Source organism: Osmerus eperlanus, chromosome 6 (genome assembly GCF_963692335.1).
Source record: "Osmerus eperlanus chromosome 6, fOsmEpe2.1, whole genome shotgun sequence".
Classification (NCBI taxonomy): Eukaryota; Metazoa; Chordata; class Actinopteri; order Osmeriformes; family Osmeridae; genus Osmerus; species Osmerus eperlanus.
Window position 1 is genome coordinate 16,558,480 of NC_085023.1, and position 53,348 is coordinate 16,611,827.

General features: G+C 41.8%; 6 protein-coding genes across 14 annotated transcripts; 2 read left to right on the forward strand and 4 right to left on the reverse strand.

The window, feature by feature from the left end:
- The first annotated feature begins 3,318 nt into the window (after positions 1–3,318).
- On the forward strand, positions 3,319–4,506 carry nanp (N-acetylneuraminic acid phosphatase). The gene is made up of 2 exons (XM_062463922.1): positions 3,319–3,506; positions 3,630–4,506. Exons 1-2 carry the CDS (start codon positions 3,417–3,419, stop codon positions 4,275–4,277), a joined length of 738 nt encoding a protein of 245 aa, XP_062319906.1. The 5' UTR covers positions 3,319–3,416; the 3' UTR covers positions 4,278–4,506.
- On the reverse strand, positions 4,452–9,928 carry polr1b (RNA polymerase I subunit B). The gene is made up of 15 exons (XM_062463920.1): positions 9,705–9,928; positions 9,401–9,568; positions 9,115–9,261; positions 8,877–9,009; positions 8,620–8,756; positions 8,293–8,516; positions 8,030–8,201; positions 7,758–7,929; positions 7,356–7,637; positions 7,008–7,141; positions 6,708–6,878; positions 6,425–6,581; positions 6,134–6,330; positions 5,795–6,045; positions 4,452–5,683 (listed from the first exon to the last, which is right to left on the reverse strand). Exons 1-15 carry the CDS (start codon positions 9,879–9,881, stop codon positions 4,801–4,803), a joined length of 3,405 nt encoding a protein of 1,134 aa, XP_062319904.1. The 5' UTR covers positions 9,882–9,928; the 3' UTR covers positions 4,452–4,800.
- Positions 9,929–10,188: 260 nt separating this feature from the next.
- On the reverse strand, positions 10,189–15,608 carry ttl (tubulin tyrosine ligase). Of its 5 annotated transcripts, none has more exons than XM_062463927.1 (8): positions 15,555–15,608; positions 14,849–14,959; positions 14,399–14,477; positions 14,022–14,254; positions 13,738–13,873; positions 13,387–13,656; positions 13,062–13,205; positions 10,189–12,609 (listed from the first exon to the last, which is right to left on the reverse strand). In XM_062463927.1, the coding sequence occupies exons 1-8, from the start codon at positions 15,586–15,588 to the stop codon at positions 12,405–12,407; spliced, it is 1,212 nt and encodes a 403-aa protein (XP_062319911.1). In that variant the 5' UTR covers positions 15,589–15,608; the 3' UTR covers positions 10,189–12,404. The 5 variants fall into 5 exon arrangements, with proteins under 5 accessions (XP_062319911.1, XP_062319913.1, XP_062319912.1 ...); XM_062463929.1 differs by having other exon boundaries at positions 15,075–15,600; XM_062463928.1 differs by having other exon boundaries at positions 14,849–14,973; positions 15,075–15,600.
- fignl1 (fidgetin-like 1) lies at positions 14,662–18,851 on the forward strand. Of its 3 annotated transcripts, XM_062463924.1 has the most exons (3): positions 14,662–14,752; positions 15,582–15,628; positions 16,581–18,851. In XM_062463924.1, exon 3 carries the CDS (start codon positions 16,598–16,600, stop codon positions 18,542–18,544), a length of 1,947 nt encoding a protein of 648 aa, XP_062319908.1. In that variant the 5' UTR covers positions 14,662–14,752; positions 15,582–15,628; positions 16,581–16,597; the 3' UTR covers positions 18,545–18,851. The 3 variants fall into 3 exon arrangements, with proteins under 3 accessions (XP_062319908.1, XP_062319907.1, XP_062319909.1); XM_062463923.1 differs by lacking the exons at positions 14,662–14,752; positions 15,582–15,628 and adding an exon at positions 15,879–16,168; XM_062463925.1 differs by lacking the exons at positions 14,662–14,752; positions 15,582–15,628 and adding an exon at positions 16,207–16,272.
- A 2,973-nt stretch (positions 18,852–21,824) lies between these two features.
- On the reverse strand, positions 21,825–37,054 carry ikzf1 (IKAROS family zinc finger 1 (Ikaros)). 3 transcript variants are annotated; one of them, XM_062463932.1, is made up of 8 exons: positions 36,777–37,054; positions 32,192–32,245; positions 31,927–32,046; positions 27,176–27,442; positions 25,004–25,171; positions 24,751–24,876; positions 23,981–24,115; positions 21,829–23,486 (listed from the first exon to the last, which is right to left on the reverse strand). In XM_062463932.1, the coding sequence occupies exons 1-8, from the start codon at positions 36,919–36,921 to the stop codon at positions 22,777–22,779; spliced, it is 1,725 nt and encodes a 574-aa protein (XP_062319916.1). In that variant the 5' UTR covers positions 36,922–37,054; the 3' UTR covers positions 21,829–22,776. The 3 variants fall into 3 exon arrangements, with proteins under 3 accessions (XP_062319917.1, XP_062319916.1, XP_062319918.1); XM_062463933.1 differs by lacking the exon at positions 23,981–24,115 and having other exon boundaries at positions 21,825–23,486; positions 36,777–36,927; XM_062463934.1 differs by lacking the exon at positions 27,176–27,442 and having other exon boundaries at positions 21,832–23,486; positions 36,777–36,926.
- A 3,753-nt stretch (positions 37,055–40,807) lies between these two features.
- Positions 40,808–45,517, reverse strand: LOC134022782 (protein SPMIP7). Its single transcript, XM_062464532.1, has 9 exons — positions 45,437–45,517; positions 45,104–45,214; positions 44,893–44,969; positions 44,539–44,677; positions 44,286–44,353; positions 44,096–44,137; positions 43,896–44,003; positions 43,098–43,199; positions 40,808–41,439 (listed from the first exon to the last, which is right to left on the reverse strand). The coding sequence occupies exons 1-9, from the start codon at positions 45,515–45,517 to the stop codon at positions 41,319–41,321; spliced, it is 849 nt and encodes a 282-aa protein (XP_062320516.1). The 3' UTR covers positions 40,808–41,318.
- Positions 45,518–53,348: the final 7,831 nt, after the last annotated feature.

Sequence of the window (53,348 nt, forward strand, 5' to 3'; positions counted from 1 at the left end):
TCTAGGAACCCACCTTCTCTCTAATGACAGAAAAGGATTCAGACGGAAAACATTTGCACAACTGAAACGTAAAACTGACACACCATCTCCTTGCCCATCCAGCCCCCATTCACCCTCCTCCCTGTCTCCCCTCCCATATCTCAATGATTTTATGAATTGAATCAATTTACACATCTTGATCCAATTACAGTGTGTAAAAGCAACTTTACTTGGAACTGTGTGTTTTCGGATCTGGAGTCCTATAGGGATAATGGGTGTAATTCGCAGCTACTCATACATAGGTGGGTGGAAAATAAAATGGGAGGCCTTATCAACTGGTAAACCAACAGCGAAGAAGACCCTTGATATGCAAATAAACCCCATTAACTACCTGCACAACAACATGTCAAGTATATTTCCATAGCAAGTGACTGTGGTCTGTTGTGCGTGCCTGGTGGGTTACATGTGTAGGTGGGGAGTGTGGAAGCCTCTGAGACATGCTGTACACCTCATCTCTGTCTGAACCTGTCCCAGTCTTGGCCAGTCAGGCCGAAAATTGTGCCCTTGGGATGCAGTGACGTGATCCTGTACCTCTGGTGTTACTCTTTCCTAAAAAATGAAACATCTCCTTCTCCAGTTCTTACACACCCTTGACCATGTATACGACACTCTTGATATCCTGCTTAATATTTTGTGATTTATTGATGAGCTTGCTTAACTGAAATGTGCTAAGGGAAGCAGAATGTGTTAGTATGCTACAGTTTTCCAGAGAATAGTTCAATAAAATGCAAACTGACTGTTTCTATTTACTATCCTCGAACACCTCTTATGTTAACTTAATTGTCCCCTAAAATCTAACCATCACCAATTCCATCCTCCCAATGTCCTCTCCTTGCTTGGAGTCCAGATCCGACTACACTGAGGGATTACATGCTGGCTGTGTGCAGTAGACCAGGGTCCCTGGGCTGTGCTCCATGTGACCACACACATTTGTACAGTAGGAGAGAGGGGTTCTCTCTGTTGCTGTCTCTATGGTTCAGTGGTTGGTCAAGAGAACTTGACTGTGGAGAACAGAGAGAAAGAGAGAGAGAGATTAAAGTAGAGGGAGAGAAATGGAAAGAAAGAAGGAAGGATCTAGATAAGCACTTGCAGTCCGGGAGGTCTATCTTGTGACGAGTAGCCTCAGTTTACAGATATATCTCCTATTTACATTACATGTTATAAAGAGGGGATATCACTGCATCAGTATACAGTAGCTCTGTTACATAACCACCTGGAGAGACTGACCTGCCCCGGATGATCTGTTTGTGTGTACGTGCATGTTGTCAGACTCCCCCAGTTACCATGACAAACAGAATTAGCACTCTTCTATTTAGACTGTGGTTCATACATTCCCCTGCACTTGATAAAATCTCACATGTATGTGTGCGTGTGTGTGTGCGCGGCCAGTGTTTGTATGTTTGAGTGTATATATCAGAGGCAAGCTGGTTTGATCAGGACCCTGACAACAGGAGGTCAACAGAGTACATGGATACGGTCCAAACAGCTGCTTCGCCATAGCTCCACTTTCTATCAGAAAACTAAGTAAGATATCATGGTGATCTAAAGCATATACAATTTGCAATACACAACATTTTTAGAACTGTACTTAGTTAGTTTTTTTGATGGTCTGGTTGACTGGTGCATGATGAAAGACATTCTGATGATTACATTCAGAAACTTGCATAAACCCCCTTAATGCTCGCTGCACAAGCCTGCATAACTGATAGGGTTTGGGCAGGACTGGCGCGCAGATAGGGAGGGATGAATGGACGGGTAGAGGGCTGAAGGGCACTCAGAATTGACAACTGCCTTCCCTCTACAAGATCTATCATCTAAAGCCTTGGAATGGCAGCTACACAATCCACTGAATCCAACGCACGAAGCTTACCGCTTTGTTGGGCTCCAGCCCCTCAGGATCACCTGTACCTGAGAAGGGCCTTCAGACCCTCACCTTGACATGGTGTCACCACCAATGACAAATATACATGGTCATTTACCCCATCTCTGTTTATTTTTATCTCCAGAAACAAACAGCTCCTGTTCTTATCACCACAGCCCTCTGTGACATGCTTGCGTGTAAAAAGGGCTATACAAATACATTTTATTTTATTTGATGACCATTACCTTTTTTGCCCAAAACCATGCCATCTCAGTGGCATCCAATAGAGGGAGATGCATAGGCGTAGCCAGAATGTTCTAAAGGGGACATTGTCTGAGGTGATCTAGCAGTATTATCAGTTGGGGATGGGGGGAGTGCCCGTGTAGTTTAGAGATAGTGTGTGACTATGCAGCCATGGCCACCCACAGAGATAAAAGAGATTACGGTAGTGTCTGCAAACAGAGGACCAAAACACTCAAATTCCTAGTGGCTCAAATATGACTTATCATACTATTTTTACAGGAACTTCGATTTCGGGTTAATATTTGTATCTCAAAACCACTGTTTATATTGCTGTCAACTTGGGTCAACTTGTTAGAATTGTTGGTTTATGTAGTCATACATTTCCTTCACATGCAAACTGCAGGTGTGGTTCTTTCTAGTACTGCCAATCTCTTTGCCTTTCAGCACAAGACACTTGACTTGTGGTATTGTTTGTGTGGCTTTTCAGGGATTGTTATACAGCCAATCATCTTAGCTATGAGAACGATCCACGTATGAGAGAGATGTGTTCTCTGATTGAGTTTAGGTATGGCAAAACCAAACAAAAGGTTTGCATGCGAACTTTTGGCATCTGGCCAAAAATCTGGTGTGAGAGCACGCAAAGCACGGAAGAAAATAGCCTACTGACGGTTACATAATGTACATGGATTGGTGGGGGTGTGTCTGTGTGGTTGGGTGGTTGGAGGATTGAAGTTTAGCAGTGAGCCAACACACAGTACATTCATGTTTAATTGAGGTTATTGAATTTATTTTAGATGGAGCATTGTTGAATGGGCACCCATAGGGGGAAGCCACCTGCTTCTCTATTTTTGTTAATGGGGTTTCACAACAGAGGGTTCAATGCGTGTTTGTTCTAGCTATGTTAGTTCAAGATTTACAGCTTCTGGTCTCGTTTCAAGCCTATGTTTTCAAATGACACCGGTTCCGTTTCGTTCAGAACTGCTTGGTCTCTCATACTTTTTTGTGTGCGTATTTCACACAAAAAATAGAACAGACACGGTTAGTACCAATGTTGGTATAATCGCAGTAGATAAAGACAGTTTCCATATTTGATACATTAACGCCCTCTAGGGGAGGTGATTATTGTTGCTTTCTTCTAAAACCATAACACCCATAATGCAATATTCAACGTATGCCCTTCCGCATTGTGTATTGAGTATTCCGATTTTGTTACACGTGTTAATTACGATTCATTCTTATGAACCTTTGCCAATAATATATGTAGTCTGCAAGAATGGACCGTAACAGTTTAAAGGCAATATTGTTTGATCTGGACAATACGCTTATTGACACAGCGGGAGCAGGAGTGGTGGCCATACAAAAAGTGAGGAGAAATAAATTAACCTAAGTGCAACTCAGAACAGAGCCTGCACACTTAACTACATACAACACCATTCACCATCAACCTGTAATGGAAATGCTAACAATGTACCATGTCCTTCCACAGACAAGTGAGCTCCTGAAAACCGCTTTGGGCCAAAATGACCATTGCACTGATGACATCTGTGACAGGTTCAAAAGGAAGCTTCTACACGAGACTTTCGACTCTGCAGAGGGTAGATCCATTGATGAGGTGCGTGTCAAGCATTGGGAGGAGAGCATCTTGGAAGTAGTGAGTAGCTCCTACCCTAGCCTGGGACACAAATGCTATTACCTCTGGAAGAACACTCGCCTGGAGCTTCTAACCTTATCACCTCCAGTGTGTAATCTACTGAAGGAGCTGAGGACTAGCTATAAACTACTATTGCTTACGAATGGGGAGACCCAAACCCAGAGAGAGAAGGTGGAGGCAGTGGGGTGTCAGGGATATTTCGATGCCATAGTGGTGGGGGGAGAGCATGCAGAGGAGAAGCCTTCGCCATCCATATTTACCCACTGCTTCACCCTGCTGGGGGTGCAGGCTCTTCACTGTGTGATGGTGGGTGACTCTCTGTACACAGACATCCTGGGGGGCTTCAAGGCAGGGGTCCGTGCCACCGTGTGGATTAACAACAGGGGTGGCTCGCCACCAGAGGGTTCAGTCAAACCGGACTATACCATTTCCAGTGTGTTAGAACTACCAGACATTCTGGCTCATTTCAAACAAGGCTCTTGAAAAGTACTTGATATGGAGTGCCAAGATTAATATAGTCCTAAAATAATTTCCCCCATTAATCTGTGTGGTGGGTGCACTCAGACAAAAATTAACACTAACATTCCAATTCTGTGGATGAATAATTAAATAAAAATAAACACAATTTTATTGTTAAAAAGTACTATCAAACTTTGAATTCTTTATTACTGTACGTTATTGTTTAACCCCCCCCCCCATGTTCCATTCAAGATGCATCATCCGATCATAACTTAGTCTGTCGTCATAATACAGTGTGTCTCTCCACTCTGTCAAACAATCTGAAAGCATCTTGTCAACATAAAACACTGACATTAATAACACAAACCTTTTTTGACTTAGTTAGTTTTTTTTTTTTATTCTGAGAAAATACCATAAGAGGATGCAACATTATCTCAGAATCTTATAAATACTAACCAACCAGTCCTACTCACAATGTAAAATAAGCTAAGCATTCTGTGAAAGGCACAGTAATGGGTATGCATAGATGTGTGTGTACCGGTGAAAATCACTTTACTTCCAATTTGACTTTGATGTTCATGGCGGCCAACTCTGCTACAAAGTACCGGAAGACGTAAGGCACAGACACAGTGTCGATGGAGTCGCTCTTGCCACACAGGGTGCAGACAGTCTTACGGTGGCGTGTCGCCGACCAGGATGGCGGGGGCTTCTCCAGCAGGGGCGACAGCAGGCTGCCGCAGTCCACACACACTTGGGCCACCGAGCGGTCCGAGCAGTTGAAGAGGCGGTCGTGGAGCAGGAAGGAAGTCCCGTGGGCCAGCAGAGCGTCGCGCTCCATCTCCCCGAAGCGAATGCCCCCCTGGATGTTTCTCCCTCCCACCGGCTGGTTGGTCACCTTGTCTCTTGCCCCCGTGGTCCGCACCTGGAACTTGTCGGACACCATGTGGCGTAGTCTCTGGTAGTAGACCACGCCAATGAAGATGTCCGCCTCCAGCTCCAGGCCGCTCAGGCCACTGTAAAGGCGCTCTGTGCCGTAGTGGTTGTAGCCGGCTGCTCGCAGCATGTCCCCGAAGTGCTCCAGTGCTGAGTGCTCCTCAGAAAAGGTGAAGGGGGTGGCGTCGTGAGCCAGGCCGTGGAGGGCGCCGGACTTGCCGGCCATGCTCTCAATGAGCATGCCGATGGTCATACGGGAGGGGAAGCCGTGGGGGTTGAACAGGATGTCAGGGGTCATGCCGCTCTCTGTGAAGGGCATGTCCTCGGCGGGCCACAGGCGGCTCAGGATGCCCTTCTGACCGTGGCGGCTGGCGAACTTGTCGCCGATGGTGGGGTTACGTTGCACCCGCACAGTTATGCAGACACGCTTGAAGCGCCCTGAGCCAGAGTCGTTGCTGCAGACCTTGATGTTGTCTACAATACAGCTCTCTTGACTCCTGGCAGACAGATGGTAAACAGCGGATTAAAGAGCACATCACAACAAGCATAAAGAAATACAAAGGATGAAGCATTTAAATGCAAAAAAAAAAAAAAAAAAGGAGCCTCACTTGTAGAAGTGGACAAAGCCCTGGCCGGTGTTTAGGTTGACATAGCTGTAGAAGGGGTCTCCATAATGTAGTAATGCCCCAATGGGAGGGAGGCCATCATCGTCCAGTTTATCCATCACCTTTAGGTCTCCAGGTTTGACACCAAAGACCAGGTTGTTATCCCCCTTCATCTTCTCAGTCAGGTCCACAAGCTCAGTCTTGTACACACTGCCATATGCAAAACCTCTTTCCCACGAAGACTTGTTCAGGATCTGCAATGAAAACAGGTTAGTAGCATTTTTGTTTATAAAAACACATGCACAGCCAGGAAATGGAACACGAGTTTCACAAGCGTCTCACCATAGCATCCTCCATGTCATAGCCAGTGTAGGAGATGACAGCCACAATGGCGTTTGTGCCAATGGGGTAGTTGTCCATGTTGTAGTGATCATACATTAAGGGCCTGACCAGAGGGCTCTGGGGGGTCTGCAGGCGATACAGCTTGTTGTCAGAACGATCCTGGAATGAATGGAGGGGGAAGCCCATGGTCTGCTTACCTGGGGAGGAGACACACAATTGTATAGCCTTCAGATGACTTTTTTTGACTTACTGGTTAACAATACTACTCCATGGGGAGTGGGAAAGCCTTACCCATTTGACACTGGTACATGTTCCTGGGACTCTGGTTGTGGTCTGAGTAAGGGATGAAGTTGGCGACCACACTCAGCATGCTGTGGGGGAAGAGCTCCTGGTGGGTTGTCACACCTGGCTCTATCTCATCCTCGCTGACGCCCACGTTGATGTACAGCTGCAGGAAAGGGGAGAGGACCACCCTTTTAGTGATGTTTTACAGTTGTGAGCCCCAGTCTAGGGATGCTTTTCCATCAATTACTTTTGCAACCACACAGCCATAGAGGGGCTACTCGTGCTGCACCTGTTCAAAGGTGCCAATCAGCTCCTGCTTGCCCAATGCCAGGTTTCTGACTGGGCGCACCATGCGGCAGGGTGTGGTGAAGAGGAAGAGGCCAGGGTACATGCTGGCCTTGCCCGTCTTAGGAATCAACACAATCTCCGTCCAGGGTGGGATCTTCTTCTCTTTCAAGACCTGCAAGAAGTTTGACACTATCGAGTCACATCCCACATAAGTCACTGATGGGTGCTCAGTACATCAAACCTATATCCAAATTTTAAACATGTACTGTAAGCAATGGGCTTGTGATGCTCGAGGTCTTACCTTGAATCCACGGAGAGTGTCTGCTAATATGGGCGCAAGCTCGCTTTCGACCCAGCCCACCATGGTTCCATCCAGGACCACAGGGTAGCAGTCAGAGAAGGCCTGGCCCGGGGACCCATCCACAGGCGTCACACCTGGGTTACAGAGGTGCAAGTTGTGGGATTCTGAGCATTTCTTCAAACATTAGACCTCCCACCATAAAAATCTCAGAGTAAAACACTAGGGGAAAAGGTATTCCTGTGGGATTTTTACAAGACAACTACAACTGTGGCACATCCTCTCATAACCTGTGTACAAAAAGTGGTTATGAAAAACAATGTTTTGATGCTCGGTTGTTCTGTCACTCACCCAGGGAGCAGAGCAGGGCTGGCAGGGTGGTGGTAAGGTAGGATTGGGCCACAATCTCACAGTGTGCCGTCATGTGGTTCATGAGGCCGCAGGGCTCCCCGTCAGGGGTGTGGACGGGACACAAGAAGCCCCAGGACTCGGGCAGCAGCCGACGCACAGAAGTGGTCCTCATCCTGGCGAAGGCTGCACCTCTGTGCACGCAGCGGAAATGAGACAGGTAACGGATGAAGTTGAGCTTGTCGGCCACCACCGACAAGCCTGTGTCCTGGAGCATACCCAGACCTGAAGAGCCAAGACGTACACGCAGTCACAATGCAGTCTCACACATCCAAACAAAACCAACAAGCATCAACAAACATTGCACAGATAATCTAGTGCAGACACTGGCATGCAGACACGGACCTGTTTTTGACGTGAGATTCCCTGTGGCCAGAAGATACTCAAATGCCTTAGTGAGATCAGTGCCCTGGTTGAACATCTTGGCCAGGTGGTCAGAGCTCACCATTCCAGTCAGCCTGTGGGCTTTCTTTTCCATGGACAGCTTCACAGAAACCAGCCAGGAAGTCATCTTCTCCTGTAGCCATAAAAACAATGATGGGATTAATCACGTCTGTTGATGTACCATGGGCTGTATACAGTTTAACACCATTGTCACCAACCATCTCCATGCCCACCTTCATGAACATGAGGTAAAGCCGTCCAGGCGTGAGAACCTCATGACACATGAGGCTGTCAGGATTCTCCTCCATGCACTCTTGCTTGGCAAATGTGAACAGCTTCCTGGTCATCAGACACAGCATGTAGAACTTCTCCACATCGGACTTCAGGTGGATACAGATGCATTGACTGGAAGCAGGAACAACAACATCATCAGCGCGTTTGTCCTCTGAGAAAGAAAGAGGCTCATCACATTTGACACTTTTGTTCCAACGCTTACTCTAGCAGGAAGTTTGCACACTGCTCGTGGGTGTTCCACTCTGGAAGGTTCATCTTGACCCGGAATCTCTCGCCAAGATAGTTGAGGACCTTCGCCTGGGTGGTGCCACCCTCCTCCATGACCAGACGCAGCATCTCTGACACACAGCTCTTGTAGAAGGAGTTGTCCTCTCGACCCTTGATCAGCTCCTGGTAGATCTGGAAGTCTGTAAAATTCACGAGCGCCTGGGAAACATATACAATGGTCAAGTAGGTGATATCCAAAAGTAGGATCAGCAATATCGTCTACGTCATGTCACCACCATTCGTAAAAACAGGTGCAAGTCACCTTCAGTGCAAAGCCCAACGGCAGGAAGAAAAGCTCTTTCTGGTAGATGAAGTTCAACATTACAGTGCCGTTATCCAGATAATGCAGGTTCATGTTGATAGCAGTGTGCTCCTCCTTCACGCAATGCATTGAGATACCTAAACACAGATGTACACAGAGTTACCCTGGTGGCATCCTTGGTAATAAATCACAACATACACAGAGTAGCTCATCCATGTTGTTTTCTTTTAAGCATTAAATAACTGCCAGATACTTACCATACTGAGTGTATCCCTGGCCTCTGCTCTTCCACTTTGGTCTTGACATGGCTATGGGGTAGTTTCTCCTCGGCATAATGAGCATACGGATAACCTTCTCAATGCCATTCACTATGAAATAGCCCCCCATTTCCTGATAGTATAAAAGGTTACGAGTAACATCAATCATTTCCAACATTATTTGATCAGGGATTGATTAAATGTGATTAGTATGCACTGGTATAAGGTCCAGGCCTACCTCAGCCTCCTCATGGTGCTTGATGAGCTCTTTGGGGGACAGCCCATGTAGGTTACACAGCTTGGACTTCACCATTATGGGCACTTGGCCCAGAGACTGTTTTATAATACCTTTAGGAATCCCATTGACAGACCAGCTGACATCTGCCTGTAAACACAGCACAAACATATGTGTGTGGAGACAAAACCAACTGGCAGGTAGCTCTCCAGGAACAGAGTTGGAACCCCTGCCTTACATTGACAATTAGAGAACACTTCAAAAACATGGATGCACAGGTCACGCTTACCACCAGTTTCCCCCTGTAGGAACTCCGTCTCCCCCTGCATTCTGCTGGGAACACGTTCAGGTCTCTGCAGATGCTCCCTTTGGCAACCGCTGGCTTGTAGATAGTGGCCTCAATAAATGCAAGACTGATCCTGTCATTTTTATACGTAAACTCCAGTGGAGGAATAGCCTAAGAAAGAGACGTGTCATGTGTTTATGTCAGCTCATATATCTAGCAGAACTGCCAGTTTAATCAACTATTCATTGGCTGCTTTGACAGCACTGCACCCACGTGAGAGCTACAGTAGCTAGCTAGCACCACCAACCTGCACAGCGCGACACAATCCATCCGTGACTGCCTGGTCAAACGACTCGATGTGGGCTTTGGTTAGATCTTGAACGGCAGCATGTTGTTGCGTCTTTGGTTGACCAAAACCTGGCTCTGTCAAATTCTTGAGACTTGGCGCGGTCGGTAAACTACTCCACTTCGTTGTGTAGTCCATGCTCACTCTTGTTTATCACATGGGAGTAGTGACTTAGGAAGTGAACTGACAGGAAGTTAAAAAAGAACACTACTAGGCATTTAAAGGGGCCGCACCTCGTACAAGAGCAGAGGGGATATATAAATTGCCGTCCATGTCAGAACATCTATCAGTAGGATTTCATTTAAATTCATAGATTGTTAGAAGTCTGTTTTCGAATTATGCGTCTATTTCGTAACTTTTGCGTCTATTTTATTACTTTGCTAAAATTATTATGGAAATAAGTCACCTTCTCTGTCTTTAATATGAAAAGAAACATCAGATCAACCACATTAGATATTTTTTATTCTACATGAATAAACAGACAATCAGGTTTTCGTGCAAGAGTTTGATAAAACATTAGGAAAACACAACATAGCATTCCTCTGCCTTTCGGTAGATTCACTAGAGGTTTTTGACCTTTAATGTTTTTAATACTGAAAAGAACACAAATGGGACAAGAAAACAGTGTCTTATTCACAATCAGTTGTTTTCTTTGGTAAATAATTGGATTACAGAATATACCAAGTCACCACTGTCCAGTCAAGCAGTAAATAAACATTGTATGAAGATAAAAGGTACATCATGAAAGACTTGAAAAACAATTAACAGCCACATAGGTTTAACAACAGTCAAATTCACTTCTTTCCAAACAATCAAACAAATAGAAGGTGCATCTTTATGCAAGAGGTCAAATTCTTCTTTAAAACATATTAAAGACTCAAGTCCTGCTAAGGCACCTCTTCCCTTTGATGGCAAGAATTGTAAATTTGATAATAATGCTGAGAATTTCTTTTGGACATACATTCCCAATAATGTGCTGAGTAGAACCATGTTCTTTTTATTGTTTAGCAAAATATCTAGAGACATGTATGTTCCGTACATAATCTACCCAAACATTCAATCACAATTATGCATTTCAAGCAATTGTGTCCCCTGATCATGCATATTAAATAAATGCCGTCAGTCACACTTGCTTGTCCTTCATTCTCAAAGTGTAAAAAAAAAGAAAAGACAATTGGATATGTGCCAACAGTGTCCCTAAAAACATAATGAAGCACAGACTCAAATTGCATTATACTGGGACAGACGAAAAGTTGGTGGAAAAGGGATAAACCTAAATGAAAACAAACTGACAATAAACTGAAAACAAACTCATGGGATTTAAAACTGTTACAATGCCATTAAGGCCACGTACAGACTATGTGGTCAGATGGTACAGTGTTCCACAGTGCAACTTAAACATACAGGACTAACAAGCAAAATTATACACTGTATATAACCAAGCATGCAGGTGAGTAACTGAACAGGCTTTCAATAAATTAACACAAAAAAACATAATTGCTTTGACATACAGGTTTTGGGGTTAGATTTGCAGTATTCTCCATTTATGGTCTCTACCCCAAAAATACAAACTTTTTACAGGCCACTATCATTATTAAAAGCACTTGAACAGTACTGCAAAGCTAATCCATACACGAGAAGTCTGCAGAATTACACCAATCTAAGTTAAAACAAACACATATGCAGTTATTAAATAAGCGTTAAATGGATCTCTTAGAAAGATTCACAAGAAAACAACAAGCTGCCTCTAGGCAGCTCTTTATTAGCAAAGAGCTTTCAGTACACGAGGCCAAAGGGGTAAGCAGTCCTAATTGAAATAGATCAGCACAGTCTACTACTTCATGCTTTCACAACATGCCGTCTCTTCTAATTGGAAAGAAACCTGAGGACTTAACTGGGAACTTCATACGAAAAAGAACAAACACCGACATAAATGAAATGTATATAATTTTATGTAAGATCTAAGTTACATGCCCACTTCGTAAAGAACAAGCAGTAAAACTAAAATCCAATAAACGTACTGCTTAGAAACAATACCTATAGTAGAATACCTACACCTCTCTCTGACACTTCACCCTATGATATAAGGTTTGCCATTTTATAATGTCTGGTATGGTATCATCATCATACAGGGGGAGCGGAATGTTTATTGCAGTGCTAACATTTGTGGGTAAAACCAATAGATTTACATACCATACATACTCCGGACCAGACCACACATTGATATGCACTTGGCTTCCCGACAGCACACATAACACACACAATAGCAGAGGCAAGCGATCAACATTTTGCATCTTTTAAGGAGATAGAGATGTAAGGCACTACAGTCTCAGAATTGGATACAACTCTGAGCCTCTCTCTCCATCAGACCCAGGGAGACCCAGTGGCAGCATTACGGGATGGAAAGACTCCTCGTCTCACTCTGGAATCTTCTAACTTATCACTCATCAATCGCCTCAAAATCAGCAAATCTCCATGAACGTGTATTCTGCGTGGCCAAGGGGTTAGGGAGAAGAGAATACGGAAGAACAAATCAAGATGTACCAAAAGCTGTCCAGATTCCCAAGCCCATGGGACCTTTCAAGGAGAGCATGGGAGTTTGCATGGGATAGAGGGTAGAGAATGAGGCTATTTGTAGAAGAGAACGAGGATTTTGTGTGCTTACAGTCGAGTGAAAGGGCCCACATGGAGGGGCCCTCTCAATTTCGGTGAAGAACAAGAGGATGTTGTGATTGTTGAGAAGGAAGGGGAGGACGAGTAGGGGGAAGAAGAGGCTGAGGAGGAGGAGGAGGAGTCACTGTTCAGGGTGAAGACACTGGATATTGCTACATCCACAATACCCTGGCAAAGCTCTGGATAGAGTTTCCTAAAGGAAGAAGCAATAACAGTGTTGTCATGGCTGTTAAGAAGAGCAGCTATATCAAACAAGGTCAAAAGACAGCAATAGAAATCCAAATGATATATTATCCAGCATGCAAAATCGCTTCAAAAGGAAACTTTACACTTCTATTATAATTTAGATTCCCCAGACAGTCAGAGCTAAAAAACATTTTTATATAAAATAGAAGAGCCATAGAGAACACTGGCAATATTTTCACAATAAATCTAAGGGGTGAACTCTCAGTGGGAAACAAACAAGCATGAACAAACAATGAAGGTCTGAGTAGAGTATGATCCAGGACTCGGGGTTCATTTGAGATCACTGGTGGATTGTTAACATCAAAGCTAGCTTTTCTAACGCTGTGATGAAATTGAAATAATTGTGCCTGCAGGATAGGATAAAGGAAAGAAAGGAGGCCAGAAAGGAGTGGTACTGACTGTGCGCAGGCCGGAGCCCCGTTGATCTCGATCAGCCACACCTTGAAGCTCTCGTCCACCATGAAGTCGAAGCCAAAGAGCTGGAAGCTCTGATAGGACAGGTGCTTGGTGCTGATTGCTGGTTCAATACATGACAGACAGCTCCTGATGTTGGAGACAGGATCGGAGGTACAATACAAGTAAATCACAATCAAGCAGAAGTACAGTTCAAGAATAAAAAAAGGACATGCAAAGGACACAGGACTGAACATTTGATAAGCCCCTCGTAGCCTTGTTCCAGCTGTGGTGTAGATGAAAATGGAAGTAGGCTAGGAGAAAAACATACTTTATGATTTGCTTGATCTGAGGTAAGATGGAAGTCTCCAGGGCAACACTGTGAGTGGAGAGCAGGTACTGCCTGAACTCGTCGAAGAACATTTCGTTTCCTTCCTCGTAGCGGCCGTAGTTATGCGAGTGCTCCTTCTGTATGCAGTGATTGGTCAGGTGGCTGGTCATGTCCTGGAGGTTGGAGCTATTGTAGGGCTCAGAGGAAGTCCGCAGCACACCCTCTCGGTAAAGGTAGATGTTGTACTGATGGTCTACGAGCACCCAGCTCCTAACAACATCAAATGTAATGTATCAGAAACTTTACTATCCTGCAGTATTAGCTTCATAAAAAATAACAAGAATACCTTACCTGATGTCAAACTTGCGATGGCCGGGCTCAAGAAGTAGTGGCCTCTCTAGATATTTCTGAATGACGTGAACCTGACCCTGATTATCAATGTATTCCAGCAGCTGATTTGCATCATGTGATATCAAAATTCCAGCACCTGCAATAACACAAGCAATACAACCATTAACCGTTTTTCATTTAGTCTCAGACACAATATCTCCCTCTCTTATGCTTCCCTCAATTGCATTAAAAATGAATCAGACACTTAAACATGAAAGATGTATTAAAGTAGCATTGTAGCTTACCTTTTGCACCAGCAGATGACTTGGCAATCCACACTGTTCCGTCTCCGCTTTCTTTTTTTGAGTGATAGGAGGCCAAGAAGACCTCGCGTTCATCCGTCTTTGGGTTGCTTTTCATGTGGCTAATCCCATTAGTAGCAGGAGCAACAGGAGTGTTGAGGTTGGTTGGATAGATGATGTAGGACTCAGGGAACCAGTTGCATGAGTCTCTCAATTCTGGACTGGTCTTAATTAATCTGTGATGTCGAGAACAAGCACCAATCATCTAACACCAAACTATTGACTATTTTACAGTGACAGCGTGATACTTTTCACAAAAAAACAATCCTTTCACAAAAAAACAAGCCAATTTGATTCTATGAAAATACAGAAAAGCCTACTTGACTAATGATGCCTTGCGGCACAGCTTGTCAGCTCCCCTGTAATAATTCACCAGTTGCATCAGCCCGGGTTCATGGCCTGGGGAGAAGAACAATTAAATTAAGATAAAAGAAGAAAAGCAAAAATATTAAAATGAACAGTTTACAGTGCACATGACTTGACAAATATGTAAATGCAATACTGTAGGCTTGACAGAGCAAGGTCTAGGGCTAGGCCTAGATCCAATAAAAGGTCAGTGATCAAGGATGCAGTACGTTTGCTTCCAGAATAGACAATGCGGATGAGTCTGGGATGGGAAGAATGCTTCGAAAATGGGCATGCCTATGCCTAGGAGAAAGTTCCAGCCACTGAAGGTAGTCTAACTTATTTAAAACGTGACATAAGACAAGGCACACTGAATTTTGTCTCTATATCATCATACTGACATAATTCAAAATGAATTATTTTACCAAGACGTCCAAACGGCAGTCTGTTCCTTTCGCCCAACATCAAGTTGAATCTGGGATTGTCCCTTTTCAGCCTCTTCCATTGTCCAGTTGAGACGAGAATCTTGGAAACTTCTGCGTAAACGCTACTGTTGTCATCACGAGCGACAAATGTATACATTGGAGAATTCATTATGAACTATAATGTTCTGTCAGATAAACGACGAAAATAATTTCGATAATCACCCACTTCTAAATAATTGGAAGCAAGCTACGTGGGTCGCTAGCCCTACTATCCAACACTACAGCCTGGCGAGGGTTATCTCCGCAGAAGTCTGTGTGGCATGATGATTCAGTCATATCCAGTTTAGCTGGAAAATACTGAAAACGTGTCGTATAACTGGAAGTCGTGGAACAGCCAAGTGAATGCCAGAAAGCCTAAAGAGTCATTGTAAATACTTAATATTACATGACAGACATTTTCACTCATGAGTCCCAAGATTAGGGTGTGCCTGGTCTTCTGGGTTGTCCCTCGATTTGAGAACCTCTGACTCCACACAGACACAGCTCAGACAGCGAAGACTGTGTGCCACAGTGTCGGGACGGTAACTGCCTACGCAAAACAAATCAACTGCTTTCTGATAATCTGCTTTCACAGATAGTCATTTGGTTTGGTAATTAGTACATAATAAATCTACTTAAATGTGACTGTCTTCCATCACAGGCTCACCCCCGTTCCTTTCTTTATTCTCCGCAGCTGTCATCCTCGATCGTCAGGATAAACAGGAACTTCACAGGATTATGGTAACTGTAGTTTTTATTGTCTACCATAGCTCCTCTGGATAACGCTTATAATAAGACTTTCTTTTGTAAAAGTTTCCCTTTGGTATTTTTCATACATTTTTATTCAATATCAAACGTTCATCACAATGGTCGTATCGTAAATATATATTTAATAAGATTAACACACATATTTGATACTGCATATCCCATAAAGCCTAGCGTCAGTTTTAGAGGACTGCTATTTTCCTCATTTCATTACTTCGACCGCTAGATGACGTAGTCAAGTCATTTTGGATTTAAAAACGTTTCTGTGCTGTGGTCGTTGCATTTGTATTGTTAAGTTATGTCTTATAGTATGAATAAATAAACAAATTGATGCATACGATAGTTGCAGTTAATCCAGTTATGCTTTGACATGAAAATTGAATTGGGTGTACAATAAGATCCCCAAATTGTTGAGTGCACCTTTAAGATTAAGCTGGCGGCAAATTTAGTAGGCTTAATGACAGCCTGGCTCTTCGTTAGAACGTTTTCCTTCTCCTAAAATATTTCATATATGTTGTAAGTACTTTACGTTGTACGTCATCTAGCTAGACTAACTGTCGAGGCAAAGGCATAACTACAGTACCAAATTGCAGGATCTTGTAGAAGTTGGCACACTGTTGGTATGCTAATCTAGCTAGCTAGGTTAGTTACTTCTGTATAGCCTACGGTGTGAAACCAGTTTGCCAGCTAGTTGCTTGTTCAGTTCATGATGAAAACAGCAGTGTCGCAGATTAGTAGCTAGCTGGCTATACTACAGTCTGTTACTGACAAATGTATTCAGAAAGACAGTGTGACTCTTGTTCAAGTTTTCATGGACTGATGAAATGTTGACCACACTTGCAACGTATTCTTACAGGAGTTTATTGTTTGCCTGGATGCTTCTTTGGTTATGCATTGTTAATGTCTCCTGTCCCCACTCCTTATGCAGGTTGGAGTACGCCAGGCATGAGTGGTCCACACCTGGGCGAGTGGCAGAGGAGGTCCTTTGACATTTCATCTGGCACCTGCACACCTGAACAGACGGCAGACTCCTATCGGGCACATATCCTCGCCATTCAATATGCATGGGCGAGTTCCCAGCTCTCTGAGGCAGGCGCGGACAGCCTGCTCAGGACCTACTCCGAGCGCTATGCCGCAGTGCTGGACTCTGACGACCCTCGCACAGGTCTCAACAACTATGCAGAGAGTGCTCTGCACCTGGCTCGCAGTCAGAGGAACCACAGCGACAAATGGGAATCATCCCTTACCAAGGCTAGTGTGCTGGAGCTGCCGTGCGTGCAGAAGATGATTCAATCTGGGACAGACGGTGGAAAGTCCCTTGTGGTGCCAGCAGATGTTAACATATCTGTAGGGCAAGACAGCGGATGCAGCTCCCAGTCTCTACCCTCTACTGAGACTTTGCCCCTATTATTCAAGTCCACAGGATCCCCATTGCCCATGGCTGAGGGCGGCAGCATTTTTAGCCATCCACTGGGTGGTGCTGCAGACAGACCAAGTGGCTTTGACAGAATCTTGAGTAATACCAATGCCTCTGCTTGTCCACCACCACAAGCTCAGTCTCTATTTGGCCAGAACACCCCAGTTTCCGTACAAGCAACCCCAGGCCCCACAGCAGGCTCGCACAGTCACCAGTCTGCCTTCTTCCCCACCTCTAACTCCTCTAAGAGGAAGAACTTCTACAGCTCAGGTGGGGATGGGGGCAGGGACTCTGGGAGGGGGGCATCTGGCGTCCATGCAGCCCCAGACTCACGGAGTGGTACTAACTTTAAAACGGCAAGGGAGAAGTTCATTGTTGACCAGCAGAAAAAACATTCTTTCCAGACCCAGAGAGCTCAGCCGCCAGGGATGGCAGCTGCCATGAAGAAATCCCTGGGAGCCAACAGGCCACGGGGGACCTTCTCCAAGTTTGTGTCCCCTATGCCAAAGCAGGACGAGGATGAGGGTGGACCCAGCAACAACACGGCTCAAGAGAGTCAGGTTACTGATGAGCGTCTTAAAAACTTTGAGCCCAAGATCATTGAGCTTATCATGAGTGAAATCATGGACCACGGACCGCCTGTGGCCTGGGATGACATAGCAGGCCTGGAGTTTGCGAAAGCCACCATTAAGGAGATAGTGGTGTGGCCTATGCTGCGACCTGACATCTTCACTGGGCTCCGTGGCCCCCCCAAAGGCATTCTCCTGTTTGGGCCACCAGGAACAGGTAAAACTCTCATTGGGAAATGTATTGCTTGCCAGTCGGGAGCCACCTTCTTTAGCATTAGTGCTTCATCGCTCACGTCAAAGTGGGTGGGCGAAGGTGAAAAAATGGTAAGAGCACTGTTTACCATTGCCCGCTGTCACCAGCCAGCAGTCATCTTCATCGATGAGATCGACTCCCTGCTGTCTCAGAGGACGGATGGGGAGCATGACTCATCCAGACGTATAAAAACAGAGTTTTTGGTTCAGCTGGATGGAGCAGCTACCTCTGCTGAAGACCGTATCCTGGTGGTGGGGGCCACCAACCGCCCTCAGGAGATTGACGAGGCTGCCCGTAGACGCCTTTCAAAACGCCTGTACATCCCCCTCCCAGAGGCTGCTGCACGACGACAGATAGTGACCAACCTCATGGCTCAAGAGAAGAGCCAGATAGGAGAGGAGGAGTTGGAGAGTGTTGTTACAGGAACAGAGGGCTTCTCTGGGGCAGATATGACCCAGCTGTGCCGAGAGGCAGCATTGGGGCCCATACGGAGCATCCAGTTATGTGACATGGCCACCATCACAGCTGACCAGGTGCGGCCCATCCTGCACAGTGACTTCCAAGAGGCTCTGAGGACGGTGAGGCCCAGTGTCTCACCCAAAGACCTGGAGCTGTACCAGGACTGGAACAAGACTTTTGGATGTGGACGTTAATCAGGGCTGCAACATGGACTGTTGTAAATATTTAGTGGTCCCTTCTACTCCTTACTTATATTTAATTGGACTTATGTCTTGAATATGTATTCCAGAATGTAAAATAATAATTTTCATCAATAAAATTTGTACACAAACCAAAAACTTTATATCGTACTTTTGGAATATCTTTAAATGTGTTAGCATCTACCTTTCTGTGTAGATTTTACATGTTACCAACAGTACATTATGACCAAGGGCATTGTCATGGGAATATTCTATCTGAAGATTTTGTAATATGTTCCTAATAAAGTTACTTAAGAATGCACAGTATGTGGTGTTTATGTGTTGTAAAGCTACGGAAATGTGGCAAAGTTTTAGTTAGGGATGGGTGGGCTATGGAGTAATACAACCTGTTCCCTTTTCACTCCAATCTATCCTCTGCAAAGACAGTAGTTGCAGTCAGTCGTATAGTGTATCAGCATGTTTGTCATGCTTATACAAGTATGTCAACGTCTTCTTGTCATTGGTATTCATGAAATGCTTACTGAAACAGACTCCAACTATTCCAGTTTTTTGCCAGGGTTCTGTTTTTCAGCATGGCAGGGGAAGTTGGGCAACATGGAGTATATCCTTGTTGCCCACAGATTTGCTCTTGCACAGTCTCTTTTCCTGTCACGCAACAACAGGAAAATGATGAAGAGTGCTTTTGAGTATACTCTTGTAGGTTTTTATTGATACAGTAGCTACAAATTTAAGCAGGTTTTGTGTATAACTGTACGGCAGAAACTTTGATCTCTGTCAGCCAAGTCTTGGTCCTTAGATGAATGAGGAGTTTTCAACAGGGAGTTATAATGTAGTTGATCTCCTTTTATGTTGAACGCCTCTGGTCATACACTGCTAGTGGGTTAGAGGCAGACGATTATAGATTGTGCACACATGAAATTAAATTGTCATGTAATTTTTATGAAACAATCTTTGAGAAACTGGAAGACCATGAAAAAAGGGTTTCATTTATTTTTCATCTTTTTGTCAAGATGCTAATTAATATTTCAGAGTTCTGTGGTTGGCCACAGTATTGAAACTTTGTTGAAGACGCCAGCAATGCAAGTAGTGCGCATATCCCCCATGGCTGGTGGAAGCTTCTCAGAACAGCAGGACTCCTCCCAGGTGGACCTGGACAGATGCATAGCATTCCTCTGGTACAGGGATTGGATGCAGGTCCAGATTCTTCCACAGTGGAGAATATGTCCACCTAACACATATTTAACACCTCTTCTTCCCAGACAAAGAGTGATAAATGTTAAAAGCCTGAGCTTTACATGAAGCTGTGGTATTACTAATGCACAGAGGCAATTATCCTTAGCCAAGACAATATAAGATGACCGTCAAGCACACAGTAAACAAGCTCTCTTTGCCATGTATGTGTGGGACAAATTATCTTATGTAACTATACGATTTAAGTTGTTGAAATTATTTATTGAGTTTGGTGAAAACTTGACCACCCTGCAAAGATCCCTGACCTAAACGCCAGCAGACACATTTGGGATCAAATCTAACGCCATCTGCAAGCCAAGTCCAATCACCCAACATCAGTGCCCAACCTCCCTAATGCTCTTGAGGTAGAATGGAAGCTAATCCTGCATCCATGTTCCAACGTCTATTGGAAAGCCTTCCCAGAAAAGTGGAAACCAACTCTATAGTAATGCTCATGATTTTGGAATGAGAGGTTCAACAAGCAGGTGTCTGTACACTTAGCTGTGTCCTCATGCCATTGACCATATAGTGAACATTGTAGATTTTTTACCCTCAGTTCAAAAGAGGTTCATAGTATATGTAGTCCAACCACATCAGACACTTCTTTCTTAAATTAAATCATAGTTACAAATGGGAAGACATTTTCCCTTGATCTGAGACCCTGGACATAACCTGGCATGGTCAAATAGGATCCTCCCTCTTGAATTGGTGAACTCTCTGATTCTTAAATGGTGGAGTATTTTAGTAACTGGCCGAAAGGGGAAGTGAGATTTGGGATTCTGGCGGGGTGTGAGTTTATTGGCCGGATTATCCCTCTCATGCAAATGTCCTCCCTCCCCTATTAGGTCCCAGTGAAGCGTGGGGGGGCTAGGCGCTGGCCACAGCTGCATCCCGTTTCTGCAGAACGCCACAGCCGCCATCTGGACGAGACCGTCGCTGCACAGCCCTGATGAGCTCCTCCGCCGGCCTCTGTCTCTCTCCAGGCAGGCCTGGTCCTTTGAGCCCTGGCCCCAGCCTCATGCTCCACTGCCTGATCCCTGCTGTCCCATCTCTGCCGCAGCTGCCTGTACTCCTCTGTGTACTAGCTGTCCACTCGCTTGCTCCGAGAGTCCTGGCACCTCTCACTCACGCTGGTCCTCTGGGTGATCGAACTCCACTAGGTCCCCTTCTCTGTGTACAAGCATTCAAGCCCTTGATCTGTATGCATTAACACTGTCTTTTTGTGTTTTGTGTGTGTGAGTGTGTGTATGCATATGTGCGCCAACACACTTATGCCTGTATAAGAAATGGAACTTTGGTTTATATTTGTTTCATGGGATATGTTTCTGTATCCAGACCTGTTTTTAATGAGTGCTATTTAAATAATAGTCCTAATAGTCTTATGTACTTATTATTAATAGCTAGACTGAAGTTTGGTTTTGAATAATTGTCCTTTATTATTGTGTCGACATGACATTGTATACATATTTACTCACTCATCAATCTTTTGACATTCAAACGTACAGTATATATAGAGCCACTGAGTATTTATATATTCATTATAATTCAAGGTAATCCAAACCACCTGTATGTTTTAGAAAGTGTTTATTTTTTCACGTGATTGTGAATGTCAATCACTCAGAATCTCATAGTTTTTCCTTGACAGGTAAAAACAACACCTTGAATAACATTTTAGCTTAATGATCTCTGAAAGTTTCAGAAAGTGAACTGAGGCTACAAACTACATACCTATATTAATAGCCTACTGCATCAGGTTGTGTGTAGTTTGAGGGATGCCCCACAGAATTCCAATCTGAATCAGTGTCCCAGGAATATCTATATTTTTATAAATTGCCCATCCATATACCTAGTAATATCCTAAATTAAATTATCTAAAATTGCTTTACAGTAGTTTCTAGAAATGTCCGCTAGCCATTGTTACCTTGTACCTTCTGAGGGTGCCACAGTAGAACACAGTACAACCTTGTCCAGGCAATGTCTAGCCACATGTACTGTAATTAATTTGTAATTGTACCATTGTTTGAGTAATCATAAATTAAGATGCCAGTACTCTGTAGGCTTTCCTGTATATATTTTAATATAGGTTAGGATGGAACTCCTCACATCTTCAAATGTACATGTGTGTAGATTTGTGCTGGCCAACCATTACACATTTTCAAGAACAAGCAATCAGTATACTTTATATATGTAAAATATCGTTTATTGATATTTTGCAAGCATAAATGAGTCAAACAAAAAAATTTAACACCTCAAAAAGACCTGTTGTAAAAGACTGCAGACAAAAATAAACATCTTTCAGTGAACAGTGGCCACGTAGGTATTTAAAACTCAAGTCCACTGAATACATTAACGAGCTGAAACATGATATATGTTTTACGATATAGGATACCCGGACCAACTGCAATAAATTACAAAAAGAGACATGCATTTACACAGCATAAATAATGTATAAAATGTAATACAAAAGAACAAGAGGTTATAAACAAACTAAAAGGGTACTATATAATCTCCAACAGTGATGTTTATTGTAAACCTACAAACATCTTGCATTTAAGGTTTAGAAATGATTATTTCATAACAATTTGCATTTCAAGCAGTTCCTTGAAAAATGAATTTAAGATGAGACAATGTTATTCTTTTATTCACAATTACACAACTCAGTTGCCTGGGTACACTGTGACATTTATACATTCTATACAGGTTTTCGAAAGGTAAATTAATGTATGAACAATACAGTATGTGACATGATACCTACTGCTGAGGCACACAGATTTTGTAGGTTCTCTTGAATTCACTGAAGAATAATCTTAATACCCTTTTACTCCACTAAAAAGTTGATTCTCAACTTAGTTTTCTCTGAAACATAGTTTTGTCTCAATCATGCAATTTGTTGTTGAAAAAACAAGTATCTGAGTGGTTTTAGTAGGGTTATCCATGATCTGTGTTTGTGTGTGTGTGCGCTTGTGTGTGTGTGCATGTGTGTGTGTGTGTCTATCTCAGTAGCGATGCTCCCCTCGCGTCATGTGCGAGGAGAACTCGTAACGGTCCTGACTGCGGTGGCCACAGAGGTTGCACTCAAAGGGATCTCGGAAGCCGTGGCAGCCCATGTGGATGGTGTACATGACGTGGTCCAGGAAGAGGACACGGCAGTGTTCACACCGGTACGCCCTTATCTGTTCCCCATCCCCACCCACCACCTTGAAACACTCAGAGACCATCTCCATGTTGGCCCGTATGGCCTCGTACTGCCGCTGCTGCTCTTCTTTCACCAGGGGCATGACGCCATTGCGGCCCCCGGAGGTGATGTGGTTGGTCAAGTAGATGAGCCCTGGGCCCCCCCCACCGGCTCTCTCTTCGTTGTTGCTCTCTGTGTCGGTGGAATCCTGGCCGCTGGGGCTGGGAGAGCCATCCTTCTCACTGGAGGCCGACTTGGACTTGGACAACAGCAGCAGGTTCTCTGCGGCGCTGTCTTTAGCTGACAGGCCATGGTTGGCTGTTGGGCCCTCAGAGGGGGGCTTGTGGAGGGGGAACATGGGGCCCGTGGCCACGTCAGAGGAGGAGGCCGGGGAAGTCTGCACCAGCGGCCGCAGTGACTCAGCTCCCAGATAGCTGATGGCGCTGTTGATAGCCTGGTCGATGACATGCGGCTGCATCAGCTCCCCCCCACCGCCCGCGTCAAAGGAGAGGTCCGACAGACGCTTCTCACCTGAGAGGAAGAGAGAGAGAGGATGACATGATGAAAATTACACCAAGACTGGCATGTGACACAACAGGCCCTGAAATCCACATCCACACAACATCTTATTTTGACTTATGAGAATCCTCACTTTATGTTTTTCCCCCAGTAATTCATGGTATTACTGTGATGTTTTGTTGTTTTTGATACACTTGAAAACATATTTTATTTTTTCCCTGTTTAGGGTAATATTGAAATTAGGGGCATGCTCTTCAGGAGCAAGCTAAAATAATTGTTTTCTTCATAAAATAACATGTTTAAGCAATTATTTTGACACATTAAAAGCATGAGCATGATCAGATGATGCCATTTTAATACACAGGATGTACTTCTGCAGAGCCAAGGTGGCAAAAAAGTAATGCTACTTATGTATACATACAACTTTTTTTTGTCCACAAAGATTGTTCACACTTTCAAATAAAGACTATTGATTGTACACAAAGAAAGCAAATTTTGGCCCTTACCCACAAACTTCTGTGGCATAGTGCTCTTACGTTTGGCTACATTATTAGCTAGTCTGTCTAGCACCAAGGCTCTGTCAGATCCCGTCTGGCTTAAGTCTTCCCTCTGCTCATTCTGGTTGCTTTCTTCCTTTACTACTGGAAAGCAAGACAGAGAGGTAGATTTCAGAGTCAAAAGATTAGAGAATCTGACCCACTAAAATGTTCAAATTATGTGTCATGTTCTTTCATTGAGCAGATACGGAATGACTGAATTTTTTTTATTGGATGTGCCAAGGTCATTTGGAAAAGTGCTTTTAAATGCCACCAGCACAACCCATTTGTACAGGTGGAAAAGAAAACCCATCCTTGCATTGCAACACTCATCAACAGTTTTGATGATTACAGTACAAGCAAAGCAGGAGGATCAAACTCTGTATTTACAAACATATCTAGACAAACGCTTAACTTTCTACTAAACTCTTTAAGATTCATTAACTTCCAGTGTATTTAGTGTTTTTTTTTGTTTAGTTTTTTTCATATTTTAGATATTTAGCTATAGTCTTATTTTAAGATAAATTTCCCAAAACTTAGTTCAAAAATAGTAAAATTCTTAATAAAATAGAAATTAGAACAACACAAATGAATACCATAAAATCTGACCTGTAGGTGGAATTAGCAATTGCAACATAGTTCATACATTAAAGTTGCTGTCATGGAGAGTGACTGTAGAGTAAAGTAGGTCATCAGTGGAGTGTGGGTGTATGTGTGGGTCCTGCGCGTCTCTGACTAACCTGTATAGATGCTGTTCTGCAGCCCCATGCACTGGAGGTAGTTGTGACAACGCTCCTTGTGCTCCTCTAGAGAGCTGCGCTGCTTGTAGCTCCGCCCACAGTATGCACACTTATGGGGTTTTCCAACTGCGACAAGATAGTCGTTCAATAAGTCAGGTGTAAATTATGAATTTTGATTATATCAAATCCAGCAATAAAGCTAAAGGATAAATCATACATGTCAAACATAACCTACCATGGTGCCAGTACTCACCAGAGTGTGTGCGAAGGTGGCCTGTTAGGGCATCCCTCCTGCGACAGGCGTAACTGCAGAGGTGACACTTGAAGGGCTTTTCCCCCGAGTGCAGCTTGATGTGGCGAAGCAGGTTGCCTTTCTGGGTGAAAGAAGCACCACACTGGTTGCACTGGAATGGTCGCTCGCCTAGAGACAAGGAAGAACACAGAATATGCTGTTAGTACCATCAAAGAGTGCTTACATCAAAATGTTGAACGTAAAGTCTATCTGGCCAATTTGAATTCAAATTTGGCAGGTATTAATAGAGTCTGAGGTGAGCAAATTGTATTAATGTTGACATAAACATCTCTTGAATGGGAATATTTGGTCACTACATTTGACAATCATTCTGTGGTAACGAATCCAATGTGAACACAAAAAATATATATTTTTGAAAGTATCACATTGTTTGTGAGTTTGTTTACCACTCAAGATTTTAGCTCAGCTCGACAGAGAAGCCCCTGACAATAATCAGCGAGTTTTAGGGCCATTGTCTGAATCCTACTGTGCAGAGGCACGATCTAAACAACCACCCGTCTCCCCTATTGTACCACTGCCGTGTGAGTGTGGGGTCACTGTACTACACGAATCCCAAGCACCAGGACATCCTCAATGATGGGGGGACTCGGGGCAGAGCCCAATCAAACAGTGTGAGAGGGTTGCTGAGCGGAGTGACACTCCATTTCCTCGTGCTCTCTCTGCCCCTGTGAGCCGCCTGGCGCTCTGATCGAACAAGAGCCTTTCAGACTCAGGCTGCCAGCTCCGTAATGCACCACTGCCTAGGTCAATTTGATCTGAAAATCTCATTTTTTCCTCTTCTTCGTCTCTAAAATAAGAGCCGCACATCACAATGCAAATTCAACCTCATTTGAATAAAGCGAAGGAAACACTTTGTGTTGAGAGCCAGTCTTCCTGATCAGCGCTTCTGGAATAAACCAATATCCAGCCTCTCCGAGTGTTGTGGCATTCTGTGAGAACGTTTTAATATGCCTTTTTTTTCAAAGGCACCCATAAAATAAGAGTCACCAGTGAAGCAGCAAAAATATATAAAAAAGAAAACTCATTAAAAATGCATTTCAGGAGCAAAGACTCACCACTGAATATTTTCTATTTAAATAGGAGGCACTTCATTATATCTTTTATTATATATTCTTTTGCATTTACATGAGTCTAGTGTTCCTTTCTTCCATTTTGGGTTTCATTAGTTTCTAAAGCTTGGCAGTTAAGTGCCTTTTTGAAAAGTGTTCCCCCCCACTGGTTTGGGTCCATTACAATAGAATATCAATTTTGAAATTTGAAAAAACTTTAAGTACTCTGATAATTGTAATTTTCTGAAGATTCCATTTAATTGGTGAATATGTTGTGTTTCAACTTTAAAATATGGAAATGTATAGAGACTTTTTAGTCTTAAAAATTGATCTGCCAAATGTATCAGAAGCTAACACTATACCTTCTGATAACCTGAAAAAAAAACAAAAAAGATAATTATTTAATCCTCAAAATATTTTTCACATTTGTTAAAGGTAAAAACAATTACTCATTGGGAATATATGTTATTTGTATATACAACTGTACTTCCAATCTACAACTTATTCAACAGGATTCCAAGCCCGAGGATACATTCCTCAACACAAATAGTCTCATCTATCACTTAAGTGAAACCTAACCAATAAATAATTTCAAGATACCTGCTAATACAACTGATCTTTCTAAGCCAAAAAAAAAACAAAAAAGGTAATGGTAAGTTACAGTGCTGCCTCCATCAACCACTTATTCCTACAAATTCAGTTCAACTTGACTGGAACGTTGCGACTGGAACGTTGCGAACCCCAAAACTGAGGGATTAGCGTCATCATTGACCATCACCAAATACACGTGTAATAAATAAATAAACAACTAAATAATCAGTAATGACAAATTTACACAGGACTTGAATCAGTAAGCTGTATTGTTGAAAGGAAAAAAAGGAAGAGAGCCAAACCAACTCTTAGAATGTTCTAGAAAACTTTGCTGTCACTTCCTACAGGACAGAAGCCCCAGTAAAACGCTTTCTGATACTACTCCTACTCCACCAACATACAGCAACTCCCTGTAAGGCTAGCAGTAAGCATGGGGGCAAAGGAAGGGGTATAAGTATCGCAGATGGCTTACCAGTGTGGCTTCGCTTGTGCACCATCAGCACATTGGGACCAATGCAAACTATCCCACAGATATCGCACTTGAGCTTCCCGTTGGGCAGGCGGATACCCCCGGCCGAGGAGTAGGCCTTGCTGTCATGGCCTGCGTGCGAGCCGTTCACTTTGGCCCCCGAAGCATCGAGTACGCGCAAGTCTTCCGCACACTCCTCCTCCTCGCCATTCATCTCACAGGCGAGCCCATTCTCCTCGTCACTGCGAGCCTCAACTTTAATATTATAGGCTGGAAAAGAGGGCAGTGGGCCTGTTTAGAATACGAGCATGCTTCTGGACAGCTGTACTTGACTATGATATATAAGTGCATGATTGTACAGTATGTCTTAATGTTATGAAACTTATGGACAATTGGAATTGGACAATGGTTATTTTATTTGGGGAATGTGTCGATTCCTCTTATATATGTATATTTTTTTGTCATCGAAGTCTACGCTATTGTTTAACGAACAAGGAAATCAGCTTTATTAGATATCCCTTTCCCCCAACTTGAACTGGTATATAGTATCAGTTCTTATCAAAAGATGCAATTGAATGTGTTCATACTAAAATGACGTATATAGTGACACTGTAATTGCATAGTGGTGTAAAGCACATCATCGTAGTGAAGTACTAGCAAATGCTTTAAGCAATGACAGCAATGCCATACAAGTGATCCTTCGTTATCTATAAGCAATGAGATCTCTCATCATCACACTTCTGTGAAACAAATGACAGCCAGATAAACAGGAAACAGAGACACAGGAAACAGTGTGAAACTAGGGACAGCAGCGGTGTAAACCAACAACAAAGTAAGGTAAATGCACACCCGAACACACACAGAGAAATACAAACAAGCTCACAGACACACATAAATAACCCCCAAACAACAATAAAACATTCTTCTGAAATGTAAGATCAAGGAAACTTTCGGATGCACATAATCATACCCTAAGATGTCTGTCAAGTGTTACATGAAGAAAGGATGACTGATTTGTAGTCAATTTGTTGTATGTAAAATGTTGTATCTGTGTCTACTTAAGTCAACTGAACTGTCCTAAGGGTCAATCAAATCATACTGGGGGCAGATTTAATTCTTATCACCATAATGAAAGGACAATCCATAAGCAAGAACTATGTGTTCCCTATCTTGCAAACCCAACTACTGGCCTGAGGTTTGCATGCCATGGCGGTAGCCTGATTTCCTCATGTCTCTAACTTTGTTTGTACAAGTTAAGAGGAAGAAGTTGAAATAATGAAATATAGGAATCTAAGGAAAAGGGGAAGCATTTGAAACAGAGCCTGTCTAACTGAAATACTAAGAATTATGGAGAAGTGACAGAAAGGGAAGCATATACAAGGATTTGTAAAACAGTGTAACTGAAACAGCCTCTTTGTGGGAAGCCTGTTTTCTCTGAAACAACAAGGGAACAATGTTCCCAAGTAAGAGTGCAATGGACATGTGCATGTATGTGGGAACTAATGTAAAGGGTCACGAGATACCGTGCGTAGTACTAACTTTGTCCTGCTGAAATCAATTTGGCAGTGTCTTATCGAATAAATGTCCCAATAATTGGATCTGCTTTATTGGCCTCAGTTGTGTCAGCATAAGGACACATACATTTTCTGCAAATGTGTGATGAAGAGAACCTAAACAACACAGTATTTTTATCAGCAGAAAATGTAACAACAGGCAGGAAACAAAAGCCAGGACTGGACCTCTTATTACATGGGATGAAGAGGTCACTGTGGACCACAGAAAGACTGCACACTAGTTAAATACGTCACATACAACTGACATTGTCTTACTAGATAAATATGGGATGCTGGACATGATTAAAATAATGTTTCTATTAAAACTGGATTATCATCCTGGATCTTTCGAAAAACATGACTTCTGTAGATGTTACCCGATTAAACAGTGCCTGAAGCTGAAGGATAACAGAAAAAAGGATACTACAGATACTATACATAACTTGGTTCTTGTTTCTCAGAGCAGTTATTTATTTGCATATAAGAGCGCATTGGCTCCAGGTATTTACAGCCGTGTGTCAGAGTGGTTCTCTGGGGAGAAACTGCAGCTTCAGTGGTCTATGCCGACCCTGGACTTGTCCCTCTCAGCCCCTCTCTGACCCACACGCTAATAGCTGCAGTAGACAGTGCTATTGACCCCTGCCAGCCATACAGAGGAACTACGAATACCAGGCGGCAGCTTCTCAGGGATATGGGGAAGTTGTGACTAAATTAGGGATGGGAAGAAGAGCTTTTACTTATCATGTTTGTCACACAGTCACACATCCTGATTTACTCGTTTTGGGAAGCGTGTCATATTGCAGAGGGAAGACAAACAATAAAAGAACAATAAAAATGCATTACAAGATGAACATGTATGAATGTCAGAAATTGACTTAATGAGACAATGAATGACCATAACTTAAAACCACCTGGAAATGTGAGCTTTGGAAATGCCATAATCAACTAAAGGATACAAACTAGCGAAATAACTTCACACAATGTATGTATTGTGGAAGTTAAAAGAGAAAGTTGGAGGTTCCTGTAAACTTGCTACTGTGAACACTGCCTTAAAAATACCTCAGTGTGCTAGCTAGGCTGGGGAACCACATATGTGTCAAACCACTCAACCCCAATGCTACAAATTGTCGATGACAAACATAAAAAAACTGAGTGCACTTTTCCTTACTCTTTTTAACTGTAGTTAGTTAGTCCATGCATTACTTACATACACACATAAATAGTATGTTTGTTATCACCAAAAATATACATTACTTGTCATGCCTATACATATGGAACGTGAATTTGATACATTGACTGGACTTTGATTGTTTAGAGATACAAATTTTCACCCACGAAAAAAGTGGCCTGGCTTTCGGGTGTTGAGCTTCCACATTATGGCTCCCTGGCCCACATTCAGCATCCTTAGCTCATCAAGGCCTACGTAGTTCAGGATCCTGAGAGATAATTATACCTCCCTGATGCATTCGGGGGTTTATAAAAGCCCCAGTGATGCAGTGCCGATATATAACAGTCACTTCCTCTCACACTGGTGATTAGATCTGCAGGGAGTCTAGAGCAGCACACATTCACACCCTAACACATGCACAAAACGATACCCTCCATCACCCTTCTCACACTTGCTTTCTCACATACAAAAAGAGCATTCCAGTAGTAATACAAAACATACATAGTCTATATCTTAAACTAATTATTGACATATATTCTTGCACAAGCTTCTGCACACACACACACACACACACACAGGGTTGCCTACTTAGCTGTCATGACCCCTCACTTGTTACTTCTCCCTCCATGCTCATAACCATCTGATAAATACAATTGTTAAATTAACTTGAAAGTTGTAAGGACAATCATATTTGGTTCACACAGATTACCAAGTTTTGGTCATTGTTCCCAGGAAATCTTGATAAATATTTGCGTCACTTGCATTTTAGTTTTTAGCTTTGATAATGTCACTGACTCATCACAGGTTTAAAGAAGAGTCATATGGAGAAAACAAGGACTGACTGGCTGAACCACAACTGCCTATATCTGCTTCCATGTCTGTTCTTTTCTTGCCCAGATGGACTGAATAAAGTCATATTGATCAGGATTTACATGTAAGTCTTTCGAAAGAAAACTTGCTTTCATGTCAAAACAATTCAGCAAATGTTATGGAGACTAAACAGCGGGGAGTCATTATGCCATAAAAAGGACTATACCAGGTCCTCTGGATTTCTAAAGTCAAAGTCTAGTCTCTAGAGTTTAGAATTATGTTTCACAGTGAGCTTGAAGGAACAGGTGAGAATGATGTTACAGAGACAGCTGAATAATACTTCATGTAAAGAGCATTGGTGAGAGGTGGAGATGACTGTGTGTGCTAAAAGTACAACAGTTGAAGAGTGAAAGCGGCAGTGAGGGAGTGTGTGCAGGTGCATCGCCTGTGCGGTGGTGTGTGAGTGTGTGTGTCTGTAATGATCTCCGAGTTTGGCTCCGCTCCTGAAGACTTTATCTCCAGGAGTGTTGAAACTGCCTGATGGCAAGTTGTTCTTAGGAAACTCTTGCACATCGTTTTTCTGTTTCCTGTTGCTTCTCACTAAGTGAAGCTTCTTCATGACAAGATTGCAGTGGCTGCCCACATGTGAACACTGGAAGAATATTCCAGCTTCATTTGTCAGATAAACAGATTTCCTTCATCATCATGTCAGGAGAGCTGTTATATTGATGTATTTACTTAATCCTCATAATATCAATGGTATTCCCTGGTTTAAGGTTTTACTACATCATCTTATCAAAGACTCATTAGTCATTCCTTAAGTTTAAGTATATAATTAACAGAACATGGATGAGAGGGACTTTCTATTTTAATGCCAATGACCTAAATTAATATTTTTCCATCAGTAACACCAAGGGATTTGTGCCACTGAATATCTCCTGTTTGATAGGAACATATACGTTATTCAGAAGGGGCAAATAAGTTAAAATAAAGGAAAGCAAACATTTGTATTTTTTTTATTATTGTTTTCGTTTTCGTTTTCATTCAATTTTTGTATTGCTGTTGTGCATATTATTACTGTTTGAGAACAACCTTTTATAAGGTTATGCTGATAAAAATACAGGTATTGACTTGAGGAAATAGAAGTGCACAGGGCAGTCTAGCTGTGGGAGTATGGTGTGACTGTGAGAGGCTCAAACCTACAGAGAGCAGCTGTCACTCACCTTGCAACCCCTTGTCCCTGTTGTTCTGTTGGTGGGCGGAGCTGGCAGACAGGTCCTCTGGAACAAGCATGGCCTCCTCCCCATCCTCAGATACCTCATTGGGAGGGGGGCTGTCCCTGCCTGGGAGGAGGCCCATCAAGTACAATTAATCACTCACCACAAAATGGAACAATTCCTCAACTTCAAAAACAAACTTGATCCACTTTGTGAGTCATCCGTTCCAATGTGCATTAGACTGTTGTCTCCGTGTTTCAGTGTGGCGTACCTGGCATTTGGGACATCTCGTGGGCCTCCTCTGTCTCCATTCGGTGCAGGTACTCTAATAGGAGAGAGAGGAACATGTAGGTGTGTTTCAGATTAAGCAACAAACAGACAGAAAATACTGTTTCTCAGAAAAAGCCAACTAAAGGGGTTCCCTTTTCTCTGAACAACTCTGTCACCCCAGTAAGATCACTCTTGTCTCATCTGCAGACACACCACTTTCTTCCACATTACATTACAAAGAATTACAGACATTTTCATTACGAGTCTTGACAGAGAGGCTTGGGTAGAAGAGTGGCTGGGCGTAAAGGTGTGGGGTGTGTGGGAAGGCGGGCTGTTTGGGGTTGCTGGGAATGAGCTTTCAGACCACATTTGTTATTTATTGTTAATTTCCTGCCACGTAATCATCAAAAAATGCAAACTGACTGCCGCAAAATTAAGCAGAAAATTAACTGGCCCCAGGTCACTGAGGATGCGGGTGTTTGCTGTGCCCAGCTGATCGGCGCCCGTGTTCACTCTAATTTACTGAGCATGCATCACTGAGCCCGCGGCCCGAACACAGGCGTGTGTGACTCCCAATCAGAAACAAAGAGAGAGAGGGAGGGAGAGAGAGAGAGAGAGATGGTGTGGCAGTGAGAGGAATATAGAGAGGGAAGGGAAGCAAGTCAATGAGTGTGCAAGAAGGGTGAGATGGGGGTGGGGGGGGGGGGGGGAAGAGAGAGATAGAAAAGGGAGGGGACCATGACAGGGAGTGTGTGAGAGGGGCAAGACAAAGAAACAGAGTGAGGTTGGACAGGAACAGAAAGAGAGAAAGAGCAGGCTGAAGGGCCGGCAAAGTTACTTATTTTTTTTCTGTACGAGGCAATTTAGTGAGGAGCACATCCTGGCCAGGCCTGCATATCTGAGGAGTCACCAGTGCGCGTGGCCCCATTAATAATGGATGGCCCTCAAGCCTGCAGCAGATGGGCCCAACAGCATCAGCCCCAGCTCCACCACTTCAAGAAGCCCTTGGTGGAGCCCCTGCCCAGCCCAGCCAGCCACACAGGGAGAAGTGAAGCTCCCTAAAATAGCGAAACGAGCCCGAGGGAGAAGGGGAACCTAGGCCTTCCTGTTTTACTGACAGATGGCTCCACACATTTGGAACAAATAGTGGGAAGCAACCAGACCCTTCTGTCGCAACGCACGATGTTGTACGGACCAGAGACTTAAGTCAGATGTTTGACAGCCACAGACACCCAGGGCCCAAGTGGTAGGGGAAGAAGGGGCAAAGGTCACTGGTGCAGATGATTTGTAAGGCACAGAGGGCGTTGCGTGCCACTGTGTTGAAGGAGGGGACTCTGTGCTGTACCACCATTCTTAAGCATCTGGAGTTGGGAGGTCAGGAGGGGGTGGTATTCTCATGTGCCCTTTTTTCTAGGCAGATGGCGTGAGGGGAAATAGCAACTGTCTTTGTAGGGGGCTGTGGCAGAAGCAAAATTAATTCCTATATTCAACCACAACCCAGTTGTGTAGGCATGTGGAGAGAAAGGTGCACAGCAACTTTCAGGAAGTAGATTATTTAAATCCAAATACAGCATTTTCAGTTTTTGTCATAGATGACTGGACTACAATTAAATGTTTAAGGCGTTACATAAAACATAAGATGTCTTTACTGTTTGGTAGCTTTTATTGTATTGTTTCAATATGTTGTTTAGCTTTTATTGTACATTAAAGCTTAACAAAATGTTGTTTAAAATGTCATCTTAACACAAGTAAAATTTTATTGGATGTAGATGCTTTTTAGAGACAAGGTTTTTGGTTATTGTGACATTGCTGATGTTAGCTTCTATAGTAAAGGGTCTGAGTACGCTTGTTTAGGGCAGGAAGAGTCTTGGCCGTGGGTCTGAGTTTGCTCTCTGTTCAAGAAGAGACAGGAAGAGGGTTGTGGTATAACACTCTTAGTCCCAACTCAAGGGTATAAGTGTGTGTGTGTGTGTGTGTGTGTGTGTGTGTGTGTGTGTGTGTGTGTGTGTGTGTGTGTGTGTGTGTGTGTGTGTGTGTGTGTGTGTGTGTGTATGAGGGGTGGATTGGGGTGGGGGTGAGGGGGCTGTTCAAGTCAGGTTACAAACCTACATGAAGGAGCAGGGTGGAGACCAGAAACAGAGCAAACCGTTAAACAGTCAGACGCAGAGGACTACAGAAGAAGACTTTGGATATATGAAGGAATTTGGCATATGTATTCATGACCAAATTAATATATAAAAAGGCTATCCCTAAATGTGGATCCCTTAAAAAAAGTTTGAGCTTGAAAAGAGGGTATCAACATAGAACATCCCACTTCTTCAAAGGGGCCCAGTCCAATGAAGCCTATACACATGACAAGTTACTAAAGCAGAGCATATTGGCTTTAGACAGCATGTTGATACTTTTAAATTGATATATTTTAAAGAATATATGTGTTTAAAATATGTTTTTGCTGTTACCTATTTTTGCTAGAAGTACAGATGGAGAGTTTTGAAAGCATGTTGGGAATGTGTTATTTAAAGGTTTAAGTTTGATCCATCTACATATGTTAAAAATACTTCCAAAATTCCCTTTTACCTAATATTTGTAGATTATTCATCTGAGTCATGGCTGTTCCTTCCTCCTAAAACCAATTATATATATATCTCTGTTGTAAGGCATATCCTAAGCCAACACCTTGTTTAATCCATCTAACAAAACCACAATATGAAACCCTGCTGTACTTGTGCTGTACGTGCTGTTGTCATAACTAAGATTAATTAAAATCACAAAAAACAATCAGTGACCCACTTGTAGGTTTTTAATTAATATGACTGAATGATTTCCATACTACCTCTATGCATTTAACGGATATTTTTTATGAAATGTAAATAGGAAGATATTTTAACAGAGGTGAAAGTACTGTGGGAATATCTGTAGAAATTATAGGGGCCTTAAGTTTCCTTAAGGGGCCTCATTTGCATTTGACACACTTCACCAGTCTGGTATTCACAATCATTTTAATAACTGCCTGTCTTCTTCTGCCCCCTCCTATTTCTGTTATCACTGACAAGGAAGCTGATGCCTCCATCTAGATGTATTTGCTGTACCTTTTTGCAATGGACAAAAAACACCAGTCCGTTATGTGATGTAGGTAATGTGATTAAATACAGATATTTGATAAGCTATTGTGCCGTACTATGTGCATTGATATTTTTCCCGAGAATAATTTGTTATTCAAGCGAAAACACTTTAGTACTTAGGTTATACTCTAAAATCGAACTTGTTGAGACAGTAAGCCAGGGCTGATCAAAATATTCTCATAATGTTCTAGGTAAAGGTTGAACTTCATATTCATTTTAATCTGTAATTCAAAGTGGTGTATTCATTATCCGGAGGTGCAACTGTAGTTGCATTTAAACAAAACTAAGTGATGTGACCCAAACTAAAAGTTATTCTGATGGGCAACACTTTAGAGAGACATGAAAACTATGAGACGCAGCCAAATGTTAAGTTGTAGCCTGTGTAGTTGTAATATTGTGCAACACATTGTTGTTTCAATGAATAACGCGAGCATTTCGTCTAAAGGTCTGCATAGGCCTATGTGTTAACCCAAAAAAGTGTAAACATGCACCAATAAAAAGGAAAATTACTTTAGACAAATCCGTTTCTCCTATTTTCTCTCAAATTGAGCTTTCATGGGTGCTGTTTCATGGAATATTGTTTGCTACTCATCTCAGTTTCACAACGGAGCAAAAGTATAGTGAGTCCTGCCCACCGAAAAGTTATTACAGTATCAACACACGGGTTCAGATCAAACCAATCAATGACTAGAACAGTGGATTGAAAGCATCAAAGAGTAGCTAGTGTATTTTATTTTCTACAAAGAAACTTTTGGTTACAATCACTCTGACTAATTGCAATCAACGATATAGGTCATTTCCTGTTTTTGTAAAAGATGTGCTGACGTATGTTTAATAATCGTAAATCTTTCTCAGTGAAAGTTTGAATTTAACGTAGGCTTAATGTTTAGTTAGCTTCAGAAGGCTAAAATCTATAACTTTGAATGGAAATATTCTGTATGCGAATAGTTGCAACAGGTGGCCTGGTAGACAAGAATTCCGAAACTGATAGTAGCTACCCTATCCAGCTATTCTGCACTAAAATAAATCAAAATAAGCATAGCTTTTTTTGACCAAAAGATTTTTTTAAGTCAAATATTAAGGAAAATATTTATTGATATTTTCAAGTGCTGTGCTGCGTATTCCCACATTTCCAAGGAGAAAAAGTAAGGAAAAATAGGAAAATATTCCATTATTTTGCTATAATTAATATGAATCTTTACATACTTTATTAAGTGATCACACTACGGATTAAAATGTACACGCAGAACACTTATCTTTTTCTTTTTTTTTTTTCAAAGTCCGTTACATCCGCCCTACTGGATATTAGAGACGCTCGCGCACCTGCTCCGATATTTGGATAATGTTTTCCATCAAGGTATACTTACTGTTTTTATCTCAAAAGTAAGGCCTTTTGTTGTACTATACAAATATAAACAATTTAAAATAAGTTTTGTTTCATTATCAGCGTGGAAATCACTCTACCTGCTATTCCTTGAGTTTGCAATATGAAGTTCTTCCAACTCTCCCCCGCTCCATGTGCAGAAGTTCGAAGCGCCGCGGCAGCACCATGGAACTCTGCCCTCGGTCCCTCCCCTCTCCACTGTACTTCCTCGTTCCAGCCCAACATTTCTATGTCTCTGTGCTCGAGTGAGACATTTTGCTTGCTTTTATCCAGAGGCCGACTCTGCTCAGGGAGTCGAGGCACCAGCCCTTGGCACTTGCTTTGTATCGTGCCAATAAAAGCTGACACCCAGTAGACCATTACTGGCAGCCATGCATGAGATGGGATGAGGCGCGCGGGAGACTGGACCATTCATTGTTTATTTATTTCTTTCTGAGAGGAACGGACGGGGACTCCTCACTTGCATATGGGCAGCTCCCCTTCTGTCACCTGTTCTGGGACGCTAGACCAGTTCTGATTACACTGACACATAACATGTTTATAATTATCTTTGATAGTAACCTATTATAAATCCCACTTTTACACACTATGAAGATATTACCGGTTCACAATTCATCGGTGTAAAATTAAAATATCATTCCACTACTTGTGTTTGGGGGGGGGAAAAAATCATTTTGTGATTCAAACTTGGATTGCATTTTGTACTTTCTTTCAGCAGCTAAGCTGAAGGATAGACAAGTATAAACCCTGGTCTTCGGTCTCAGTTAAATATCATAATCCTTGAAAATTCCTGTATTCCCTTATCTTTACTGTTAACTGTTACTGTTGTTGCATATGAACACAGATACACCATGGCCAATTGTATGTGGACAATGTTCAGTATACTGACACCTGCTTGTTGAACCCCTCAATCCAAAATCATTAGTATGGAGTTGGTTCACTTTGTTTTTGATAACTGCTTTTACCTTTCCGGAAAGGCTTTCAATTAGACAATGGAACATTGATGTGGGGTTCTCATGATGAAACATAAAAAAACTTTGTGTTGCAAAGTTTGAAGCACAGTTCTCAAGAATTACTTTTAATGCTTTAGCCTTAATATTTCTACCAGTAGAACTAAGGACTCTAGCCCAAAACCAAGAAAAGACATCCCCCATTGTCCAAACAAAAATGTTTTGTCGAGTTTGGTGTGAAAAACTTGACTGGTGCCTCGACAGATCCCTGACTTAACTACCATCAAACACATTTGGAATAAATTGTAACGCCATCTGCAAACCAGATCTAATAACCCAACATCAGTGCCCAACATCCCTAATGCTGTTGTGGCTTATGGGCATACATTCCCACAGACACACTCCAAAATCTTGTGGCAGCTGTTACAGCCACACATGGGGGGGCAACTCCATATTAATGCCCATGGTTTTGGAATGGAATGTCCAATAAGCTGATATAGGTGTAATGGTCAGGTGTACACACGTTTTGTCCATTATGATGTATATACAGCATCCATAAACTGTTAATTTAAGGTCAATGTGACAATATGACAGAATAATCGTTTACACAGTTAGTTTGAATGGTCATGTTTTAAAAAAAACTTGAGGACTTGCAGAATAATATGAAGGCAGTGAGGATACAGACAGAAAAAAAGTCTTTGCTCTAACATCTATATTAATTTAAGACAATTCTGTGAAAACTTCCCCTGCTCCCTGCCCCTTCCCACTCCAACCCCCCTCTACCACATACATACCAGAAACAGAGGCAGCCAGCATACTGGAGGGCCTATTAACTCACCAAAAGAATACTTTCCAGTTTTGTTCTGGTAGGAATTCATTCAAGTGCATATTTAACTACCTAAATCTTAACTTGTTAACACATTGGTGTATTGCAGTATTGAGTGCACAGATCCAATTTTGCTTCCAATTATCTTTTGATATCATTTCTGGATTCATATTTATGGAAATAGTCAATAAATGATGAGTTATATTTCCAGTTTAATTTATATAATAGACACATTTCTCATTCATGTACTGTCATTACATCCTAAATGAAGTTTCTGGTACAGTGAATCTTTTCTGTAAGTGCAGTGACAAGACTTTTCTCCCAATACTCTGGGGAGATGCTAAGTCACCTAGTCTGGGAGGCAACCCTTATCTTTACACAAGCACAACATTCACAGGCAGTTGGTCTCTGTGTAAAAGGGGAACTTTTGGCAAGAGCACTTTGGTCAGTTGTGTCCTCATGGAAACATGGATTCCTCTACGTTTAACAGAGTTTTCACAGTAGTCAGACATGGTACCTGTAATTGAGTCTGTGTATATGTAATGAGTGTGTCACAGCAGCTTGGAGGGGCCCCTCTATAGGCCAACTCCTGAGGCCAGGCTGAGGGAATACTGGAGCAGAACAGTGACTCAGCAAAACGTCTTCTCCAATCGTTAGCAGCAGAGTTGCATGGCCTTCCCAGCCCCAAAGATACCACCCTATCCCTGTGACACAGCATGTTCTGTCGCTAAGGACACATGAGGCAACATCAGGACACATGGACAAAACATGCAACAGTTAAAAGACCAAGGCATACAATCATAGACTGTCAAGTTTTGCAAGTGCCTTTTTTGTGCAATGCCAGTACTTAAAAATGACTATATATTCCAAGCATATGAATTGTCAGCTTCTCATGGAATGACCAGGAAACCCACATCATCCTGTACATCAAACATTGTCGTCTACATGTTGTAATTAATATCATTACCCGGATTACATCATAGCAGCATCATGCAACCTAGCCAGTAGACTAATGAACAATGGGTTTAGCCCGTTTCTTATTTCATGGATCTTTAAGCAGTATTCACACTTTCAAATCTGGAAGCATGAACAGCATGTATGCCTTAATTGGTTTCAACACCTTAATAAGTCAAAGACGTTCAAGACTGGTAATCACATTAAATAGTCCAATTTATCTAAAAAGTCAATTGGAAACTCTTTCTTTTGGAATGCATTATACTGCAGGATGTCAGAGTAAATTAAATTCTCCTCTGCACACTAAAGCATCAATTTCCTTATGGTAATTATCTGCTGGAATGGATGTGTCACTAGAAGGAGTCAGGCATGCTTGACATTTACCCTCTTTATGGAGAAACGAAGAGTAAAAATTAAGATGAGGGAGAGAAATTAATCTCGGGGCCAGGCAGGCATTCAGGAGATCCTAAAGGATAGTGGCTGAACCAATCATTATTGTGACCCTGTATTGAAAAGGAAGCCAATAACGAGATTCGAGCCAGTGGCAATGAGATGGGAAAGGGGGGAAAAAAATAGGGGGAGGATAAAGCACAAATATAAATATGATAGCACTGAAGACACATGACAATGCCAATTATTTATTTCTCGAAGTAGGGGACGTATCTTCTGAGTAAACAGTTTCCATAGCTTTAATGAGTATCTTCGGGACACTTAGCTCTTTGAACTTAGTGAGGGAAGTAGACCTCAGCAGACTGCTAGTCTGATTGTTGTCAAACCAGTGATGAAACAACATTCTTAAAAAAGTCTATAATGAAATTCATTTTTGTTGCCAAAATGTAAATAATAATTTAGATGCGAGTCTGTGAAATTCTATCATTTTACCTCTACATGGGGTCATGACATTCATACTGTGTTGGGTCCTGGGTACTAAGAGAATGGGTCAAGCATTTGGTGTTGGGTGGATCAGAAGGGATTTTGGTTACCACATGCCCATACCAGTAGCACCACAATCACTTGATAACAAAGTCCTTCCACTTTTACTGAAGTCAATGGATTCATGGGATGTGTGTGGAACATATATTACAAGTTCTTATTATAAATCTAGTATAAACATATCACAAATGTTTTCAAGAGGTTATCGTGGACTATTTCAAAATCTGTTCTGGTGAGATGATTTTCACATAGAAGAGGAGAGACAGGAAACTAGCTCATCCATGTTTCCTGTTAAAGCAGGAAGCTGCACTAACTCTGTCTTTAATGACGAAACCACAGGTCTAGGGTAGTGCATGCATTAGGCATGCACTTCAAAATGATCTTGATAAATAAAAATGTATCTTCAAAATAAAAATGTAACAAACAACAATCTTTGTGTAAATTGTTTAATCATTATAGTCGTGTTCTACAAATACTTTAATTGAAGCATTTTTTTGTTTTAATTTATGATATACTGTATTAAGCTGTATATGGGTACTAAATACAATAATATAGTCTCTAAATTATTACAATAATGTGTAAGTAAATGTGCTGCTAGAAATCCTCTGTTTTGTTTCGTTCTGTATTTTCCTCAAACACATTTACACGTACACACCTTAAAACTGCCAAACACACACATAATGTATCGTATATGCATACACACAGTATTTACCAAGACAATGACTGCAAGATCTAAGAGCTCACAAGCCCAAAGTCACAAAACCACTCATCTAAATCAGGGAAATTATGCTAATAGAGCATCTCATTATTCGCAAACTCACCCAGAATCCGTCACTGACATCACATCATTATAGATCTATTCATAAATACAGATTGAATGGCATAAAAGGGTAGCTGGCACATTCAAAACTTTCTCATATGCTTTGTTTAATATTTCTTCATGCATTCTCCAAGGGCCATTAAATGAGAAACACTGGTCGCTTCGGATGCCGGAATGGGTTATGAGGGTGCACAGTGGTTACCATTTTGGAAAGAGGTGCAGTTCGACCATAAGCAGGAACCCATGGATCCCGAGTGGTCCTGTGCAAGCCAATACATGAGTAGTTAGGAACATAAACAGTAACATTTTACAAGAGGTAAAATGTGCTTGATGCTGTCCATCCATTTAGACTATACTTTATAATATAACTACTCTTTTCTGAGAACAGCAAGAAAACCCTGGTAAAAGAGCATACAATGGCCACAATGAATCCAGAGGTTTTGAACGTTAGGGGGGATAATGAATCAATCCAAATAACTTGTCTTTTTCTGTTTCAAAGGAAAAAATATGGGAGGCCAGCTTAATCTTCAGAGGAAACAGATCTCAGAGGGTGTTGGGCACCAGGAAAATGGATCTGGGTTGTGGAAACCACGATTACCACGAGCTGCTCTGGATTCAACCATCTGGAGAGAGGTGCTCCAAAAGTCGGTAAAATTCGCTCAACTGGGGCCCAACTAGGAAACAGGTTTCCACATACTCAACAGACACTCAAAAGTCCTGTCCCTGGGGGACTGTTTTCTTCTGGTGCTCTGCAAGCATAGTTGAAGAATATGTATGTATGATTTTGGTAGAACTAAGTAAATCTAAAATCATATTTTCTATTGCCCTATTCATACTAATTTGATTTGTTTGCTGACGTTTTCCAAAAACAGAAAAATGTAGTGGAAGACTAATTTAACATTTAAAAAAAAATTCACCTCACTACATCTATATCACTGGAGCCATGAGTCTGGCGTAGAGATAAAAGATTATTTCCTCCTAATTTTGTCCCACACTTCCATCTGTCATGGTGTGTTTCTGCTCTCTCTGAGCCAATGTCACCCACTGTTGCATTCACAACAGATGTCATATGTCCAGTACAAGGTGTCAAGGTGTTTTATTGTATCCATTCTACCCAATTTCTTTCCCCAAAAATGTTTTCTCAAAAGCTGAGGAGAGCTGAGTTTATGCTATTCAAAAGAGCGAAAATTGATTTTGAGTTAACCTGCAGTCCTTACTTTACAAGCAATGGTCTGTGCAGCTCCTAAAAGCTAGTACATTTTAAGGAAGTATGTAATGGCTACACTAAATCTTTGTTCCATCGTGTAAATTATATTAGGGACATTTTTTTCAATCTGCTATTACATTTTTGTAGTTTTCTGTATTAATTGCTCCCCTGTGTAAAGACTAACGCTATCTATAACAGGTTGAACTCACCACTACAATGAAGTAATGTAATTCAACCAACCGTTAACATACGTCGAAGTGGCATGGCTGCATTACTCCTCCTCATTACATTAAAACTACATTGAAACAATAACATGCTACTGCATGATGGTACTACTTCAGAAGTCAAATAATAATTCACAAATTATATGGATCAGAGTATATCGTTTAATGGTGGGGGGAGGGGAGGGAGGGAAATAGTGCCTCTCGCAAAATATTTCTTCATAAAACTAACTAATTTAGCAAAAGGGGAATCAAACCAGACAAGTCTTATTGCAACCATTTACAGCTCCGGTAATCTTTAGGGCTCAATCGTACCCCATGCTATTTTAGTGCGCAGTATGCCCTCTAATGGATCTCCGTGGTAGTCCAGTGTGAATAAAACCATTTACTGTCAGATAATTGTTCTACATATTTTTACCATTGTCAAACAGATGGGGTGGTGTGTTTGGTCAGGGTCATGAACTGAGCAGTACAAGTAATAAAGACTGACCAGGAGTTGTGTGCATAGCTGGGTAGAACTGGGAGACTAAAGCCAGAGTTTAGACCAACGTCATAGTTGGCCTTGCCAGTGTAACCAGGGATAGTAGGACGACTGCCATGAACAGAAGATAGAAAATAAGGTTCATACATTAACATTGAGCACTGGGGAAATACATTGAAATGTCCTTAAGTCAATCAGTGAGGGTAATACATACACTGTATGGCCAATGGAATATGGACACCGGTCCGTAAACGGACAACTGCTTTTTGCTTTCATTCCAAAATCACTATGTTTCTACACCTGTCTTCGCTTTCTGGTCTAATCACCCAACATCAATGCCCAACCTCCCTAATGCTGTTTTGGTTGAATAGGAACACATTCCTACAAACACCCCAAAATCTTGTGGACAGCCTAACTTTTTTTCTTTCTTTCTGGGAACTGCCCACAAATGAGTCAGATGGGAGTCAGATGGCTGAGTGGTGAGGGAATCGGGCTAGTAATCAGAAGGTTGCTAGTTCGATTCCCGGCTATGCCAACCAAATTATGTTGTGTCCTTGGGCAAGGCATTTCACCCTACTTGCCTCGGGGGGAATGTCCCTGTACTTACTGTAAGTCGCTCTGGATAAGAGCGTCTGCTAAATGACTAAATGTAAATGAGGCAGCAGTTGTTACCGCAAAGGAAAGGCCAACCCCATTGTCAGGAATTCACACGCTATTGGCCATGTAGTGTATTATTGAGTATCCCGATGAACATACATTATACATTAGGTTAGACACTGGTGTTGTATGTGGTCATGTGTATCTTACTGTGTGGTTGGGGTGTACGGAGGTAAGGTGGTCCTCTGCATAGTCAGGGGATAAAAATCTTGGTCCACGTCATCTATATCATCAATGTTCTTAAAGGCGACAACACCACTGCAAAGATACAGAAAGGAAAAATACAGTGGATCTTGTTCAAACTCACAAACAAAAATTATTCAATCCAGTTCTTTGAAGACACTGCTTACCTGTATAGTGGAATTTGGCCAGATTTTGGACATGGACTGTTGCTGTGAATTAAAACAAGCTCAAATCTTAGAACATTATCACAAAATGCCTTATTTTTCACACATTACTTTCTTGTTACAATGTGTGACAGTTTGCATGAACAGTCTTTGTTACAGTATTGAGATACATCACAAAGTTCAAAGAACTCACAACGATATGGGTTTCCTGACTTCATTTTTAACTCGAAGCTGGTGTCTCTTCCATTGGGCTTCAACACTCTTAGAAAGAAGGTGGCAAAAGGTTAACAAATTACTTTCAGTTCTGTCAACTAAATATTTAACATTTGCTTTTTCAGACAGCCACTTGAAATTATAACTCAATCGTTGTCACTGGAGAGAGGAATATATCAATCTCAATTTTCAACTGTTACTCTTTTCTGTTATGTGTATTTGCATGATCCCACCTGCCAAAGTTCTGGTTTGCTGTTGTAACGTTTAAGAGTGAAATGTTGATTCACAGGATCTGCCATTTTCTCAAGTGTGGTAGCTGGGGGCTTCAGACGCTGAGGTAACTTGATGTCCCAACGAACATCTTCAAAACTTCTGCAAGTCCATATTTGAGAGCCAAATGACTCATCCTGCACTCTCATTTTATACTGGATACAGGTTAGCTTCAGATCATTTCTATTAGACTGGTTGAAAGACATTACTTTATGATGTATTTGTACAAGATCATACAGTAGCCTAGATTAGAATGCTTTGTAAATGTTGCATTTTTGTAAGGTGCACACATAATCTTAGAAAGAAAGGACCCAGACCTCTGGGCTGAAGAGGTGTAAATGAAGCGGAGAGCTGCCTTGTCGATCCACTGAGTCGGACCTGACGAACTGACATCCTTCCAAATCGATCACAAGTTAAAATGTCAAATAATTCTTTAAAAGTCGTTGTGCAAACTTTGCAGCTCAATAAATAACAATACAAAATGTAATAGCAATAACAAAAATGTTGACCAAAAGGACGTAGGCCTACCGATGTAGTCTCTGGTCCAGGGGAAAAACTGAAGAACTTCAGAGGACATGGAACTTTGTGTGGTGCTGGCCTCACTTTTGCGTGGCTAGTCCATCCTATGACGACATTATACTGTCATTCATTAGACCTGAATTATTCTACAACACAATAATTACTTTATAAGACTACCGAATCCACTCGTTGGAGGTTTACTGTTGCATATTACAAAGGACAACTTATTCGGCCTACAGTTAGCCTAGTTTAACACAACGATCAGATTACCTCGAAGGTCTGCTCTCAGAGCAGAATCAATTTTTTTCCTTGAATTCCATGCCTTATCTCCCGACAGGTCACAAGCAACAGCTGATGGCCTCGCGGGTGGCGTTTGGGGTCTTTCTCTGTAACCTGGAGGGACCCGTAAACCAGACGGCACATGATAGAAGTCTATGAATCTGTGTCTACCTTTGGTTGCCAAGTCTACTTCTGCACCAGCACTTAGATGACCAGAGCACGGATCTATTAACACGACTTCGTCTCGTAAAGGTGCCAGTGATGCGTGACTAGCAGGTGGAAAGGCCAGTGGATTGAATTTTGAGAAAGCCGTCCCAGTTGTTAGAAGTAAACTTTCGACGTCATATCTTCCCTCTGGGCCACGCTCGCAAGGCAAGTTCATTTGACAGCGAACGCATCGGTTTGCACCAACTCGGTTTGCATTTGCATTCAGTAGTCTGACCCGGTGAGAATCCGCAGAGGAAGTTACTGGATCGCACACTTCAGTCATGGCAGCCATGCACCGAGTTATTGCGTTGACATCACTGATTAGGGTTGGTTTTAATGTTCCAGACTATGACGAAGTAGAAGCAATGTATATGGGGCATACTCGCGTACTTTGGTTGCCTGGATACTGTTGGCTGTAGGGTTCAAATTACTGATTGATTGGGCAAGAAGGGTATCTGAAACAGGCTATCTAGAAAACTGCTACACACCACAGTTCGCTAAAATTATCAATCAAGAAAACAATTCTGAAATTTTGAATTTTATAGAGGGTGTTGTGACATACACTTACGTACTTTGCGTCAACTTCCACTTTGTTGATCTGTATAACATCCGCGCAATATCTTAAAGTGGTCGCTGGAGGGAGCTAGTGTATGGGCCTAGCCTACATTCTAGCCGTTTGCTGCTAGCTAGCTGATGTAGGCTACAGCAGAGCCATGGAGATAACCGTCTCTTTCTCTATATGGCTGTGCTGTACACAGTACCAAATTATACTTTTTTTCACGGGAAGCTTTAACATTTTCTGTTTTCAAGGATGGCAACACTTCTTAAAACGATAACGAAAGCCTATTATTATCCCATTCACTGTAGCTACTGCGTGTCGATTTATATTTTTATAGTCAAGGCTGATGTTTCTATTTTTGCTCGCACTGACCTATGTTTTTAAGTCACAGTCATCATTAATTAATTAAATCGGAATAGAAAACTCTACAGTTCGGTTAGAAATGACTAGATCTGGTCTTCCGGTTGCGCTGACTGCAAAGGACTGTTAGTGCACTGGAGCAAATGTCATATGCAGTTTGCTTCAGTGCACATAGAATAAGGGATGTTTGTTTAAATAGTCAATTCCACTAAATGTTTCGCTAAAAACACGGACAATGATTAAGTAACCAATCATATTGTACAATTATATTAATATTGTAATTGATTACAGTTTATTTTATAAATGTACACAATGGTGAGATGTTTACAAGGAGATGTCAGTGATGATGTTGATGTCTACTGAAGTATGAGTAGCTCAGGCCGTCATTAGCTAATGTAAATATCTCAAGTGCTATGTTAAAAAGTGCTGTGTTAAAAGATAGCCTAATTAGAATTATTCTAATAACTGAGTGCTGTGAATAACACTGACTCCCACTCACTCCCATTACTATTTGTACTTCACTTGTAATTTCTAATCACTGAGAGCCATTCAGTAGAGCAATGGTGTAGCGTCAGTCCTATTTGCCTGAGCATACTTGTAGTGAGAAATGCTGTGGATGGCAGTTGCTCCAGAGATCTAATGATGTATTGCATCTGCAACCCATTTAATTACTCACATATCAAAATGCTTGGAACTGTAGCCTGTTGTTTTCCAATTAATCAAGCTTTTTTCATTTATGTTGAAAGAATTTCCCCCTGCCCCAGGATGAAAGTATTTTTGGCAAGGACGTGGGTATTTCTGGAGTGAGAAATTATTTCTGTTGAAGCAGTCCTTGTTACTGGATTCTCTGTTATTAGTCAGCTTGTCTGCCTCTCCTCTCCTCTGCAGTCTCTGAAATTATTTAAATCTCATATCTATCCCTATGGTGCCAGACCTAACACTGCTGTGCTGCTGCAAGTCATTTGAGCAGGCTGCATTCATCTGGAAGAATATGCAGCTTGGGATCTTAGAGCTTTTGTGTTACAGAGGGTCATTAAAGCAGTGTCAGGATTTCAGTGTTGTTTTTGTTTGTTGTTGAAAATGTGGATGGAGGCCGTTCCTTGCGTAAGGATTATTTTTGGCTATCAGCCAAACTGGCTGGACTGATTGTGACCCAAAATGACACCCCAGGATCAGACTCGAAAGGGAAAAGAAGGGAACTGGGGGGATGGTGTGAATCACCAGATTCTAGAGTCTAAAGCCAACCTAAAATAAACACACTCAGGTTCTTTACTATAAGAAGCTACAACTGGAACACATTTATTTAAAGTAGGCCTGAGTTAACAGTTGGAGCCATGTGAAAAGTTGAACTTGTTAAGAAACTTTTATTTACTCTGCTATTGGTGTATAGCAATAAAGTTAATTTCTGTTTCAGAGTAAACTATTTGACTTTTTTGAGTAACTGTTGATCGTTGAGGTACAGCCTGCAATAGGCCTACCTATGACCATCCATTTTGATGCATACTGCCCATAAGCAAATACTTATGTGGCAAAAAGCTATAAATGTGACCACCCACCTATGCTTTATGCATTTACTGCTTTCAAAATGTGTTGTAAACCCATGAAAATGGATGGTCACATTTATAGCTTTTTGCCACATAAGTATTTGCTTATGGGCAGTATGCATCACACAGCCAAGACAGTGAGAAATGATCAACTGCTCCATGTACATTAGCATGGAGGGAAATGTAGGTTTAGTAAACTGGGTCTCATGCTGGGTAAAGCACCTCCAAGCATTTAGAACAATCCAAACAGAATGTTGAGATGAACCTCCCATGATCACCAGGGGCAGTCATGTCCTCTGAGACTGGCCGAGGGCTCTGTTGTGCCACTGCTTCCATGTCCTCAGTCTCTCCAGCTCCATGCTTGTCACACTCAGTTAGCTCAATGGAGTCATGAATATGCCGCTGTACATTTTTCATGAGGGAGGTGGGGGCGAAAAATCAGCACTTTATAATACTTCTAATATGGAGCTTTTCATACACACTCCTCCTGCAAACCAGCCTTGAAGCTATCATGATGCTGCATGGGCAAGATGCCTTCTGCAAACAGTGCCCAAGGGAAAATATTACAGAGAATCAGCAGAATACCGTATCAGTCCTAAGGATGACTATAAAGACTGTTGCAAATACACAGATATCAGGCATCAAACGATAATGACTCTCTACTCCTTTCCAAATACATGAGCGAGGGAAGACACTGAGGTGAGCCTAGCCTGGGGATTGTATTGAGTCACCTCATGAAGGCTCTCATCATCAGACACTCATCAGTTATTTAGCAGCAGTCTTCTCTCCCAGTACAAGGTTGTGGTAGTCCAACATTGGACTGAGACATGATTTGGATAACATAATCTTTTTGGCTTTGAGGGGAAGGACTCCATCCCTGCAACCCCATGTTGACAGTTATCCAGCCTTTTCATTCTTGTCAACCAAATGTTAAAGAAAGAAGAACATAATACATTTGAAAAGCACACAATCATACCTACAGAGAATTAAAAAAAAAACAATTTAACTGCTAGAAAGGGAAGTACTCTTCTTTTAATCATTTGATTTAATCTCTGCTCACAACAATATATTTAGCCTTTTCTGAAGGTGGCGCAGACGTAAAAAGCTCTTTGACTCTGGTCAGGCTCTTTATCTGCCTGCTATAATGCAACTCTGATTTTTCATTTACGAATAAGATTTTGCATTAGACCAAGAAACACTGAAGGTAATGGACTTTCTCTGTAGCTTAGAGAAATGGTCTCCTCCCAGAGACCTTGACTTACATTATTAACTAACTAACGCTGTCATGTGTGTGTTGTGTGTATATGTATATATACAGTATATATTGTATATATTTGTATATGTGTGCGTATATATGTATACACATACAGTATATGTACTCAAGCTGTGCTTGTCCATTGGACGGAAGCAGAATTGATCTGCTTTTAACTTTTTAATTTAAATGTTAAATAAACATTTTCATTAAATAAGGTTGTCTCAGTTTGAGCTAAGAACCTATAATTGCTGTCACCTATCTGAGATTGACATGCTTTGGGGCAGGAGCTCCTCTATAAAAGGTGCCAGGTGTTGTTTGGTTTCCCTCTGATCCCTTGGTTGGTGTTAACAGGCAATGGACACTGGAGGACCATGGCAGTGACATAGTCCTCCAGTGACGTAGATTAACTATTGGTCTACTAATGCATGCACTGTGAACTCTGACAGCCTGTATCAAGAGTTGGATGATAAATTACAAAAAAGAGTCTGTGGAAAATGAAAAATCCCTAAGATGAATGGTCTGTTGCAAACACAAACACTTGGTATTCAGTAGGGTAAAACAAAAGCTGCTTTCTTTATGATAACACAATCCTGCCATCTGACTGTCTGACAGCTAGTTATGCAGATGTGCGTATCAAAACGCTGCTCTCCTCAATTGAACCCCCTGGAATGCATTGAGTAATCAGGTCACACTGCAGTTTTCTGCCTCTCTCCCGGATGAGACAGTGAGATGGCGTCCCCAAGAAGTTAAGTCTGTCTTATCATTCACCTACCTGCACTGAAACTGTCTATGATGGATAGGACTAGATAGAATCCTAATCTAGCCTGTTGCAAATGGGAGATGTGTTTTTCTCCCTTCAGTGTGCCCTGTATTTATTAGTGTCGGATGTTGATTTAAGGAGGTAGGAGGTTGTGTGTTTCCAATAACCCAACCAACGGGCTCAATCCAAGTCATGTTTGGAAGCTGAGACTTTAAAGTGCATCTCTAACTTTTGCGTGTTTCAATGATGTTGGAATTGAAACACAACTCTCACTACACTCTCACAACCTCATCTGGAGCCAAGCGCAGAAAGGTGAAATTGTGAAAATGTGAATGTCTGGCTGATGGCAGTGGAGGAGATATAATACCAAATCTATAAAGACAATTTCAGGCCTTAAACTCTTGGGAGCCCAGCGTTCAGTCATGAAATGAATCAGTTAGATTGATCAAGAGGCCTTGTAATCACAAGGGAATGTTACATGTCGCTCAGATGGGGATTTGCAGGACCAGCATGGCATTTAAAGCTGGATCTAATGGATTTGAACTGATGTGGTTGGAAATCATTAACGAAGGAGCAAATAGATTTCTACAAGCATTTTACCAGCATTTAGCAGCTGTCTGATGACATCAAGGTACTGTACTGCACAGTATATCAATAACAAAGAGAATTACATGAGTGAAAGACACAGAGATGTAGGAACTTGAGATGAATGCAATGATTTTACTTGTTTGATTATACTTGTACTGGTGGCCATGAAGTCAAGGTTTGTTTTATTCGTATTAGTTATATTGTAGATGATATGATTTCAACATTCAATGGTATTCCCTGAACCGCCTACACATGTTGCACATGTTGGTTATTTAAACTGAATCCCAACAGAAAAAAAAATCGGTGGAAATGGCTTGCATAAACACAACTACAAACACAGACCCAAGATCCTTTAAATATACGCATGTTCAGAATACAGCAACGTTACGGCTCATATACTGAGAACTGACAAGTTGCATGAGATGCACTTCTAAATTTTTTCTCAACAGACTGCCTAGATACATCTTGGCATATAAAAACACTGCACAAACATGTTCAGGCCAGTCTGTTGAAAATCCCCCAGTGAACTGAACTCTAGTTTCTTCCGATAATCTGCAGATATCCAATGTCCTTTTGATTGAATGGATATAAGAGCTCCCGGTCTCCAATAATATCTTGCTTTCAACACCAGTGAAATGTATTTTAAGGTAATAGGTTTTATTCTAAAGAAATTGGCCACTATTGTGAATGTGAGTTGTTCCTACTGCTGGATTGTGAAGATTTCTGGGGTAAAAAAAACTACAAAAAAACGGAAACATCTAAAAGTAATTCAGCTTCAAAATGCAAGGCTACCAAGCAGAGATTTAAGGAATGTATTCTAATATTTGTATAATGATTCTCTTCATGAACACTTGACGGCAGTAATGATGCTTCAGACCCTGCAGGCACTGACTGAAATGGAAGGAATGCATAATGAATTTCATCATTTTGACATGGTGGACATAATGGACACAGACCATATTTCTGAACCATGTATTGTACAAAACTAGGCCTTAATTGTTAATGTACTGTTAGTAAGATCAAGGTAATATCACTTGGCTTTCTGAGGCAGATGTGTCCAATTAATTGACTCTCTTTGAAGGGAGACCAGTCAGTCTGGAAGCCAGACACTGGGAATAATTTTTCAAGGCAGGATATACATTTATTTACTCTTTAAGTATGTAAACAAAGATACACTTTTCTGATCACATTCTGATGTCTTTTGAGCGACATGTATAATATGTCTTTAGTAAAACGATTAATCATGCTACCCTCTCTGTTTCAAAATACGAATTAGACAGTACATCCAAAGTTATAATCAAGGATCAAGAGTTCGGTCTGATTGCATCCACTGCATCAGAACCCTCTACACAGCAATAGTTGCTGTGGGACCTGGAGTCCTTGGAAACACTACACTACAAGACCATGTTCTCTCCTCTTCTCCTACACTAAGAGACAGAAAGTGTGTGTGTGTGTGTGTGGGGGGGGGGGGGGGGGGGGCACATCCTTAACAAAGTTTATTACCATTATGTACAGAATTATAAAATCAGCATTTGAAGCATTTCACACACACCTATACCATAGCAAGAAAATAAAATACACATTTGACTGCATGGTAGTAGTATTCTATGGTAAAAAGCTGCAGTGGGTTCAGATGCTTACGTGTGACACTGCTTCCCTGCTGCTATCTTGAGCAAAGCACATCATGTATGTGCACGCAACCAGTCATATTTACCTCGATCCTACAGGCTGGCTCAGAGGCACGTCTCACTGCTGGAGGCGCAGAGTCGTTGTCTGGCAACCCCTGATCAAAGAGTGCTGCTGAGTGACCAGCACGTTAGGGAGAACAGCACTGAGAGCCAAGCTGAATAAAACCCTCTATAAACAAACCCCCATCTGCATCCTCTGATCATGAAATGTGCTAAGCTCTTACTCTAACAAACAAACCAATGGATTGTTGTGTCTCTCACCTGTAGTGCAGAGGAGTGTGTGTTCACCTGTACTAGAAATCCTGGTGTTTGGACCTCTGCCATGGATATTAAACCCTCACTGTTTCTCTGATTAAGACCAACTTCCTTCTGTCTTAATTGGCATGACTGAAGCATGGTAACATTTTGAACTGACATATTCAAGTCAGCTGACCTTTACAGACTGGAATTCCAGTAAAATGTGAATCAATGTAATTGCTATGGCTACTGCTTATTCATTCTATTGGAAATAGCACAGATACAGCTTTTGTCCTTGGGCAAAAAAATATGGAAATTCTCAGTTTCTATTGGGCCTTGTCATTATAATGCTTAGCTGGTGCACATTCATTTGCTCAATTAATAAATGATCTGACAGACTCTTGACTATAAATTAAATATTTACCAAAAAAACTGTTTCCGAAGCCAAGAGTATCAAAATACCGTATTTGCATCAATGGATGTTTTCAAAATAGAAACTGGGTTGCACAAAGCCTGCTTGGTTCAATGTAAACATGCTTTGATATATGAAATGTCAGTACAGTTACAGAAAGGGGCAAAATAGTTTTAGATGGTAATTAAAATGTTTAATTTTAGTGCTTGAACAGCTGATCTTCTTGTCATTTTCAACAGTTTTCGTATGGATTCAATTAAATCAGCAAGAATGGAACTATCTTGAATTAACATTTGAACACCTGCAGTGCACAGGTGGTGCAGTATTTATTTTAAATGCAAGTACACAATACCAAAATAACTGCT

What these genes read in the sequence shown, in the direction of transcription:
- nanp (XM_062463922.1), top strand. Translation starts at nt 3,417, where the DNA reads ATGGACCGTAACAGTTTAAAGGCAATATTGTTTGATCTGGACAATACG. An exon ending in GAGTGGTGGCCATACAAAAA is followed by an intron (nt 3,507 to 3,629) that starts GTGAGGAGAAAT and finishes GTCCTTCCACAG; the next exon opens with ACAAGTGAGCTCCTGAAAAC.
- polr1b (XM_062463920.1), bottom strand. Translation starts at nt 9,881, where the DNA reads ATGGACTACACAACGAAGTGGAGTAGTTTACCGACCGCGCCAAGTCTC. An exon ending in CCTACAGGGGGAAACTGGTG is followed by an intron (nt 9,262 to 9,400) that starts GTAAGCGTGACC and finishes CTGTGTTTACAG; the next exon opens with GCAGATGTCAGCTGGTCTGT. An exon ending in CGTTGGGCTTTGCACTGAAG is followed by an intron (nt 8,517 to 8,619) that starts GTGACTTGCACC and finishes TATGTTTCCCAG; the next exon opens with GCGCTCGTGAATTTTACAGA.
- ttl (XM_062463926.1), bottom strand. Translation starts at nt 15,017, where the DNA reads ATGAATTCTCCAATGTATACATTTGTCGCTCGTGATGACAACAGTAGC. An exon ending in ACTGCCGTTTGGACGTCTTG is followed by an intron (nt 14,478 to 14,848) that starts GTAAAATAATTC and finishes TCTTCTCCCCAG; the next exon opens with GCCATGAACCCGGGCTGATG. An exon ending in CAGATCAAGCAAATCATAAA is followed by an intron (nt 13,206 to 13,386) that starts GTATGTTTTTCT and finishes CTCCAACATCAG; the next exon opens with GAGCTGTCTGTCATGTATTG.
- fignl1 (XM_062463924.1), top strand. Translation starts at nt 16,598, where the DNA reads ATGAGTGGTCCACACCTGGGCGAGTGGCAGAGGAGGTCCTTTGACATT.
- ikzf1 (XM_062463932.1), bottom strand. Translation starts at nt 36,921, where the DNA reads ATGTTGGGCTGGAACGAGGAAGTACAGTGGAGAGGGGAGGGACCGAGG. An exon ending in CGAGATGTCCCAAATGCCAG is followed by an intron (nt 32,047 to 32,191) that starts GTACGCCACACT and finishes GCCTCCTCCCAG; the next exon opens with GCAGGGACAGCCCCCCTCCC. An exon ending in CCACCTTCGCACACACTCTG is followed by an intron (nt 24,877 to 25,003) that starts GTGAGTACTGGC and finishes ATCTTGTCGCAG; the next exon opens with TTGGAAAACCCCATAAGTGT.
- LOC134022782 (XM_062464532.1), bottom strand. Translation starts at nt 45,517, where the DNA reads ATGTGCCGTCTGGTTTACGGGTCCCTCCAGGTTACAGAGAAAGACCCC. An exon ending in CCGTACACCCCAACCACACA is followed by an intron (nt 43,200 to 43,895) that starts GTAAGATACACA and finishes TGTTCATGGCAG; the next exon opens with TCGTCCTACTATCCCTGGTT. An exon ending in AGCTATGCACACAACTCCTG is followed by an intron (nt 41,440 to 43,097) that starts GTCAGTCTTTAT and finishes TGGCTTGCACAG; the next exon opens with GACCACTCGGGATCCATGGG.